Source organism: Panicum virgatum, chromosome 2K (assembly GCF_016808335.1).
Source record: "Panicum virgatum strain AP13 chromosome 2K, P.virgatum_v5, whole genome shotgun sequence".
Classification (NCBI taxonomy): domain Eukaryota; kingdom Viridiplantae; phylum Streptophyta; class Magnoliopsida; order Poales; family Poaceae; genus Panicum; species Panicum virgatum.
In genome coordinates, this window is record NC_053137.1 from 46,521,147 (window position 1) to 46,582,094 (window position 60,948).

General features: G+C 46.0%; 10 protein-coding genes across 21 annotated transcripts; 2 read left to right on the top strand and 8 right to left on the bottom strand.

Annotated features, from left to right (window-relative positions):
• Nucleotides 1-1,698: 1,698 nt before the first annotated feature.
• LOC120679701 lies at nucleotides 1,699-2,708 on the bottom strand. The gene has a single exon (XM_039961360.1). The coding sequence runs from the start codon at nucleotides 2,582-2,584 to the stop codon at nucleotides 1,913-1,915; it is 672 nt and encodes a 223-aa protein (XP_039817294.1). The 5' UTR covers nucleotides 2,585-2,708; the 3' UTR covers nucleotides 1,699-1,912.
• Nucleotides 2,709-16,158: 13,450 nt separating this feature from the next.
• Nucleotides 16,159-20,382, top strand: LOC120679710 (probable ethanolamine kinase). Of its 3 annotated transcripts, none has more exons than XR_005677293.1 (11): nucleotides 16,159-16,522; nucleotides 16,800-16,891; nucleotides 17,387-17,493; nucleotides 17,872-17,977; nucleotides 18,232-18,354; nucleotides 18,490-18,581; nucleotides 18,849-18,933; nucleotides 19,034-19,139; nucleotides 19,228-19,493; nucleotides 19,538-19,816; nucleotides 19,932-20,067. XR_005677293.1 is itself a non-coding variant. In XM_039961367.1 (11 exons), the coding sequence occupies exons 1-11, from the start codon at nucleotides 16,353-16,355 to the stop codon at nucleotides 20,058-20,060; spliced, it is 1,170 nt and encodes a 389-aa protein (XP_039817301.1). In that variant the 5' UTR covers nucleotides 16,159-16,352; the 3' UTR covers nucleotides 20,061-20,382. The 3 variants fall into 3 exon arrangements, 2 of the variants coding, with proteins under 2 accessions (XP_039817301.1, XP_039817311.1); XM_039961367.1 differs by having other exon boundaries at nucleotides 19,228-19,294; nucleotides 19,724-19,816; nucleotides 19,932-20,382; XM_039961377.1 differs by having other exon boundaries at nucleotides 19,228-19,294; nucleotides 19,730-19,816; nucleotides 19,932-20,382.
• A 1,223-nt stretch (nucleotides 20,383-21,605) lies between these two features.
• LOC120679729 lies at nucleotides 21,606-26,728 on the bottom strand. Its single transcript, XM_039961388.1, has 11 exons — nucleotides 25,453-26,728; nucleotides 25,182-25,312; nucleotides 24,148-24,179; nucleotides 23,608-23,673; nucleotides 23,348-23,413; nucleotides 23,123-23,260; nucleotides 22,919-23,043; nucleotides 22,574-22,849; nucleotides 22,289-22,419; nucleotides 21,996-22,037; nucleotides 21,606-21,907 (listed from the first exon to the last, which is right to left on the bottom strand). The coding sequence occupies exons 1-11, from the start codon at nucleotides 25,744-25,746 to the stop codon at nucleotides 21,787-21,789; spliced, it is 1,422 nt and encodes a 473-aa protein (XP_039817322.1). The 5' UTR covers nucleotides 25,747-26,728; the 3' UTR covers nucleotides 21,606-21,786.
• A 946-nt stretch (nucleotides 26,729-27,674) lies between these two features.
• Nucleotides 27,675-29,600, bottom strand: LOC120696070. Its single transcript, XM_039979229.1, has 4 exons — nucleotides 29,044-29,600; nucleotides 28,928-28,969; nucleotides 28,004-28,141; nucleotides 27,675-27,916 (listed from the first exon to the last, which is right to left on the bottom strand). The coding sequence occupies exons 1-4, from the start codon at nucleotides 29,081-29,083 to the stop codon at nucleotides 27,735-27,737; spliced, it is 402 nt and encodes a 133-aa protein (XP_039835163.1). The 5' UTR covers nucleotides 29,084-29,600; the 3' UTR covers nucleotides 27,675-27,734.
• Nucleotides 29,601-30,484: 884 nt separating this feature from the next.
• Nucleotides 30,485-33,589, top strand: LOC120695369. The gene is made up of 4 exons (XM_039978640.1): nucleotides 30,485-30,689; nucleotides 31,387-31,520; nucleotides 32,659-32,922; nucleotides 33,359-33,589. The coding sequence occupies exons 1-4, from the start codon at nucleotides 30,485-30,487 to the stop codon at nucleotides 33,587-33,589; spliced, it is 834 nt and encodes a 277-aa protein (XP_039834574.1).
• Nucleotides 33,590-37,433: 3,844 nt separating this feature from the next.
• On the bottom strand, nucleotides 37,434-39,094 carry LOC120696071. Its single transcript, XM_039979230.1, has one exon. It carries the CDS (start codon nucleotides 38,828-38,830, stop codon nucleotides 37,772-37,774), a length of 1,059 nt encoding a protein of 352 aa, XP_039835164.1. The 5' UTR covers nucleotides 38,831-39,094; the 3' UTR covers nucleotides 37,434-37,771.
• Nucleotides 39,095-40,009: 915 nt separating this feature from the next.
• LOC120679780 (20 kDa chaperonin, chloroplastic-like) lies at nucleotides 40,010-43,992 on the bottom strand. Its single transcript, XM_039961436.1, has 5 exons — nucleotides 43,705-43,992; nucleotides 42,544-42,723; nucleotides 42,039-42,194; nucleotides 41,088-41,165; nucleotides 40,010-40,354 (listed from the first exon to the last, which is right to left on the bottom strand). The coding sequence occupies exons 1-5, from the start codon at nucleotides 43,858-43,860 to the stop codon at nucleotides 40,184-40,186; spliced, it is 741 nt and encodes a 246-aa protein (XP_039817370.1). The 5' UTR covers nucleotides 43,861-43,992; the 3' UTR covers nucleotides 40,010-40,183.
• Nucleotides 43,993-45,315: 1,323 nt separating this feature from the next.
• On the bottom strand, nucleotides 45,316-48,061 carry LOC120679739. Of its 2 annotated transcripts, XM_039961399.1 has the most exons (5): nucleotides 47,642-48,061; nucleotides 46,691-47,254; nucleotides 45,697-46,586; nucleotides 45,480-45,598; nucleotides 45,316-45,401 (listed from the first exon to the last, which is right to left on the bottom strand). In XM_039961399.1, the coding sequence occupies exons 2-3, from the start codon at nucleotides 47,241-47,243 to the stop codon at nucleotides 46,156-46,158; spliced, it is 984 nt and encodes a 327-aa protein (XP_039817333.1). In that variant the 5' UTR covers nucleotides 47,244-47,254; nucleotides 47,642-48,061; the 3' UTR covers nucleotides 45,316-45,401; nucleotides 45,480-45,598; nucleotides 45,697-46,155. The 2 variants fall into 2 exon arrangements, with proteins under 2 accessions (XP_039817333.1, XP_039817330.1); XM_039961396.1 differs by lacking the exon at nucleotides 47,642-48,061 and having other exon boundaries at nucleotides 46,691-47,618.
• A 159-nt stretch (nucleotides 48,062-48,220) lies between these two features.
• LOC120679752 lies at nucleotides 48,221-53,408 on the bottom strand. 8 transcript variants are annotated; one of them, XR_005677314.1, is made up of 6 exons: nucleotides 52,548-53,398; nucleotides 52,080-52,478; nucleotides 49,834-49,933; nucleotides 49,410-49,673; nucleotides 49,096-49,300; nucleotides 48,221-48,697 (listed from the first exon to the last, which is right to left on the bottom strand). XR_005677314.1 is itself a non-coding variant. In XM_039961419.1 (2 exons), exons 1-2 carry the CDS (start codon nucleotides 53,021-53,023, stop codon nucleotides 52,337-52,339), a joined length of 618 nt encoding a protein of 205 aa, XP_039817353.1. In that variant the 5' UTR covers nucleotides 53,024-53,408; the 3' UTR covers nucleotides 51,953-52,336. The 8 variants fall into 8 exon arrangements, 1 of the variants encoding a protein (XP_039817353.1); XR_005677311.1 differs by having other exon boundaries at nucleotides 48,221-48,694; nucleotides 49,785-49,933; XR_005677310.1 differs by having other exon boundaries at nucleotides 49,785-49,933.
• A 1,775-nt stretch (nucleotides 53,409-55,183) lies between these two features.
• On the bottom strand, nucleotides 55,184-60,525 carry LOC120679787. Of its 2 annotated transcripts, XR_005677328.1 has the most exons (11): nucleotides 59,114-60,525; nucleotides 58,412-58,570; nucleotides 57,769-58,122; nucleotides 57,621-57,684; nucleotides 57,226-57,443; nucleotides 57,038-57,151; nucleotides 56,830-56,935; nucleotides 56,535-56,746; nucleotides 56,004-56,107; nucleotides 55,514-55,724; nucleotides 55,184-55,416 (listed from the first exon to the last, which is right to left on the bottom strand). XR_005677328.1 is itself a non-coding variant. In XM_039961446.1 (10 exons), exons 1-10 carry the CDS (start codon nucleotides 60,452-60,454, stop codon nucleotides 55,577-55,579), a joined length of 2,820 nt encoding a protein of 939 aa, XP_039817380.1. In that variant the 5' UTR covers nucleotides 60,455-60,525; the 3' UTR covers nucleotides 55,184-55,576. The 2 variants fall into 2 exon arrangements, 1 of the variants encoding a protein (XP_039817380.1); XM_039961446.1 differs by having other exon boundaries at nucleotides 55,184-55,724.
• Between the last annotated feature and the right edge of the window lie 423 nt (nucleotides 60,526-60,948).

Here is a 60,948-nt window from a genome sequence, read left to right on the forward strand (position 1 = left end):
CACTGATTTGCAGAATTGTTCATATATCCAACGGAAAGCAACTCGTGCCATTGTTGTTTGCTTCGCCGCCACCAAATCCACTGTCTAAACCCTTGTGGCTTCTTCTGGTGAGCTGCATGCGAAGTGTAACACCCGCTGTGAATCTAAAACTGAAGCTCGGTTCGAGGAAATATCACACAATCTTTTACATGGCTCAAAGCGTATGGCTAGTCCTAGACATCTTTTTTTTATCTCTTTCTGCTAACCGACGATGAGTAGGATGCAACTTGTTGTTAGAAGTAGAAGCTTTGCGACAATAATGGTCTTCATCCAAGTGCTGGCAATCCGCATTTTGCTCTCTAAAGCTCAGAATAATCTCAGGGCCTTTTGTATTTCTGATGTTGTATGTATTGTCACTTCCTGATCCTTGAATTGTCTTATGGTATACTGACTGACTGAACAAAAAGAAAAGCAGGGGAGCATTATATTGTCTGCCACTATGAAGTTATAGGGTACCTAGATCTCACTAAATTCAATGAATGCTCAATCAGGATGGACATATAATTTAATTTGTTTAACGACGTTATTAAATGCTGCCCTGTTAACTAATAAGCCGGTTTGGACTATTATATGCAATCAAGTCCTATAGTGTCTCTTAACGGATGGGCATGACGTGTACGTTCGACCATATTTGAAAACATTTTCTTGAGGTGTTTAATATTATTCTCAGCTAAGATTAGAGAATATTATGATTTGACATCTTCTAAATCCCATTTTGGGCTTTACATTGCATGGCAGTTGGCTATTATATTGGTAACCACTGAATTACTCCAAATACCTTTGGTGTTTCCTAACTACCTTCTTCTAATCCACAATGAACAACAAGGCAATATGTCACACGATCCAACCTCTGAATAACACAATTTGATGGGCTCTCAAAGAAAGCCATGACTTCCACTCGGAATCAAAGACATGCAAATATATAAAGTTCAATTATTTTCAAAATGAACAACATTTGCCCTCAAATCTAACTATGACTAGTACCAGGTAATTTTCATTAGGTAATCAAACTAAAGAAGCACTAGCTAGAATCAGTTTTATCTTAAACACTAAATGGTAAACAGTCGGTACCTGCCGTTTAGCCTATTATTCGGGCAAAACAGATGTTTAAATGGGCAAAACGGCCATTTAAATGATTAAAACAACCGATTAAACGGAAATGGTGTGCCACTGTGTAAGCGGCCTAATAGGCGAACAATGTCTAGGATGCAGATACATTTCTATTGATGGCAAGTTTAGTACATAGAACTGCTGGGCAATTCACTCCATGGCTGGCAGAAAATAGCACTTTCAAGCTTAGTGGCCTCGCCTACGGATGAATGAGAAATGATCCCAAAAATGGGAGGGAAGATGCAGAAGAAATCGAGTGAAAGATCAAGCGATGTTGCGCCCCTCACATAAATCATCACTAGACTATATAGAACGTCCCAACGCAACCACAGCAGCAGGAAGCCACCGAGTTACCTAAACAGCTTTTTGTTCATACTAGAACTGTGAACTGATATGATATCAGTAAAAATATTGGACAATTTATAATTGAGAATGCGTTCTGAAGCATCGTCCGTTTCTAATGTAAACATGCAAGAAAACCAAAAAAAAAAAAGGCAGAATGGTAGAAGACACAATGGATGCAAAGGGCCTGAGGTAGGAGGGAGGTCGGAGGTAGAATGATAGATACCACTGACATTTATCAGTTTCCATTTGTGCCCTGGCTCGGGTACAGGACTAGTGACAAAGGGACCTTCTTTGCCCTTTGGCCTTGGCCATAACTTGATGACAATCTCAAAGGGCAAAATTGCCATATCCTCCTAATAACATCATCCCATTACTCCTACAATACAACCACAATATACAGATTAAGCATACACCATCTCTAAAATGACAACTGTAATTCCAATCCTGCCCTCCTCCACCGCGCTCTCGGCGACGCCGTCAGCTCGCCGTCCCACAGCCTCACGACGCTGCCGTCGAGCGCCGCCATGTCGAGGTGCCGGTACCACCCCAGGTCGCCCCTCCGCCTCACGGCCATCTCCCTCTCCTCCCACAGTGCCACCGCGAAGGTCGTCGCCGCCCTTCTTCTCTCCGGCGCCGACGCCGTCCTCCTCAGGACCGCCTCCATCTCGCCATCGATCCCCTCGTCGTCCTCGTCCTCGTCCTCGTCCGCGCATCTCCTGACACTGTCCACCACTCCGCCGTCGTCGCCTCCGGAAACACCGTAGTACGCCGTGAACCGGACCTTGGACGGCGTGCTCGACTCTGGCTCGCTCCGGGACGCCGCCTCATCAGCCGGCTCGGGCGCCCGCGCCGCCGGCCGCGGCTCCTCAACGGCGGGCGACGGCTGGGCCGCCTGCTGCTTTTCTCCGACGACGACGACGGCGCTGGCTCTGCTGACGCCGGCGCCGACCGCGCGGATGCGCCACAGGCCGACGGCGGCGGCGAGCGCGGCGACGAGCCAGGCGTAGTAGAGCGAGGCCGCCGCCGCTGCCGGGAGGGAGTAGAGGCGGAGCGCGATGGCGTCCGCGGGCACCATGTCGAGGAGCTCCATTCGCGGCGGGGCGGTTGTTGGAGACTGGGGAGAGAGAGAGAGAGAGAGAGAGAGAGAGAGAGAGAGAGAGAGAGAGAGAGAGAGAGAGAGAGAGAGGAGGTGGGGGGACGAAGACCCTGGTGCGGTGCGGTGTGGAGGAGTGGAGGAGGATGGGTTCAGGTAATCGGGTGGGAAGCGTATATATAGGTGGCGGGGCGGGAACGACGGCATTGGTGAACTGCCTGGAATTATTTCAGGCTTCACCTGCACACCTGAGCATTTTGCAGTTTCTTAATTTGCGTTTTGATTTGTTTCAATTTAGCCGGCTACCGAGTCTTTTTTTCAGTGAATTTCTGAGACTCATTCTGAGTCAAGACTAGTTAGCACCTAGTAGTAAGAAATAAATTGCTGGATACAAGAGGATAGGCAGGGCACGGCAGATACAATTACCAATCTCATTCATCGAGTTAAATTGGACGCGTGTCCTACACCTACTAGCTTCTGTAACCCAGGAAAAAAACACAAATATTAGAAAGTCATTTATTGCTAATATGCTCCTGTAGACCAATACATTGAATCCCCCCTCTATTATCCAGTTCTTCCAATTTTTTAGATGATTATTTAGTTTATATGATCTATATGATTGGATCTTTAGTGGAGTTGAGGTACTGAACCATTCGCACTCATTGCAATTCTCAACAGACAGAACTGAACAAAGCATTTCTCTGAATGCAATTCCCCATTTCATCAGCAGAAATTCAACAGATGCCGAGGTGCTCGCGTGTAAAAAGGCTCCAGGTAATCTGCCGTCAAGCGTAATAGTAGTACTTGTGCGGGCAGAGGTGCCGGGCTGGGGAAACGGCATCGGTGGGGGGATCTCGCGGGGGAGATGCTGGGAATCGAGCTCGGGAGATGCCGGGTGAGATACCCCCTTTCTCCAGCTGGGAAGAAATTCAGGACGTACGCCGCCGGCGTGACAGCGCAGTTTCCCCCGAGCTCGCGGTGGGCGCGGGGACGCGTGGGGCGCGCTCCCGATCGCATCTCGTGGGCCTGGGATCTACTTCGTGGCTCAGATGAGACGGGGCCCCTCCGGCGGCGGCCGCGGAGACATATGTATATAAATCTTGATGCATAGTTTTCAAAAGAAAAATCTTTATGCATGAGTTACGCAGAGGTTAAATATATTGCCGGGTTTCGATCACTTTGTTCTGCTGGCAACCATCACCCATAGTTATTAGGACCGGACCGGACAATGAACCGCTCGGGCTCTCGGTTCCGGTTCGATTGGTTCAACTGGTTAGGCCAGCGGTTTCAATTAGTTCCAGTTATATGCAAAAGTCACAAACATTACTCTATCCTGGTGGTGGGATCCTTCCCATCCTAAGCCTAAGGTGGACGGTTTGAACCCCATCTCCCACACTTGGGCCATTTTTAGCCCATTTTCAGCGCGCCCCCCTCCCCTTGCCCACGATTCTCTTCAGCAGGTCCCTTCGCCCCGGTCTTTTCCGGCCCGCTACGGTTTATTTGCCTGGTTTTATAGCGGTTTCAGTCTAAAAACCGGCGGTCCGTGTGGTTTTCTCCGGTTCACTTGCATATCCGATCTTTTAGGTGACCCGGACCAGTAGAGGCTCCGGTTCCCGGTTTAACCGGGTGGACCGGCCGGTCCGGTCCGGTCCAAATAACTAGGCCATCAGCAGTGCTTTTCTCTCTCACCAATTAGCCAGCAATACTTTTTACTCACAGCAAATCAACATCAGCCACCAGCCACAACCAACAGAGTGAATGTAACTCATTAATCATGCCATGCAGAGTGATTCAGAATCATTAGTACTAAAATAAAGTGGCAAAAATGAAAATCATTGACCAATATTTGCATCAACCTCCGTTACTCCTAGTCCTAGCTCGTATGAAGCAAGCTAGAAGAGGGCTCCGTTATTTGCCACAACTGGGGGATCATCAGATGTGACAGCTGGGGGATCAGTTGGCTGGTTGTCCCGGCGTGACAGAGAGATCGGCCTTGCACTTGCACGCCCGAATCTGTGGCTGTGGCGGAGAGGAACTCTGCGGCGGGCGGGATCCATGCCATGCCAGCGACGGCCCCGTCCGCCGCCGCCTGTGGATTTGATTTATATGGTTCGATCCGTGTCCACAGACCACAGCCGCAGCCCTGCAGCGCCGCATTGTGCCAAACGAAACTACACCATGGGAGGCAAGGCAAGCTGTTCCGATGGATCAAAGTTTGGTACCGCGAGCAAGGTGCACGGACGCCGTGGTTTGTCCTAGCTTTTCCATTCGCCGGCTCGTGCTGCAGCTCCCAGTCGGCCGCAGACCGTTCGCCACGGTGTACGTGGCTGCTGTCGATATCGTACCCCTATATTCTATCCATCCGAAAGGGGTCAGGCGAGCTACCACCCGATCGAACGGAACGGCCTGCTAATAACCATGTTTAGTAGGTAGGCTCGGCGCTAGCGTTCTGGTGTGATTGTGTGAAGCTCCGTCGTTGCGTCACCACGGAGGCACAGGGACTCCCCATCGGCACGGTAGGGTAGCCAGTCACTGCACCGGCGTTCTCAGGAGCGAGCGACTGACTGACGACACTGCTGGTCGATCGACACGCCCCAAGTGCCCAATGGATGCGTTGCAACAACGACGCGTAACTGCATTTCCGGCCGGCCGATGCGGCGCGATGCGTCATGTACGCGTACCGTACTGATAGTTCTGACCGGCCGGACGAGTACCTGTGGCCGAATTCATCACGTGTTTCCCAGATTAGGATGATCAAGCTTAGCTTACTGTAACTGCTTGGAGGGTTTGAAATATCTATCCGAGCTGGCTGGTGGTTATTGGGAGCGGAGCGGAGGGGGGTGCTGCTAAAAAATAAAATATCCGATGCTGAAGAGACAAGGGCGTTCACGCTACGCTACGCTACGGGAGAATTTTTTATGCATGAAGTAGCAAATGAAGTTAATTTGTAAAAAAAATTAGAGATGAGTGTAACTTTTCGCGACGAATCTAATAACTGTAATTAATAAATAATCGGCTACAGTGATGCTACAATAACTATTCTTTGATCGCGCGGTCTAAGGTCTCAATAGATTTTTCAGGGTTCCTAGCGCGGGGTTCTAAAGTTAGTTTTATCAACTGATTTTGTTTGACACTATAATTAGTGGTCAAAATGTCACTATTTACCAGCACAACGCAAACTAAACGGGGAAGGACGGTGAGTTCATCAGAGTGGTCGTGGCTGGTGAGGTGGGCTGGATTCAGGGGGGAAAATGTTTGGTTGTAGTTGTTGAGCCTCAGGCATCGACAGTATTTTGGGTTCTTCCTGAGCCATGCTTCCTTTCATTTCGCGACCACCCTAGCCAACTTCAAAGCCTGCTGGGCTGCTCGGCAGTAACGCACACACTGCAAGGCCGTGCATGCACACTGTGCGGCCCGTTCCGCACCCACACGATTTCGCGGTTTTTTCTTTTTTATATTTAAAAAAATAAAATTTCAAAAATATATATCCGTTTTGAAATATTTCAAAAATATACCCCGGTCGCCCTCCAATAGGGCGACAGGCCCAATATGTAATTTTTTTTTCAAATTTGCAACGAAGTCCCTGGAGAAAAAAAAACAAGCACTGTCGCCCGTTGGGGGGGGCGACAGGGGCCTGTCGCCCGGCCCACGGGCGACCGCCGCTGGGCCCGGCCCACAGTCGCGGCAGGGGGCCTGTCGCCCCCCCTCGGGCGACCGGGGTCTCCCCCTTATAAAAGCCCCAGCCCTCCCCTTCCACCAAAAAAATCCAGAAAAAAAAGAGAGGAGTGAGGAGAAGGAAAGCGGCGAAGCCCTGCCGGATTCAGCACTTGTGATCTGCAGGTTAGTACATTTAGTTTAAATATTGTTATATTTAAGTACTACGTATTTAAATATGAGTAATTTAATTTAATTAGTGCTATAGTAGATCCATTTAAGTAGGAGTTCAATGATACTTTAGTTTGTAGTTACGTAGTAGTAAATTAGTTTAGAAAATTAGTTCTACGCATTTATTATTACAATTGCAGTGCTATTAGAGACATGTTTATAAATTAATTATGATTTAGAATAGAATTTGGCATATGCAGTATAGAATTCGAGAGTCATCACGTAGTTATGAATACTTATACGTTGTAGTTGAATTCCATACTTAGTTTTTACGAATTATTGAATAAGGTAGTGAAGTAAAGAGTATAACTCGATAAGTATTATGTGATATACATATATGTCGAGCAAAATGCAGTTTCAAGTATTTTATGGTGAATACAATGTTATGTATGGGCCAAATGGAGTAGATCTTTCTGCCTTTAAGCGCACATCTAGCGGCATAGATAAACCTCTGGAAAGGAGTTTTGGTTCCATATGTAAGTGGCTGCAGCGTGGATTCCATGTTGATCCGTTGACACATGTGATCACTGTCCAGTCTCTTGTTAATTGGGAGGTAGAAAGTGAATTATGGGAATTAATGATGATACACAGCACTGATGACTGGCAGAAGTACATGCAACCAGCTCTAGAGCGTGGGTGGCCTCTGGCCATTCTTGTTCAAATTCGGGAGAAGACACAAAATAAAATCCAACATTGTGCAGATCAAGGAACTCCGAGTATTCGAAGAGAGACCAATTATGTTGAGCAAGATGAGTCAGAAGAGACAGAGAACCAAAACATGGGACCACAGGGCCTTGCTGATGAGGGAGAGAGGATACATAGCATTGTGGACGAGATGGAGGCAGAAGACCAAACCGCAATAGAGATGGAAGAATATGAGGACTCATCTGATGACGATCAGTACTCATTGCCAAAAGAGTGGAAAGAGCATGGTTTTGGCAGCCATATCGCAGAAGATGTACGAAATCAGGAGTGGGAGTACAGAGGGAATGAGGTAGTGCAAGGTGCAACATATCCAAACATTGAAGCCGTAAAAGATGCTGTGAGACTATGGGCAATCTCATTGAAACGAGAATTCAGAGTTGTGAAGTCTAGCAGTAAAGAATATGAGGTGAAGTGTGTGAATGCTGGATGTCCATGGCGAGTACATGCATTCAAGGGAAAATGGAAGTCAAACTGGAAATATTCCATTGTCACAGAGCACACTTGTTTGCTGTCAGAAGTTATTCCCTCGCATCGCAATATATCATGCGACTTTGTTGCAAAGCAAATGTATGGGTTTATTATGGACAACCTAAATTATGAGCCAAAAATGATTATTCGACACATTGAGCAGACTTACCAGTACACCATCAGTTATTTGAAGGCATGGCGGGCTAAACAAAGGGTGTTCGAGATGCGGTTCGGCACATACGAGGCATCACATGATAACCTACCTCGTATGTTATCTCAGGTTGCTGCTAGAAATCATGGAAGCTTTTATGACACATACCTTTTACCAGCCGTGACTAGGGGACAAAGAATTATGCAACGAGCCTTCTTTTGCATAGGTGCTTCTGTTAGAGCATTTCAGTTTTGTCTTCCGGTGATCTGCATTGATGGCACATTTTTGACTGGAAGGTATAAAGGTCAGATACTCACCGCAATCGGTGTAGATTGCAACAACCAAATTGTTCCGCTCGCATTTGCATTTGTTGAGAATGAGAACATAGACAGTTGGTATTGGTTCCTTGAACGAGTGAAGAATCATGTTGTTGCTGCACGTCCAGATGTGTGCCTTATTAGTGATAGGCATGCAGGTATCCTGCAATCAATACTGAAATTGCAACGTGGAACTGCGACAACGCCTCTATTATGGCCTGATGTCCAAAACAGGTGGTGCATTAGGCATATGGGTGCAAACTTCTATGAACACTTCAAGAACAAGGATCTTAAGAACCTGTTTAAGAGGTTGTGCACCCAAAATCAACAGAGAAAATTCAATGCATTATGGCAGATGCTTGATCAGTTGACTGCAGAGCTAGTGAAGGTAAGGGCATCAGGAGCAGGCACGAGTCAGGCTGCAGAGGCTAGGGATTCAATTGAGAAGCCATTTTCACACTGGATTCGAGGTGCACCTAAGGAGAAATGGTCATTCCTTTATGATACCAACGGAATACGGTATGGTATTCAGACAACGAACCATGCAGAGTGTTTCAATATGGTTATGCGTTTTTGTCGTGCCTTTCCACTTGTGGGAATTGTTGAGTTCATCATGTATGGGTGCATGAAGTATTTCAGAGAGCGTTACACGGCTGCAAGCATAAACATCAGCAACCCCCAAATTCTGTTTTGCAAAAGAGTGACACAATATATGCAAGAGAAGATTGAAAAGGCAAAACTGCACCGCGTCATATCCACAGGTACAATGGAGCATAGATTTGAGGTTCTATGTAAGGATAGAAGTGGTCGTGGTATCCGTAGAGATAGAGTGGTACAGGAGAGTTTGATTACAGTTGATGGCAAAGCATTCTGCTCCTGCATGAAGCCTAAGTTATTGCATATGCCATGCTCCCATCTCATTGCGGCATGTGCAGAGTCTGCGTTACAGCCAGGACTATTTGTTTCACCGTACTTCAGCAAGGAAGCAGCTGTATCCACATGGGGACATGAGGTATACGGGATTGGAATTGTGGGGCCTTTCACTCAGGATAATGAGAATAAGATGTTTATTCCTGATCCAGCCACTAAGAAAGGCAAAGGCCGCCATCAGACACGTCGTATTCGGAATGGTATGGACGAGTCGGAAGCAAGCAAGGCACAAAAGCGTTGCAGCCAATGTGGATCATTGAGTCACAACTACAAGAAGTGTCCTCAGAATGCACTTCACGATGCTGCTGACGTCGGTCCTTCCGGAAATCCCAGAGATGGAGCACCTCCTACGTTCAGACGAGCATCGGCGAGAATTGCTCGTGGAAGGCATTCGGTGTCATGATCCACAATTGTATTTCATTATTTGTAATATGTAGTAATGAAATATCGCAAATGCGAGCCTGTGGCTTACTTCCGCCGTCCTGGTTTATGACATCGCGGTTGAGGCATATTGCCCCTGGAGAGTCAGGAGACAGTTTGGGCAGCACCAGGAGTTTCCGGTGCCCACCGCGTTGGAGCGTGTCAGTCGCCAGGACCACAGGTAATTATGAATGAACTTGGCTCATACATTCGTGTCGAATCTAACTATTCTTCGTGGTCCACTTTGTAGGTTGTCAAGGAGTGGCTTGCCGTGCTCTGATGATTGGCTCACCAAGATCCAGCCGTGGGTGGACCAATGGGAACAGGCAGACGAGCACTTGGTCCATCCAACAGGACCACACACAGAGAGCTCCTTTAGGGCTTACCTCACCTGGTACTTACCCCGGACTCGGGCTACAGGACCACACACAGAGAGCTCCTTTAGGGCTTACCTCACCTAGTACTTACCCCGGACTCGGGCTCGTCTGGTTTTTGTTGACACTCACCCGCAGCCACACCAGCCGAGGCCTCAGGATGGCTATGCCCGGCACCACGTGGAGGCACTAGCTGGCGCGGTGAGTCTCTTGATCATATTTGCATATATATATATATATATATATATATATATATATATATATATATATATAATCATATTCATAAGATAATTCATGTGTTTGTAACTTTACTGAATTGATGCAGCTTCGCCTTTGCAACATGATGGAGACGGACTGCTCGACTTACCTGACGAGGGTACGTGCCGGATCCCCAATGACCCAGTTTGAGCAGACAGAGGCATGGTCGAGGCAGCGTGATCAGTTGCGTCAGGTAGCGCACAACTTCGGAAGCCGTGTGCAGTACGAAGACAGCCACGGGTCGTCTCAGGCCTCGTCGTCGTTCCCGTGTCCGTCGACCATGCACGGGCCGACGTCGCAGTTCTTCCCAAGTGCAGGTAACGTACATATCTCTTTAAAATTACATCAAGTGTTCCTACATATTTACTAATATCACATACAGGATACGATCCAGCTACTGCGTTCGGCCATATTGGAATGTTTAGAGGGACAGCACCAGTTGGCGGACCGTATCCAGGGATGGTACCGGGGCCACAGATACCGGCCTACACAGGTTAATTTATGTTTCGTATTTCAGTTTCTACATGTCATTACGAAATATACGAGCGTACGCTAACATCCACATTTTTTGCGTAGGATTCTACCTCGATGCGGGCGCCGGACTTTCTTCTTCCTCCTTTCGACCAGATAACGAGACATTCACCTTAGACGACTTCGACAGCTTGTGTCCAGAAGAGCCTGCCGCGCAAGGTGACCCCGATGTCTTGGGGTATTCACAGCTAGGAGAAGCACCACTTGGGATCTCTCAGCAGCAGACACCGCAGCCCCTTGCGCGTCCTGAGCGATAGATGAGGTCTCCGGATGTTCTCACCTACTCCGAGGGACATGTCCGTGCCCAGCAGAGGGCTAAGTGGGTCCGACGCCCTAGGGGTGGTTAGATGTATATGATGTTTATTTGTAATGAGATAGCTGTGGACCGCTTATTTGTATCCGATGTTTATGATTGTGGTAGGTTACTTGTCATTTGTTTTTATAGATATTATTTATGTGAACTTATTATGTTTGTGGGTTCCATAATGCTCGTGAAATAAGAGAAGTTTTTGCGATTTTTTTCGTGATTTAATGAAGGATAAGTTACGTGCGGTAGGAGTTAGCGGCCGAGATCTTGCCGACGATGATGACGAATACACGCTCGAATAGCTCAAAATAGGTCCCTGCAAAAATAAAAGTCCGAGAAAAAAAAGGGAGGGGGCCTGTCGCCCGAGGGGTGGGCGACAGGCCCCTGTCGCCCGTTGGGGGGGCGACAGGTCCCCCCTTTTTTTCTCCAGGGACTTCGTTGCAAATTTGAAAAAAAAATTACACATTGGGCCTGTCGCCCTATGGGAGGGCGACCGGGGTATATTTTTGAAATATTTGAAAACGGACATATATTTTTGAAATTTTAATTTTTAAAAAATATAAAAATGAAAAAAGTTCCACGATTTCTCGCACGCACGGCCCGTCAGCTCAAACCCTGTACAACAAGGTGGTTGGCACGACCGGTCCGGAGGTTGGGCTTTTGCCGATATAATCGCCCGGCGCGAATTCCCCGAGTTGGGAGCCCATCCATTACTGCCGAGCACGGAGCGGCATGAGTAGCATGAGCATTGATATCAATAAATTTGCTAACATGTGAGTTATTTACTCCATCCATTTTTATCTACATATTGTATTAGATTTATTTTAAATCAAACTTGACTAGCTTTGACTAAAAGTGTATTTGGTTGGCTGTGGTTTGTGAAAAAACTGTTATGAGCCGTGGACTGTGAAAAAACTGTTGTGAGTTGTGGGCTGTGAGAAAGCTGAAAGCTGTTTGGTGAAATAACTGTGGCTTTTTGAAAACACTTATGAGCGGACCCCACGTGTCATTCACGGTTCACCCTACTCGACTCTCTCCCTTTCCCACTGACAAGTGGACCCCACATGTCAGCATCTCCTTCCTCCTTCGGATGCGTTCAGGGAAGAGTGGACTGCAGCCACGCGCGCCTACGGTGGCCGCTGGTGAGGCCTCTGGTGACCACAGCCCCGATGCCCAACCTTGCTTGGCACCTCTATAAACCTTTCGTTGCCGCCCTCCGCCCACTGCAACACCGCTGCCCACTCACCCGCAGGGGCTCGTGCGCGAGGGCTCGCACACGGCGGAGTTCGCCAGTCGTGGAGCTCGCGCGGCGGATCTGGCGGCAGATCAAGGCGGAGGCGGAGCTCACGGCGTTCGGCAGTGGAGGCGGAGCTCGCGGCGTCCGGCGGTGGAGGCGGAGGAAGTGGTCGTGGCAGCCGGCGTTGGAGGCGGAGCTCACGGCTGTCGGTGGTAGAGGAGGAGGTCGCGGTGGCCGATGGTGGTGGAGGAGCTCATGGTGGCCGGTGGTGGAGGCGGAGGAGGAGCTCGCGAGTCGCGTTGAAGGAGCAGGAGAAGCACGTGGAAGACGATAGAAAAGAAAATAAAACGAAGCGGTACGCACATAATGAGAATAAAATAAAACCTGCTTTTGGATTTGTACTACAAAAACAATAGGCTTTGGACAAAAGCAGATATAGCACTTGGCCCCTTTGGTTGGTTTTTTTGGCTTTCCTGGAAAGCCACAGCAAAAAAAGCTGAACCAAACGGATCTTAAGTCTATAGAAAAAATAGCAACAACTATAATATCCAACATATGCACTATGGTGGAATCGTCTTTCGATCGCTGGTGCTACTACTGGCGGCGGCAGATCTGCTCTTCCGGCCGCTATTGGTGATGGCTAATGGCAGCGTCGGATCTTATGTTCGGTTCAACCTTCAGTAGATATGGTCGATGTGCTTTCGGCGCCTTTTACTCCCTAAAGTGGTTGAGCATACAACGCGTCTTTTGCGGCCTCCACATCTGTGGAGTCTTCTGTTGGTGGGAACTGCGGTTCTGTTTGAATCTGGTGCTGTTCCACGGCGATGGAGTTTCCTGAAGCAGTGGACGGCGGCGGTTGTAAGGAAGACGAAGGGTAGAAACCCAGTGGTGTGTTTCAATGTAATTTTATTTTATGTTGAGATCTCGGTTATAAAAAAGGGTTATTTTTTAATAAAATCCGATCCCTTTCTTAAAAAAAACATATGCACAATCAACATATACTTCACGATGGATTTAATAGAACAAATTTGACATTGTATGTGTTATTATTTTTTTATAAGTTTCGTCAAAATTTGCAAAATTTAATTTAAGATAAATCTAATACGATATGTAAATAAAAATAGAGAGTATAATAAAAGAGGAGGATTTTATAGGATGAGAGGGGAGTGTCATTGTCTAATATGGTTTCCAAAATTCCAGTCTTATATGTGCGATAACTCTCACCTTTGTGACTGATCTAATAGAGACCTGGCTAAGGGACAATGTATGCCTTCTTGGCGTGAAACTCGATTATTCCATCTCGTTCCAGCTACTAGCCTTATCCTTATCCTCCTAAGAGTGAGGTCGTTTGATGATTAGGTAATTTGAGATTCGCTAGATGCTTAGGTAGTTTGAGATGCTGGCGTACGTCGAGACCACGCAACGGGGTAGACCTGATAGTTCTTTTTTCGAGGGAAAAGAGCGCCTTCATTAAAATAATAAAAAATGACAATCGAGTTTGAGTAGCTCACTGATACAAGAAGGAGCTTGTGATCTCCAAACCGCACAATCACTGGCGGACCCAGAGGGTGGTCATGTACGTCGTGGCATACTCTAAGTCAGCACTTCTATGTTTCAATAACTTCTTTGACTTAGATTGATAAAATGAATTACAACTTGACAATTATATTAATGACACTAGACAAGAGGACAACTTAAAAGGTCTTACCAATTTTGTTGACCTCTCAGTTCTAGTTCAAACTGAGAGCTATAAGGTTTATGATATGGTTTACAATCTTCTAAAATTAGTCTTGCTTCTACCAGTAGCAACATTTTTTTTCCAAAACCAGTTTTTCACTAGTATAGACTCAAAAGCACCTTTCCCTATTTTTACTGGCTTTTGGGTATACAAATTACCCACTTGCCATTGATTATGTAGATACCGGTTTGTGTTTTTTTTATGTCGCTCTCTCCTCCCTCTCGCGACCGCTTCCTCGCCGGCGCCCCTCACCTCCCTCCCGCCAACGCGCCACGAGCCTTGTCCGGCGGCTGCGCAGCCCTGCTCTGGTTAGTGCGTGTCCCTGCCCTCGTTGTCATTGAGGCTCCGTGCCCTTCCAACGCCGCTCCCCTCCCTCGAGAGTGCTGCGTCGGGATGGTTGTGGATGATACGTGGGTTCCCTTAACAGTTTTCTCAAAAGTCACAATTGCCCAACCAAATGGTCTTCTACTTTTCTCACAACTGTTTTTTCACAGCCCATAGCTCACAATATCTTTTCCAAAAGTCACAGCTCAACCAAACACACTTTTAGTTTGCTTCTACTATTTATATTGTAATCTATGCAAGTATTGAACTTAATTACTTTTATACCGAATTGTCATTGATTTTTTTATTGTGTACCGAATTTTTTTAGATTGTATCGAATATCGAATTATATATTAAAATTTTGACATAACATATCTAAGTTCCAATCCTAAGTCCGCCCACAATGCATACTCCCATCCAAAACTAAAGTTTAATCTCGAGTAACCAACTGGATATATGACTGAAAATGAATACTGTCGCTTTCATGGTTCTTGAAAATATTAACTCACAGGATGTACAGGCGTTTACATATATATAGTGTGATGGTATATATATAAATATGTGGTGGGAAATACTTCACCTATGAATATTTGTTTCTCTCGAATATGCATACCAATATTGTACTAAGAGAAGAAGTTATAATAGAGTTTGTTTTTTTGCGGGTAAAGTTATAATAGAGTTTCAGAAGAGGACAACACGCATCACGTACCCCTTGTTCGCGTCGGACCACAGCAAACAGGACCACCCCGCTAAAAAACACATGTGAGAATGGCACCGCGGAAGCGTGTTCGGCCGGTCGGCACTAATCTCTTATCCAAAAAAAACGGAGAGAATCAGGCTGGCGACCATGCCAACTATTGACGTATAACTGCTTTACGAGTTTGCGTACAATTCATGTATAACCGCGCATCTAAATTTAATTGGTGTTTGAGGAAACCATATGTGACACCCGACTCACAGCTTAATAAGATTAATAGAATGTTTATACCAACAAGTTTCAACTTTTTTTTTTCAGAAGCCGGTCTCGAAAGAACTCCGAAATTAAGCGTGCTTGGCCCGGAGCAATTTCGAGATGGGTGACCGATCGAAAAATACTTCCCGGATGCGCACGAGTGAGGGCAAAGTGTGCAGAAAAGATATGTGCTGGTCTGTGAGGATAGTCTGTGTTCTAATTAAGCTGTCAGACGTAAGCGGACCCGGTCTTGGGGAGGCGAAACGTTACAGAATGGTATCAGAGCCGACTCTCGCGGTTTCACGGGCACGTACGGACGTAAGTGCGCGGGCATGAGCACAAGCGCGTGAGGGCGCAGATGCCACCGACATGTGGCCGGGCGCATGGCGGGTCAGTGTGCGGGCATCTGGGATGCACCGTTGGCACTAGACGCACGGATGTGGTACATGGACCGTTGGCACTGGACATACGAGACGTGGCCAAGAGATGACGTTCCTGGTTTGGGATTGACCGACGGGGACGTCGGTCTCTTAAAGGGGTGAGTATGTGACATCTCGGCTCAGAGCTTAATAGGATTAATAGGATACTCATGCTAATAAGTTACAATTTCTTTTCCGGAAGCCGGTCTCGAAAGAACTCCGAAGTTAAGCATACTTGGCCCGGAGCAGTTTTCGAGATGGGTGACCGACCGAGAAATATTTTCCGGGTGCGCACGAGTGAGGACAAAATGTGCAGAAAAGATATGTGTTAGTCTATGAGAATAGTTTGTATCCTAGTTAAACTGCCAGATGTAAACAGACCCGGTCTTGGGGAAGCAAGATGTTACACCATACATCTAAATCATCTCCTAATAACTCTCCATCCTCATGCCATTTCAAAATTAATGTTAGATGCTACTCCCTCCGTTTAAATTTTAAAAAATCTTTATTAATAAAACAAACTACAACAAAAGAAGAGATATTTTGTATCTCCGTCCCCACTTTTCTTCTCTCTCTCCCTCCGTGTCACGCTTCCCTCGCCTGAGTCGCCCCGCCTCCGATCGAATCGAACCGGGTGGGCTTGCTTCGCCTCGTTTCGTCTCGTCTCGGCTCTCAGCCTCTCAGGAAACCGCAACGAGATTCCTCGCGCGCGCGGCTCAGCAGATCGCGCGAGCGCGAGAGGGAGGAGCATGGGATCGGAGGGACGGGGCTGGAACGGCGCTGGCGACGGCGCCAGGGGCGGGGAGGAGAAACCGACCACCACCGCGGCGGTGGCCGCAGGGGCGCCGGCGGACGTGCCCACGTCGGCGGCCTCCGTCGACATCTCGCTGCCGCTCCCGGAGATGACGCCTCACATCATGCAAGTACCCCTGCTCCTCACCGCCCCCCCCCCCTTCTGTATTCTACTAATTCCCTGTGCTCGCGCGTGCGTGATTCCTAGGTGGGATGTGGGCTTGTGTCATGAGCGTGCGAGGGGGGTCGAGCCGCGTCGGGGTGTGCTCGAGGCCCGCGCACGAGCTGACGGTGTTTGACGAAATGCCTCCGAGTGCGTGGGAGGCGGGGGGGGGGGGGGGGGGGGGGGGTTGCGCTGACGCTTTTTTCGTTTCTCTGATCTGGGGAGTATTTTACTTTTCCAGAGGTCTCTGCAAGGGATCGGTCAAAGGGTGGTCATCGCTGGACAGCTCGTGCTTCTCCATCGAGACGGTGTCTGGCGGCATCACGAATCTATGTGAGTTCCTGCTCCCTGGCAGTTGCACGGCCCGTAGTACTATACAAATCCCTCTCCCATTCACCGGAACAGCTGAGCTACATGCTAGCAAATGATTCTAGAGGCCGGCATGTTATAGAAACGATGCATACACAGCTGCTTAGAATGTTGCCCGTCGTTGACACCAGGATATCACCTTTTTTCCCCCACTGTAAGGACTGCCTGGCTGCTTCCTGCTACTTTGTGTTCCCATTTCCATATGAAGTTACTGTGGCAGAACTTACTTATCTCAAGCTCTAGGAGATTAGATACTCCTCACGGTCACTGCATAGCATTTCCTTCGGTTGTGTCACTCCTGCTGTCATGCTTGCAGCATTAGAAAACAATAAGAACCTGTTGCCTATGTAGCTGCATCTAGCTCACCCATATGGATCAATGGTGTGAACAATGATTCGTGTGTACAACAATGATTACTTTCAATATGTTTCCGTGACATTTATTCATTCTTACTTTCAGTGCTGAAGGTATCTGTAAAAGAAGAAACTGGAAATGAGTTTTCTGTTACTGTTCGTTTGTATGGGCCAAATACAGACTTGGTGATTGATCGGAAAAGGGAATTACAGGTAAGAATTTGAATTGAACCAGATTATGTGTGTTGCAGTCATATTATATTTACCTACATCCTATAAATATTCCTCCTTGATTCTAGCATTAGTCCTTCTGTTGTTGCTGTAGTTTTGTTGTGGTACATATTCGATTTCTTTGATAGAGAGTAATCTTGGTTTTGTAGTAGCATTTATTCTATTAAGTTCATTACCCATTCTTCATATCCGTACCTTTAGTTTTGGGGGAATTTTGCCCTTTGAAAAATACTAACATATAATGGTACTCTTTTTAAGGATGTTCTGGGTTGTACACAAGTATATTGTAGCCAAAAAATTACATCTCATTCTGAGTCTAAAATCTTTCCTAATGCATACATCTATTACCGTCATGGTTAGGCGATACCATATCTCTCAGCTGCAGGGTTTGGGGCTCGTCTACTTGGAATTTTTGAGAATGGAGTAGTTCAGTCATTCATCCATGCTCGAACACTGTCACCTGCAGGTAGGCATACTTCCATTTTAAATAGTGCACGGGATGGGCTCCACATCAACTTAGCGCAATAGTTTCTCCACCCCCCCCCCCCTCGCAATTTTATTGCAATTCCAAATGATAGTTCAAAGAAATCGGTGTTTTTCTTTCCCCTGTAAGCAGCATTATGCAAAATTTGGTATGTAAATTTGAAGCATTGTTTGGAGAGGTTCTGCGAAAAGTCTCTGGAAATAAATATGCTGATTCTCATTATTTTTTTTTCCCAGACATGAGAGAACCTAGAATAGCAGCTGAGATTGCCAAGGAGCTCCACAGATTCCATCAAGTAGACATTCCAGGGTCTAAAGAACCACAACTGTGGAATGATATATTCAAGTTTTTGAAAAAAGGTAGCTGGCCTAAATTGCTGTTTTGAGACTGGTGCTTTTATGTCACCGTCATCTCAAACATTATACTCGTTTGGGTGGTGAATTTCAGAAGTAACATCAACAATATTCATGTTTGATATCAATTGACTCTTGCAGCTTCAGCACTGAAGTTTGAGGATAATGAGAAGCGGAAGAGATATGAAACAATCTCATTTAGAGAAATACAAGATGAAGTTAAAGAACTTAAGGTACCTTGAAGTTGACAGTGTACCTTTTTCCTTTGGCCACAAATGATTATAATTTAAATTGTAGTTGATCCTTTTCTAGTACAGTGGTAACATCCATGTAGCATAGGATGAAGTAAAAGACTGGTTGTTTAAGCCACAGCATGCAAGGAGTTAAAATCAAACACACCAGTTCCTCCTGCTATTCTCATTATCTATACCTTCATATTTCTTTATCGATGTTTGTGTTTTCACTGTCATGCATACTATACGACTGTAATCCTCTTGTAGGATCTTTCCGACCTTCTGCGTGCACCTGTGGTTTTTGCACACAATGACTTGCTTTCAGGAAATTTGATGCTCAATGATTCGGAAGGTAAAATCTATTCCCTCATATTGGCTTCCCCATTTTTTATTATTCATTTCCAGAAATAAACATACTGGCTGTGTGCCTATGTTGTTGTTTCCTTTGCCAGGGAAGCTATATTTTATTGATTTTGAGTATGGGTCATACAGCTACCGCGGTTATGACATTGCAAATCATTTCAACGAGTACGCAGGATTTGATTGTGACTATAACATGTAAGTTCTCTCTGTGTGAGTGAAATACTCCGAAGCAACTTATTATTGTCATGTTGTTGATCAGCAGGACATTTGGTTGCTTCTTTAGGTACCCAGATAAAGATGCTCAGTATCACTTTTTCAGGAATTATATGCAACCTGACAGACCCAGTGAGGTATGTGAAACAAAACCAACTGAAATCTCTTCGTACTACTCGAGTTCTTTCCTGAGTAAACAAAGCTTTTTGTTAGTGCTGCTCTTGTAACACATGTTAGATGCTACATGTAGTTTTCCTTTGCTTGTTTTGGATAAGGTTAGTAATAACTCCGTCATATGTGCCAGATGTTGACATTTAGAGTGCTCCTAAGCTTAACATGAATTGCTTAGCATTTGTTTCTTCTGGGTAACACCGCTTAACATGAATTGCTTAGCATTTGTTTCTTCTGGGTAACACCGGATGTCTGGCATTCATAGAAGGCTGAAAGATGTTACAGGAGTTTTTTTTTTTGGCAAAAGGGTGTAATATAACACTAGGTTCTTTTCTGTTCTGATGTAACTACGCTGGAAGCATATTCACAGTTCTCTTTCATTTTTCAACTGAAAGGTGCAGGCACAAGATCTGGAAGCACTTTATGTGGAAACAAACACTTTCAGGTTAGCATCGCACATTTACTGGGCATTATGGGCCCTCATACAGGTGAGCAGCGCTCTTGATTCTGCATCCACACTTTTCTTCTTTTGGATTACCTAGGTTTTGACCACCATGTAAAAGATACTGAATGGCGACACTTTATGATTGCACTCCAATGCAGGCAAAGGTATCCCCAATCGATTTTGACTATCTTGGGTACTTCTTCCAACGGTATGGTGAGTACAAGAAACAGAGGGAGTCCTGCTTCTCCTTGGCACAAAGCTTCCTCTCTGAGCTGAGAAATGGCTAGAGCCTGAGAATCTGTTCACAAGTCAATATTGTGGTCTGTTTACGGTGGGTATGCGTTGTAATTTTCGGCTTCTGCTCGGAAACTTTATTATGGTGCTGGCAGAAGCCTCTCGTTGTTGTATCTGATGTTAGATTCGTCATGGCCTGATAGGAAAGCCGCACGATAGGTCCTCGGGAAAGCACATGTACTTCTATTATTTGTGATTGTAATAAACACTATCCTGATGGGTTCTGCTCCGTGCAATTTGTTGCGCATGAAAGCTTTCCATGTAATACCTTGATACATTCTGGCTTTAAAACATAGGCACTGTTCCTTTTCCGTCCGTGCCCCTCTACCTCTACGACCTGACACTTACACGACAATGCAGTTGCTTGCCGTCTCTTGCTCGCAAGAGGGCGTCAGAATCAAATTCTGTGCCATGAAACGGCGATTTGACCATTGGGCGAACTCTCTCTGTCTCTAAATAAATGTAACTGTTTTGATGTGCTTGCTATATAACTTTGACTCAATTTGTAAAAAATACATGTAACATTTACATCTCCAAATAAATTTTATAAAAGCTAGATTTAAAAAATTTTCTAATGATATTAATTATGTACCACAAATATCTATATTTTTAATATATATTTGGTCAAAGTTATTTCTCGAAAAACGAAAATGATAGATATTTATGGACGGAGGGAGTAAGGTTGTTCACTTTGGCCGACAATTAGCTTTCCTTTTTGTATGAAACCAAAACAAAATCATATGAAATGCGAACATAATGAAAAGTCAAAATCATATGAAACGCGCATGGGTAAAGTAAACGTATTAAATCTGACCGTTCTAAACTTTTGACTTTTTTTGAAGAGTAAAATTCATGGCGGGTCCCTAAACTTGTCACGAGGTGCCATCGCGGTCCCTGAACTTCCAAAATGACATTTTTGGGTCCCTATTCTTGGATCGGATTCGAGTATCCATCCAAACCCGCACCTGACCTGGTTTCGAGTATCCAGGTGGCGCCCACGTCGGCTCAAACCAGGTCGGGTGTAGGTTTGGATGGATACTCAAACCCGATCCAAGAATAGGGACCCAAAAATGCCATTTTGGAAGTTCATGGACCGCGATGGCACCTCGTTACAAATTTAGGGACCCGCCATGAATTTTACTCTTTTTTGAAAGATGCAAGATTTGCTCTGTCGAAGGCAAAGACCCCACAGCACCACATCATACCACTTGTTCGAAGTTACTAAATGGTGGAAGTACCTTTTTTTTCTTAATAAATGGAATAACGATTCCTCTAAACCAAGGACTCAACAGTATCTCATTGGCTACACGTCCTCCATACCTTCCTGCGTACCATCCAAGTACAGGTCGGTGTCTCCTATCCCTACTCCGGCTCAGGTACAAAATCAACAATTTCAAAGGTTGCTAGGCCTGTAGGCCAGCTCACCAAGAGAGTATTTAGAAGAACATGGCAGGGATTTTCAGCTTATCAATGTATATTCAAAGCCCACAAATTCACAGAAATTACTCAGCCCTGTGTTTGAGCAAGGACCACCTGTCTTCAGCCATACCAAATTCTATCCATAATTTCCCATCAGTTTGGAGGACATACAAATACAAGGACTCTGGTTGAAGATGTGCTAAGGAAATGTGTCTAAAGTTAGACAAACTCAAATAAGGTCAACACTTAGACTGGGAAAGAACATATAGACATATTGGCACAACTACATAGCAATTGTTGTCAGCTATAGCATTGCAGACTCGAACTGGCCAAGTCCATAGGAAGCAGAGACAATTCTGCCAATGGGTCCGCAGGCTCCTCAATTGTTGGGTAAGACCAATAGTGTTTGGGCACTGGCCATCTGTCATTCAACAAATGATACTTCAGACAAGACGAAGACAAATTTAGGTGAAACATGCAACAAAATATCCCTGAAATGCGTTAGTTACCTGCTTGGACTACTCTTGACAGTGTTATCAGCAGCTATGATCCTATCAAACACAAAAGAAATACTTAGAGATCTATCTAAACACAAAATAAATACTTACAGATCTATCTATGATAATTGAATTATAATAGGCATAATACATCTACACATTAACGTAAGCTGCTTAATGGGCTGAATTCTTAGTCACCCGAGACTGACATTTCAGACATCTTCACTTGCAAGGTAAAACAGGAGAGCAAGCAAAGTGATGGCGGTGAATAATAAACAGTTTACATTATACATCGAAGAACATACCCTCTTGTCTCAAATTGCCTGAGGCATTCAAGAATATCATTTCTAGGCAGGAATGGAGTTTCTTCCTTGTCATAAAAGTTCATGCCGATGAAGTTGCCACTAAAATCAACAAGGGGACCTCCAATCCCAGCCTAGTAAAAAAATTGTGACAGTCAAAATGGGAAGAACACCAAAACACGTCCTTGTCATTCCAAGCAGAAGTACTTCAGTGTGCAGTGACAGGTGCTATCCTAATGCAGCTATTTATATCCATAAAGTAACAATTAAGGGAATCGACTAGTGTACCTTGGTGATTTTACAAGTGGAGACCATAAGTTTGTCGCAATCAAGATTGTTTTTTTTTTCAGTAACTATTCCACGCATGGCTGTTAATCTGCCAGTACTGAAAAGACGCCCTACAGCTACCACCTCACTATCAGTCTTAATTTCCATTGGATAGTAGAGATTTGCTGCATGAAGATCAGGGAAGACCATGTTGTTGACAACAGCAATGTTGAATTGAAAATTACAGTACTGCAGAGTCCCTTTGACACATCGTCCATTTGGAAGACGCACTTCAATCTGCAATTATAAGAGTTTAGTCAGTGTGTTATATAAACATGAAGCAATACAAATGAATGGAAAATCCACCTGCAAGTTATCAACAATGGTGTCTTCATCGTCAGAAGACCTGACCAAACTTGCTGATGTTAGCACACTTGTATGAAGATCATATTCTATAAGTATGCCTGAGCATGCAAACCACCTTGTTTTCCCTACGCATAACATATTTCCAGTTATTATTTCAGCAATGACCGAGGTAGAAACCAAATGATCAAATTACAGTATAATCACCATTGAATGAAGCAAGTGAGACAACATTCTGAGACAAATTTGTAGCAAGTTCCCCACTGAGTTCTTTTAGGAAATCTCCACTAGAACCATCCAATTTGCAGAATTTCTCATCAAAAGAATGAATCAAGTGCAAGCCAGCTGATTTTAGAAATACAGTGAGAGTTAGCATAGTTGGCGAAAGCATGGAAATAGGGAGAGTTGGCGAAATCGATAGCAATGACTCACCGCAGATAGTAGTTGGCAAGGGATAATTACAGGAGCGTAGACGGTCATGCATCTGATCAACGAATTCTATGGAAGAAGGTCAATAGCACTTAATCAGTGATAGAATGATAGCTAGTATGTCATATCTGGATGTCAAATACAATTAATAAAGCTAATGCTCATCCATACTGGTAGAAGTTATGCACAACAGAAATCAGTAAGAGATATCAACTTTACATATAATTCATGGTTTAAATATTAATCAGCCATAAGAGATTCACCTTTTGCAAAAAAGCCACCAGATGGGGAAGCATCTAGATTAATATTTGTGCTTCTCGTTTTGCAACCTATAACAGAAAAAAGATGAGTGAAAGGGAATAGAGTACTGAAATCAATGAACAAAAAGCAAGCTACATGTAAGAGATTCCCATGCAGTGATACCCAAAAATTATTTAATTTTTGGCTCTAGCTTCACTCCATTTATCATAGTTTCAATGTTTCAAAAATGTATGCAAACCAGTGAGGAAGCATAAAGATACATGGTACTACATGTTTTCAGTCCAAAATTCAAATTCAAAGTGGTGTAGCATGCATCTCAATATAACTCAATGGGGTCAATGGGGAGCATATGCTGCCAGGGGCACATCTGCCTTTCTCAAACAAGGAGAACCGAGTAGCAGTAAGTTGACAATGGTAAAACTCTCTAAAAACAACAATTGTAAAACCATCCTTGCACCACAGTGAGGACTCCAATAAAATGATCACCAACAATAAGTAGTATTATACAATTCTTAATTAAGATGATTATTTTTTCTTCTTACTTGTGTAGCCACCACCTCCTTTGTTTTCATCCCTGCAGTAGAACCATAGTATATTGTTATAAAATGTCTTAAGGCATAAATCAGGAACCGGCGGTCTCACTGGTCAGATCCAGAAAAAAAAATCACCAGTGCAATGACCGCCTAAAAGCCGGATGAACCAGCGCTTTTTCTGTGAAACAGAGTGGTTTTGTTCTAAAGAACCGCTGAAGACCGGCCAGGTGCAGGAGGGAGCGATCTGTGGGGGAGGGGCGCGGGGTTTAGAGTATATTGTGCAAAAACAAAACACGTGGAGGGGGTTTTGAACCCTGGGTGCAGTATTCCCACTGAGGGATTCACCAGTGGACCATGTTGTGACTTGTATAAGATAAGAAAACTTAATTCTGTTTGAGCCGCTTTGAACCAGCGCTTCAATCGGTTGGACCAATGAACCAAGCATCTGTGCGGTTCGAACATTGGTCCGGTCCTAAGTATGGTCTGGGGATCTCATAAACGAGAGCATGTCCATACCAGTTTGAACCAAAGTTACATCTTGTTTTATTCAAACCAATATCAGTTTTAACTATGAAACATGAGTTCTAATACCATACCAGTGCATATATTGGATAAAAGGTTAGCAAGCAAAATTCATACTAACGACAAACATAAATGAAAATGCAAAGCAACTGCAAGTGACCCCCAAAAAAACAAGAAAAGAAAAGAAACAGAAGGGCCATACAGCCCACACGTAAGCAACTACAAATGCCAAAATTATGCCTTGTTATTTACTTCCGTGTATAACTTAACAAGTTGAGCTGAGATAGACTTCAATGCATAAGTGCTCTCACTCCCATATTACAAGCATATAGTTAAATAACACCACAGAAAGATAGTCTCAACTTCCCTTCTCTATCTGCTCACTGTTTTACACATTTAGCTTCAATGAAACTAATGAGATAAGAAATGCCAGATTACTTGGGCAGCAAACTCGAGTCCCCTCAAGCATGCATAGATAAGCTAGTGGAGAAGCAGCTGTACATAAATACTAGAAGACATACCGAAACATCGCAAAACTCCTCAAGCATTTGATAATTATACTCCTTGGAAGGAATGGCGTTTCTTCCACACCATAAAAGTTCATGCCATGAAAGTACCCATCGACATCAATAAGGGGCCCTCCAATCCCAGCCTAGCAAATAAATAAATAAAGTGACAATTAACAGCTGCTACACTGTAAGAGGAAACATTATCAATACCTTGCAGAACTTAAGTAAACGCAATTAAAGGTGCGACTATTTTTATTTCTAATGTACAAATAAAAAAATGTACCTTACTGATTTTACATGTGGAGATTGCAATCTCTTCTTGATCAAATATGCTTATTGTGTCCTTCATTAACCCACTTGTGGCCATTAATTTTCTGGAGTTGAAAATACGATCCACAGCCAGTACCTTGCTACAAGACTCAAGTTGCACTTGATGGTCAAGGCGTGCAACAGGAAGAGGAGGGGTCTTGATGTTGACAAGAAGAAGATTGTAATCCAAATCATAGTCTCCCAGCTGCCCATTGATATACTGCTGGTATTTATAGCGCACTCTAATTTGTAATGATAAAGTCAACATAACTAGTATCGTAAATGAACAAGTAAGAGCATCTCCAAAAGACTATGCAAAATATTAGCTAAATTTAAAGTTTGAGAAGGACTCTAAAAAAATAGAAGACTGTCTATATGGTGGAGAAACCAACAGACTCTCCATACCCAAATTTGTACACGTTCAAATCAGACTCCCCCTTCCTGGCGATTCTTTTTTTTTTCGTCGATAGTTTCTGGACGCCGCCGCCTGTGTCCGTCTCCACGATGTTGCAACGTCTGGCCGCCGGCGCCTGGTGACAGCCGTGAGGAAGCCACGCCTGCCTGCCGCTCCCTTGCAGCCGCCCCGAGGAAGCCACGCTGGACGTGAGGGCATGAGGACGCCGTCGCCGCCGCCGCGCCGTCCGTCGATGCCTGGACGCTGGACGCTGCTGCCGTCGACTCAGGATCCAGTTCAGCATTGTAAGGGCAAATAATGCAATTCAAATCAATTGCACATATGACAGATTAATCATGTACTTCACATTCGTTTGAAAATGATTCAATTGCAGATGGCATCTCACCATTACAGGCCTCCTCCACGTCGAATGAATCAGTATTCAGCAGATCAGCGGGCGGCCGGCCATAGAAGCTCGTGGGAGGAAGCGCATCGATCTGCCGCTGGATTCCTCATCGCCTCCCTCCAGATTTCCGTTGCTGCAATGAATTGGGACAGAGAACCGATGGATCCACCCCACAGGCCACCGCCCCCTCCCCCACCGGCAATGAACGGGGATGCGGGGGCCTAAACATGGTGAGGCGACGGCGGCAAGGCGCGGGAGCGGCCGAGGGCGACGGCAGCTGCGCGACGCCGGCAGGGCGTGCGTGTGGGATAGGGTGCGACGGCAACTGCGCACGGGAGAGGGCACGGCGTGACGGCGGCGGCACGAGGTTGAAGAAGTGCGGCAGAGGCGTGGGAGGGCGGAGGCGCGGGAACTCGCCTGGCGCGCGCGACGGGCCGATGGCGAGTCCGGCCTGCTCGGCATAGGTAGCTAGCGGGCGGGAGGAATAGCTACCCAGATAGTATAGGTGGCCAACTGGGCCGAGCCCGTTGGGCCGGCACGGGCACGGTCCGAGAAAAGCACGGCCCAAACACGGCCCGGCTCGTGGCCTCGCGGGCCCGTGCCGTGCCCGTGCCAGGCGCCGGGCCGTGCCTGGGCCGCAATCCCGGCCCGTGGCACTAGCACGGGCCCGACCCGGCTAAGGCATCAGCACGGGGCGGCCCGTCGCTCCCCCCTCCCATCCTTCTCGCGACAACCGACAGGCGACTCGCCGCTCACGTCGCTCCTCTCCCCTCCCCCACCCCGCCGCCGCCGCGCCGCTCCCCCTCCGGCCGCAGCGCCGCTCCCCCCTCCGGCCGGATCCGCAGCGCCGCTCCCTTCCTCCCGTCCGCGAGCTCGGACCTCGCCTCCGTCCGCGACCTCGGACCTCGCCCCCGGACGCCGCCGTCGCCCCCTCCGCAGCCTCGCCTTCGCACGGCTGCTCTGCTCGGCCTCCTCGCCTTGGCTGCGGCGGCCGCCACGAGGGCCGGGGCGCAGCCGGCGTGCGACCTCGGTGGCGGCGTCTCCTGCCTCTGCCGCGTCGCGTCGCCGGCCAGCCGCAGCTCGTCCTCGCCTACCTCGCCGCCGCCGCCAAGGGCCGCCGCCGCCCCCACCCGTCGCCTGTGCGGCTGCGCCGGTCTTCCCCGCCATGGTCCGCCCCGGCCGCCGCCGCTCGGGCCTGCCGTGCTGCCGTGCCTAGGAGCACGGCTCGGCACGCCGGCGCCCTCGTAGGCCCGTGCCCGGGCCGGGATGTCGGCACGGCGGCACTACGCGGCACGGCACGGCGGCGCCGCCGTGCTCCGGCGTGCCGTGCCTCCCCGTGCCCGTGCCGTGCGGCCCGGTTGGCCACCTATACCAGATAGAGAAGCGAGTCCGATAGAAGGTCTGTTGGAACTCTGTTTTAGAGTTAACTTTTCATTTTTTACATAACAAAACAAGTTTAGTTAAACTGTTGGAGTTGCTCTAAAAGTAGAACATGATTAGCAGCACCAACCGTCAAGTCATCTTCAATCCTGCTTTCATCATGAGAAGATCTCAACAAGCTTGCTGAAGTCAGCAAGGTTGTGATGAGTGGTTCACATCGTATCACTATGCCTGAGCATGCACATAGCATCACATCTCCTACAAACAATCATAATTTCCATGTTTCCATTACACATTAGTGATGATCAAATAAGATCTACAGACTTGAGCGTACTGTATATTCACCCTTGAATGAAGCAATGGAGAAAACACTCTGAGACAAATTTACAACAACTCGTTTGCTGAGTTCACTCCAGACACCTTGACCAGAATCATTTGAATCACCAAATTGTACTTCAAAAGGATCCATCCAACCCCTGTGCACTGATCAAAGAAACAGGGTACAAAACATTTTTTACCACTACACTGTGAAGACGTGAAAGAACTGAATTCATGAGAACAAAGGAATAATTGAAAGCAATGACTATAGCGATTCATGTTGTGAAATTTTCTTTGCTTCTTACTTTCACTACCTTCTCCTTCGGAACAACCTTCTTGCTTATATTTCAACATTCCACCTCCAGCAGAAGAACAATAAGCAAATATCACATCACCATAAAGATGTGAAAGGTTGTAAAGACTAAAGAATGCTGGGCAGTCACATACATAAGTACAAGGTCGTGGAGCCCTGACTGCTATTGTATTAAGAACTACTGTGTATTCTCATGGAAGAACAGATATCGTGTCCGAATTCGACACAAAGTAGTCTATAACTGAGTGTGAAAGATCAGTGCAAACCAGTATCGCTAGGCTAGAACAGATAAACTGTAAAAGATACATTAGCCACTGGCAGGCAGCAGGCAGTGGAATTCCTGACCAAGTCCACCAATCATCCAAATTTCTTAAGAGTTTCAGGATAAAAAAAGTAGCATAATATTACCTACCACTTAAATTACTACGAGAAAAGCAACTATAACCTAAATTCATAACTGGGTTCAATCGATCTTGCGCGGGCTAGCTGAAGAAGAGCCACCAAAGAGCAAACTAATCTGCTACCAACTGCCGGGAAGACGCAAGAGTTGGATTCACCAGCAGCTAAAGGATCTCCTATGCAAAACTAGGCAAAATTTGAGTACGATCGATCCATGAGGGGAAATTAGGGTTCCTTACCAAGCATATTGGCGCATAGCGAGGGCTGCTCCGCATCTAGGACTGCACGCAGAGAAACATGAATGGTCAAGACCGCAATGTTAAAGAGAGCTCGTCGACCAATGGGGCACGCTTACCCCTTCCGGCGGGCAAGTTCCTAGGCCTTGCCAAGTTCATAAGCGCCGATGCCCTCCAAGGCTCCAGGTTCCTCAGGGGCTACTGCGTGCTCCAGAAACCACGCACCAGGATGTGCTCAGGGGGAAAGTGTGATGTGGATGAGCACAAGGCACGATCTCTTCATACTCTCCCGCTCCTCTTCCCCTTTTCCGGCCGAGCCTGCTTCTCCAAGGAAAATCGTCGCCGTCGCTCTACCTCTCCCCAAATCCTCAAACCACCAGGATATGCGATCCATTTTACCCGTTGTGGCGCCAATTCATACAGGAAGGTCCCAAACAAATGGATCGACGCAGAAGAACATGAACAGAACCTAACCTGTGATGGCGCGGCCGATCGCTGATGGCTTCCTGTGCGGCTGTGCCCGGCCCTCGATCGTGGATGCCGCGGCGCCGGCGAGAGGGTTTTGGGCGGCGCTGCACCGGACGGCGAGGGCGGACAAGCGAGGCGCGAGGGTTTAGGGCGATGGACGGTTCGGGATGCAAAGCGGACGGACGGCGTCGCTTGAGGATGCGCAAAACCAGACGATAATTGAAACAAGAGCGGAAGGAAATTATCTGAGCGGCCACGATCGGCGGAGCGCGAGACGATCCATGGCGCGACCCCCCCCCCCCCCCCCCCCCCCCCCCGGCCCGGTTCCCGCCGCCATTCTATTTCCTCACACCCCCATACCCCTACCCCTCCCGGCTCCCGCCGCCAAGCTATCTCCTCACACCCCGCCGCCAAGCTTCAAGTGGCGATGTTGATGCAGAGCCTTACAAGGTCGATTATTGGTCTCTGCTGTCATGCTAGCGGCGGCAGAGCCAGAGCCAGAGCCGGCTCCGCTCCGCCTCGCTGGTGGCCTCCAGCCCTTTCGCGACGACATGCTTCGCTCATCGATTCAACATCAGCCCATTCTGATCGTCTTTCCGGGTCTGTTCTGTCCTCATTCCAATTCTTAATTACGAACATGCATGTATCGTAATAATAATCCAGAGCCCTGTGTTGAACCCTTGGATCTGGATTGCGCCAAATTTTTTTGTTGATTTATTGAGAGAAAGGAAACTAAAGTTTGGTATTTGTTCGATGCCCTTTGTGTCTCTCTCCTTTCTCAATCCAAATGATGCGCGCCTTAGGAAAAAGAAGAAATTAGTATTTATTGGAATAAAAATGATATTTGAACCAGAATTTGAAATGTAGATTGATTTCAGCTTTGGTATTAATACAGTTATAACTTTTAATCCCAGGTTCTGCGATACCTAGTAGTATTCATCTTAAGATTGACCTTTTATGTTTTGTTGTGATAGACCTTTTACGTTCTGTTGTGATAGATTTTGCAAACCCTGTGACAAGAACAAACCGAACAAGCTAAACTCGACCATTCCTCCGGCTTGTACTACTACCGAAGGCATAGATACCGCAAAGATGAGGAAGAAGGTAACAAATGAGAAGAAGCTATCCAATGCGGAGAAGGTAAACAATGCAGTCATGGATAACAATCTCACAGAAGCGGATTATATATTTTTCCCATCTATCATTGCAAATAGTAGCCACCGTGATGGAGCTATATACAAGAACAAGCTTTTAAAGGAAAACTGGTACGATATCGACATTAATGACCGCACCGAGAGTATGTATCCAAATGATCATTTTTGTTGCAGAATTTTTCATATTCTCGAAATGAGTATTTTTGCACAATTCTATATTGGTGAACCTGTGGACAGCACGAGGGATACCTCGAGTCTATTTCATAATTGAACTCGTTCTGCCAAAGCCTCAGACTTGGAATATCCAAATTGGATCAAGTTGATGGATTGATTTTATGCCTATTTCACAATATGGGCATGAACTAGATACCCTTCTTTTCTTAGGGCATTTGACAATGCATTTGGTTGATTAATATATTTCTACTTAAGTTTTGAGGTTATATCGGCACCGTTTTTTTTAGCTTTTATGTTATATACTTGACCAAGCTATTTTTCTCTAATTTTGGTAAAAACACATGCATAAAGAAATTTCTAGGATCATAAACTAACGCTTGTGTTTTTTATGAAACATATTGACGTTTTTCAATGTGTATGTTAGTTAACTGGCAATGTTATTGGCATTTCTCCATGTGACTTAGGTTCTGACTTCGGTTCTCTCCAACTCAGCGCAATATAGGACATATAATTTTTTTTACTATTTTATAGTAATATATCTACTGTATGAACTAACAATTATCATATATTATGTAATCTTTGGTGAAGCTCGGTTGGAGCCCATGATGTTCTCGAAGCCAACCAAAGGGCTGTATTTTCCAAGAAACATGTTTCAGTTTTTCTTAGTGACACTGGCTGAGTGTTCCATCAGCAATGACTCAATACCACTGTATGGGTACATAGCAGCACGGGATGATCGGGATGGCAAGCGGAACTATGTTTTAAATCGTAGTAGAGATGATCCCATCAATGTGCAGAAGGTACAATTCTATATCTAGGTGCAGTGTCTTAAGTTAGCAAATTTTCAGGTAGCAGTTATGGAGAATAATAGGCAATTAGGAGGTTAATGACTAGTAATTGGGAGTTACACGACGATGTGCTGCTGTTCTGCATCTGAGATACACGACGATGTCATGGAATGAGATGCAGCACCAGCTACCGCTAGGGGTGGTAAAGGGTCCAACATTTTGAACTAGAAAATCTAAGGATCGGACCCTAAAAGGACCGGACTCTAAACATATGTATTTTTGAACTAAAAATTTTAAGAGCCCTATTGGGCTGTGAAGAGGCCACTAGGGCCATGGCCCATTACCACCCCTAGCTACCGCTCGTGATGAGCACCTGCACCGCTGCCACATTCTAGGTGTGCGCCGTCGCAGGGTATGCAACGCCTTTGATGCTGTCGCGTCGCAGGGTATGCAACGCCTTTGATGCTGTCGCTGTGAATGGAGTCTGGACCGAGTGGACAATGGATGTGCCGTGATGTGCGTAGGCAAAGTCAGAGAAAGCAGCGCAGAGGTGGGACGGGGACGTGGCTGCGACAGCGGGAAGGGACTATGAGAGGCGTTGGGAAAGACACAGCAAGCTCAGGAAGGGTCTAGAAAACGAGCTTGTGTGTGGATCTGGTCGAAGATCTGGTCGAATGGTTTGATGAACAAGCGGAGAAGGAATCGGAAGGTGGATAAAATGGAATTACATGGCCCGATGAGGAGCCGGACTATGCGGAATGACATCGTCCTATAGAGATCTGACACATGCACTTATTACTTTAAACATAGGGCCTAAGGCGACAGCACAATACATCACAAAATTCTTTTAACAGTCCGAGCACGACAAATATCTTTAGCTCTTTCAAGTATAAACATCATTTAGCTAGACATCTTATTTTTGAAACTGAAATTTCATCAATTCACCAACAGATAGTTTTAAGTTGTTGATGGTGGCTCGATCGTGTATGTCTTTTGAGCTGAAATTATTTTGTTTTGTAAGATAAGAGTTTAGGATTCATGCCTTTGATGGAGAATTGTCCATACAAAGGTAGTTAGGACAGTTTCTAGTTTCAGATATTTCTATTTTTCTTTATAGAGCTGCTAAATAATGATAACAATAATTTTACAGGGTTCTCTCATTCAAATGACTGGCCCTAAGAGAGGCATTGAAATGGTTTCCCCTGTTTTATTAGAGTTTGATATGAGGATAAAAAATGGAGGGCAAGAGGAGGAGGATCTGCAGTTGATAGATGGAGCAATAAAATGCATGATGGAACTCATGTCGTGGAAACCAATCAAACACCGCATTGAGGGCAATTGTGGTGCTGTTGACATATCTTTAGCGTGTATTGATTTCGCGGTTGAGGCAACGATAGAAGTTGTCATATCAGAAGTTCATACTTGCTTGAGTTTATCCATGGGTTCCTTTGTATATGTTTTTTTTTTTGAGGGGTCAACGGAGGGGGAGAGAATCCCCCACCTGAATCATTTTATATATTACGGTGGCCCTGAATGACCAAATGGGATATGGTTACATTTCTATAGCAGTTTTACATTGCCAATGAAAAAATAGAACACCAATGGTCGCCTATACATCTGGCATCACGTGGTAGACGACAGCACCACGCCCTAGCCTCGGCCTTGCAGGCTTGCAGGGTCTGTCGTAGCGTCGTTGTTTCTTGCCTGAAGACAATGTTATTTCTTCGTTTCCAAAGCTGCCAGCAGCATATAAGTGTAAAGGTTTCATAGTGAACTGCCTCAATTGTTGCCGGCCGTGGAAGTTTCCGCAAGTCATGGACGGAGAAGTCTGCTGGTATGACAACTCCCAGGGATCTCCAGAGAGACGCCGCAAATGCACAGTGCAAGATCAGTCGTGTGGCTTGAGAAGGTTTGTGGTTGCAGTTACGTATGGTGATCTGATGATATTGAAATTCAAGTTGGGCAACAATAACGCCGAACGCCATCGTTCGTTTAAAGCTAAGCTATATGGATGTTCTAGCAGGCGGATAAAGCACGACCTGGCTAACATCTCGGTGAAGGTGACTTGGTCCACTATTTGAACGTCAAAAGACGGAAATTCAGAAGATTATGTCTGCTGTCACTTGGGTACGGTGATGGTGCTGAAGTTAGGTATGAACAATGTTAAGCGTTATCGTCTTTAAAACTAAGCTATATGGATGTGTTAGTGGATCGACAAATCTTTGGCACGCTTCCGTCATGGGAATAATGTGATTTGGTCCACTATTTGAATTTCGTCTGCAATATAAGTGCTCTTTAATATAGCACTGCCAATGCGTCACATAAGTTGTATTTGGTTGCATGTATCATCTGAACTGATATATGAAATGGTTAAAGATCAATAGTTATTTTGTTTGGTTGGTTGGACTGTGCCAACTTATCCAGAATGATAGTATCTCACTTAGTATAACAATTGTAATGTCCCGCCTCCCCGAGGCCGGGCCCGCTTACATCTGGCAGCTTAACTAGGACACAGACTATTCTCACAGACCAACACATATCTTTTCTACACACTTTGTCCTCACTCGTGCGCACCCGAAAATAATTTCCCGGTCGGTCACCCATTCTCAATTTGCTCCGGGCCAAGCACGCTTAACCTCGGAGTTCTTTGGAGACCGGCTTCTGAAAAAGAAGTTGCAACTTGTTGATATGAGTATCCTATTAAGCCCTGGGTCGGGGTGCCACGACAATTTACTAAGAGGGGTGAAGGGTGAACTCTATGGTTCAAGCAAATTCATTGAAGGATACGGTAAAGCAGAGAGATTACAGGCCGCCCATTATCCCCTGCCTTCGTAAAGGATACGGTGAAGCCTACTAGGAATGCCGTTCTTGTCGTGAAGGATACGGTGCTGTCTTGATGCACCACCTTCTTTTTCTGATCTGTGCGAAAGGAGAGACGACGGACTCGACGGTCGGCTATTTATAAGGACGACGAGCTCGCGAATGATGTGCCTGCACCAAAGACCAAACTACACCAAAGTATTGGTACCGATTACCAAAACCACAGGTTCAACTGCTCTCTTCTCCGCCGCACAGGCACAGCACACTGTTGGTCGAGGGCAACCGGCGGCGGCGGTCAGCATGTCCTTTGAAGGTGGTACTCTAACCCTTACATCCGAGCGCATTGATCTTGTTTATCCCCCACGCCACCTCCTCCTCCAAGATCTAGCTCACTCTTGTAGATTGCCTGAAGTAACTTAGTATTCAGAAACAGAGGTAGCTAGTCTTTTACGTGCCTTTTGAAAGTAATTTCTCTTTTCACAAGATTGCTCATCCTTGTAGTTTAATTATCTGAAAATAGTTTTCCACGTACATCTTCAAAATAAGGCTCCCGGACTGTCAGGCTGCAACTCTATGTTTAAACCTGTCCTACTAAAATGTGCTGTGTGGCTTGAGAGGGATATAATGCCATGATTTTTCATGAGTACTAAAGGCTGGCCTTTGCGTCAATGTACTATTGCAGACAAAAGCATCTAGACTAGCCTGGCTTGCATTGTGCTGGTGGGTAGATTCAACTTATATAAATTAAGTTCCATTTTTCTGCTGAGGAAATGAGGCATGCTGCTTCCTCCTGCATTTGTTCCTTGGTTTTCTCTGTCTCCTCCCTGCATTTTTCTCTGCTTCCTCATGACCCCGAGCGAGGTTGTCTCTCGACACCCGACAGGCATAGGCTGTTGTTCTTCGATCCCTTCCTGCACGCATCGTATAGCTGTCTGTTCCACTTCTGAATTTTTCCTCTTGGATCAGGTGATGACGATGATGTCCCTGTCCCGCCTTAGACGGTGCTGGTTCAGAAGACATACAACAAGCACCACCTTTCAGCAGTTCGCATAACGCTCAGGGGCGGGAAGCGAGGCGTGCCACATGGCGCCGGTTTTATTTGTGGTTCACAACGAGGGGACATCATGCTTGTTATTAACCTGTGAGGCTAGTTTCAGTGGAAGTGTCATCGACACAGTTTTCAAGATTGAAAATTTAATAACTGTGTCAGGGGAGTGTCATGGTGATGACACTTCTCTCACATTTTATGACACTCATCTCTCATCTCTCCTCGTACTATTAGTTTATATTAGCAAATTTAATGTCGATGACACTCACACTGAGATTAGTCTGACCACGTGATACAAGAGAGCTATCGGTGCAATCTGATGCAGGCAGTCGATGCACAACACCGAAGCCAGTGATCTTGCTTTGCTCCATGTCCGTGCAGGTGTCGTGCCCGAGTCAGGGGCGGAGGCAGCACTGGGTCTAGGGGGCTCCAGCCCCCCTCCCCCTCTTTAATTATTTTTGGATCCGCTACTGGCCCGAGTGTAGCCCTTTGGAGTTCTCCGATGAGACTGATCTATCCGGGAGAGATGTTGTCCCTCCTCGGCTACTTCGGTGTTGACAGTGGCTCCTTGCTTACTACGCCGGCATCATCGTACGGCAAGATCAACTTCAACTTCAAATCTGAGTTGGGAATGAGCCTTGCTTGCAGTCACTTCAGCAACCGTGAAATCGGTGCTCAAGGGATGGCTTGGGACTGGCAACGAGGTACGTGAACAAATAAATTGGCTTCATTTTATTGGTTGCTGCAAGCGTGAAACTGATCGAAAAAAGTAACATATATAGCAAACAAAGAACTAATTTTGCCTTAGGTTTGATATGATTATTTTTTTTATGGTCAACGGATTCATTCATTCATGGCCCAAAACGGCCCGTAGCATGTCAGAATACATTTTGGCGAACCAGTTCTCGTAAGCTGTTACATAAATGCCGTTGTTTATACTTGTCTCTTTTGCTGGTTCAGGACATGGCAATCAAGGAGATGCTTCAGCTGATTGCTGATGGGGCCCAAACCTAGAACCGCAGGATCTCACGCACCAGTACTGAGGAGCGAGGTAAACGCAGATTTTCCATCTTCCATCGTCATCGCACTCTTTTTGATCAGTTTGTTCCATCGGCGGTCTCATCGCGCATACGCGCGCACATCACATCAAAACAAATCCCATGAGTGCCAAACTGCACTTTATTTTTTATTTTTTTGTGGTAGTACATACATGTACATGTAAGCGAAAAATCCTAATACTGCCATTCTCTTTTTTCCCCTTATTTGAGAAAAAACACAGTACCGCCAGAATCGAAGTTATTATCCAGATTGCACAAGGATTATCTAACATCAGCAAGCTCTTCCCCTTGCTCGTCCTCCACCTCCATGAACGGCTCTTGGCTACTTGGCTCGGATCGGCCGTGTAACGTGATTACTCTAGCTCCTCCGAGCTGAGCGAGCTCTCTACCACCGGATCGGAGTACGTGCCTCGCTGTTCCTGCGCACGGTGCCGGTGGCCCGCGTCGATACGGCGATAGGTGAGGCCTCCGATGAGGGGGGTGTTTAGTTGGTGAAATTTTTTTGTCCAAGTGTTACGTCAATAGCTTGACTAGATGTCGGGAGGGTTTTTCGGACACTAATTAAAAAATTAATTTCAGAACTCACTTGAAAACCGCGAGACGAATCTTTTGAGGCCTTTGACCGCATCATTAGCAAATGTGGGTTACTGTAGCACTTATGGCTAATCATGCACTAATTAAGTTTAAAAGATTCGTCTCGTCGTGTACATCCAAACTGTGTAATTAGTTTTGTTATTTAGTTACATCTAGTGCTTCATACATGTGTTTAAAGGGGAGGTGAAAATTTTTTGGCGAAAATTTTTAGGAACTAAACGGCCCCTGAATTCACGGAAGGAGGTCGCCGCGAAATTTAAATGCTCCAGCGGCGGCGGGGATCGTTACGCGTACGGCCGGGGGACCGGGAGCGGAAGGGGTGTGAATCCATGGGACGGAGCGGTGCGTTCTCGTGCCTTTTGGTGCCGGATCTTCGCTGTTCATCCACAGGACGCCTCATGTTCGTTTAAGTGTTTAGCCACCTTTGTAGTTGTACCATGAAAAGCCACGAATTCCCATCACTAACCACAGACAACAAAAATCCGAGCACCCGACGATGCTACTCGTCGCCACGCCCTAGCTACTCGAAACCCAGGAATTCTACAAGGAAAAATAGCTCGATTCCAACGTGAGAAAGGGAGGAACAAGACAAATTTTCTTGCATTCTGAGCCGGGCTTGATCGCTAGTAGTTCCTCCGTGCTCCCATGCGCGGTGCCAATAAGCACGGAGGCCAGCCAGTGAGCAACGACACCACCCTGGCTAGCTCGAACCACCACCTGGGCGCAGAGCAATCAAGGCTTCCTCACCCGGAGATGCCAACCGCGCGCGTCATGGGGAACCGGTGCCCCTCCAGGCTCGCGCGGTCGGCCAAGGGGACGTCGACGGGGCAGCACCCCGCCCACCCCTTGCTCACGGGCTTCCCGCCCCCGCGCGGGCTGGGCGCCGGGAAAGGCTGCTGCTCGCCGGCGCTCCTGCCGCCGCCCTTCCGCACGAAGCTCAGCAGCTTCCTGAGCCCCTTGGACAGGTCGCGGTGCGAGTCGCCGGCGCTGGCGGCCGAGAACATCGCCGCCGGCCTCTCCGGGCTGCCCCACCGCTTCCGCGCCCGCGCCTGCGGGGAGGCCAGCGCCGCCGCGTCGAACGGCAGCTCGGACACGGACCGGGCGTGGCGCGGCGCGTGGGCGTGCGCGGGCTCCTGCAGCGGCCGCGGCGTGCTGTTGCCGACGTCGATCGCCGGGAGGTCGTGCACACGCGGCGTCCGCAGCCTCGCGGGCGCCGCCGCGCCGCCCGTGCCCGTGCCGCGCTTCAGGAACGGCCTCGGCGTGGCGTACTCGCCGAACTCGGCCAGCGCGCCCAGGCTGTTCCGCCTCTGGTGGTGCGGCGACGGCCTCGCCGGGCTGCCCGCCGCGCCGCCGCCGCCGCCGGTCACGGTCCTGCTCCTCGGCAGCGCCGCGGCGTCCCTCCTCGGGGTGCTGGGGATGGACAGCGCCGGCGGCGGCGTCCTCCTCGCCTGAGCGGCGGCGAGCCGCGGCGTGGCGGCGGCCGCCTCCTGCGCGTCCCGCGCCGCGCACCGGACCGCGCGCGTGGCCCGAGCCTTCGCCGCCTGCTGCTGCTGCTGCTCCGCCGACGCGGCGGCCACGCGCCTGGCGTCGCGGCGGCGCATGTAGGCGTCGTACTGCCTGCCGCGGCAGGCGCCGCCCCGCGGCGTCGTCGTCCCGGCGGCGGCCCCGTCCCCGCCGCAACCGGGCGCGGCGGCGTCCTCCCCGCCGCGCGCGGCGCGCAGGAGCTTGTACGCCGCGAGCTGCACCTCCAGCTCGTGCAGCTTCGCCCACAGCGCGTCGTGGTGGCGGCGGCTCGCCATCATCCTCCCTCCCGCGGTGGGGGTGCGGCGCGAAAGGTTACTCCCCGACCCGTGTGCCTTCCAGCAACCGGCTAGCTGCCGCGGCGACCGCCGAGGCCGCTATATATACGTGCCGCGCGCGATCAATTCGGCGCCGTCGGGGCGTGACCGTGTCGGGGGCAGCGAGCGGTCGCGCGGGGGCGGGCTCAATTACTCCACGCTTGCCGCGCGGCACGCGGGCTCAGGTCGGGCCGTTTTGATTTGGTCGCGGTCGCGGCTGATGGGGATGCAGCGGGAGTAGGCTGGTGGCTTGACCAGGTGAAGCGCGGAGGCTTCTTCTTCTTCACGACTGATTGCGACGGCGGCGGCGGCGGACGTGCCGGGGCAGCGTCGACCAGGCCAATTTCCGGCATCTCCAGAAAATCACAGGCGTGGTCACACAAGTTATGCTGATCAAGAGCCTATCAGGCTATCACCGACTGCTGTTGGGTTTTTTCATCGTCGGACCTGTTAAAATAAAAGTGTGTGATCTTGTTCTTGAGCTTACTGGCAAACACGCGCTCATCGGACAGCATCATACCGTCGTGGACGACCATGACTTGAGCACTGAATCACAGTGCTTCTAGAGTACGCAGAGAACATGAGAAACGGTCATGCAGGATGCACATTGCTTTGAGACTCGTACTTAGAAAAAGATGGGTCGTCAGAATTGACTCACGAAAATTGACTCAGGTTCGGTAAGTGCTACGAGTCTAGAACGCCCGCCTCATCTCTGCTGGACTTCGTCTTACAGTTGCAGCCATCGCAACAAGGATTATATTCCACTGGAAAAATATTCTTTCCCGCTGGCCTAAGAGAAGAGGCATGACCGCACGAATGACATTCCATACGACCATCTATCTTGCCACGAGAGCCTCTTCGCCAACTCTCCTATCATTATCCACTGCCTTCAGCCTTCACCAACCCAACCAATGCTCGCGTTCGTCTTTCGAAAAAAAAAAACAATGCTCGCGTGCGCGCCTGTTGACTACAAACTCCCATGCGTCCTTGTAAAAATTAAGTGTTCATGTTGTCGTTGGCCAATCTTGGTGGAAAACGCTGACTACGACGACAAGCAGCTACCCAATCAGCAGAACCAAACCCTACCACCAAGTGGCAACTGGGTCAGCTCAACTGCTCCAGCCAAGCAGAACAGCAGAGTCCTATCTCAAAGTCTAAGCAACTCCTCTTATTTCTCCGTAGCGTTTGCACCAAACTACAACAGTTCAAAAGCTTCCACCAAGCTAAAAGCAAGGGAACAATTCCAAACAAGCACAAATGAACGACAAGGTCCGGCCTAAACCATCAAGATTCCTATTTTTGCACAGGCGTTAGCCTTTAGGAAAGAACAGCCATCACGTCGGATGCCCTGAGCACGATGTACTCGCCCTCCTGGCCCTTGAACTCGCTCCCCGCATACTTGGTGTACATCACGTTGCTTCCAGGAGTGATGGACAGCGGCGTCCTGCTGCCGTCCTCGCCCAATGGCCCGGGGCCAACGGCTACCACCTGTGTGTTCACGGCAAATTAGAGACGTGGGGATTGGGCTGGATGTTATAAGAATGACAGACAGGACCAATAAACCAATCAGATGGAAGATGTATACGTAGCGTGTGAGGAATGCAGAAACCATGTAATATAATTTTGTGACCACGTCAATCTTTGGTTGCTCTTAGACAGCTGTATCGTCCACAATGAAGGCTGCATGTTGAACTTTTGATGTTTTGTTTTTCTCCTAAAAGCTGACTCTGACGGTTTTTATGATTAAGTTCTTTACTTACTTTAATAGTTACCATCTTGAAACCTTTTGTGGCAAATCACAAAATAAGAACATAAACTAAAGAGTGCTAATTACTGGCCAAAAATTGCATCCTAAAAGCTGGCTGCCGTGGTGTTTACTATTTAGTCATAAACTAAAGAATATTAATATACTGGCCAAATATTGCACCATTTCTTCAACACAATTCTGTCTCTTCCCCTTCCCTTAAAGCTTGTAAGAATGATTAAATTGTTGAAACTTAAAATCAAGGAAACTTCACTGTTGATAGTTACTACACTAGTTATGCTCGCCACCAAAATTCAAAGAAGGCCCAGAACAAAAGAATTCTTTGAAATCATAAGTCTGTTGTACAGCTATTCGCTAATATGTTCATATCTTGGATATATAGCCATGCATAATCAGCAGAATATTGGATAAATTATTGTAAATGCTGCATAGTATATGCTAAATTAAAATACTCACTGTTCCAACAGAAGGTTTATCTTTAGTTGCCTGCGTCAGTAGCAAACCACCAGCAGTTTGTTCTTCAGCTTCAGCAATCTGGTATGAAAGAATCATTAAAAAAATCAGTAAGTAAAACGGTATTGTAGATGTGGACGTCACAGTTCACACTCAAACAGAACAGAGCATGCCTGCTTCTTAGCATGCAGTAAAAATGCAGGTTTCCTCTTGGCTAGAGGGAATGTACTGAGTTATTGTCCAATTCTATTATGTGAAGAATAAACCACGACAGAACACAATATGGATTGTTGAATCTTTAAGGGAGAAAGTGTCACTGCAGAGGCCAGGATACCAGTATAGTATTATTCCAATTATCTAAAAAACAAGAAAGTTTCATAGAACCACTGCTGAGGTGCATGCATCCGAGATGGATAACCTTAGGTTGGAGTGCTCAACATGGTGCCGAACTGAAAATGTAAGACTAAGTGACAAGAACATTGGCTCAGGATGAGTGGTGAACTGAGTCAAGCCAAAGGTTCCTGGAGGTTAAGAAAGACACAAAATGGAGTTTATAAATCAAGCTTCGCTTCTATTATACGACAGAGAACATGGAGTTATATCGTGAATAAACAGAGCATCTGCGAAAGACACAATAGAGCTTTTGGCGTTAAGAGGTTGCCACTCGCCACACAAGTTCGCCAAGCCGCACTAGCTTAGGCCAATTTTTTGCTTGGCGTGCTGCACTTGCTTAAGCATCTCTTGCTTTGCAGTTGCATTTCCTGCCAAACGCCAGGTGCTCTTTTCATCCGTAGCAAGTTCAGCACAGCCAGAATCATGGCATGGTGAGTTATGGAAAGAAACCAAAGAGGCCCTTAATATTGTAGTCTGTCATGTATGGCATATACAACAAGCGTGGGCAGTGGCCGATCAACCTGGAAAGTGTAACAATATTAATATTCTTGGCAAATATACCTTTATCAGAATGCGGTCATTCAGCGGCTTCAGATCTTTCACATCATCACCATCAAGAATACCGATGATGTCATCTTCTTTCAAAATAAGATGGTCAGCATCATTGAATTCCAATTCTGTGCCCGCGTATTTTGAGTAGACAACTTGCGCACCAATCTGCACCACATTATAATTATCACAGTCAAGTTACTTAATTAATTAACACATGACAGTATATCAAAGATGTTACTGATGATGAGACCACAGAGGCAAATTGTCTTCAAGAACAAAAGGTTCGATCCTTGAAGAAGATTGGATGCATAAAAAAAATCTCTCAGCATACAAGACATACAGCTACTTCCTTATCCTTTTGCATGGATGGCAGTGCAGCAGTAATAGTACTTTAGGTCATTATCTTTCATTTTGGATTTTGCTATTTGTAAATGTTCAAATTCAAATACAAACGTATAGAATTGCAGACGTGTCTGCCTACACAAAGTAAAGTTAGTTGTGCACATGTACATACCGGAACGCTGATCTCAATACTTTTACTCCCAAAACTTCTTCCCTCTCCAACAGCAACAACTTCCCCTCCTTGTGGTCTTGTCTGAACTGATACTGGAAGTAAAATCCCTCCCTCACTTTTAGCCTCGGAGGTCTTGACCTTCACAAGTACTCTGTCTCCTAATGGTTTAATGGAAGTATACTGCAAATTGCATGCATGTATATGAACACAACTGTGTACATAAGAAGACAAGAGGTGCACAATATATACTAAAAACTTAAATCTGTCACAAATTGAGTTGTGTGTGGATTGAGGATTGAAGTAAGAAAACATTGCTACTGAGCGACAGAGGTTTGATGCCATGGAAACTGCAATCATGCGGGCACCAAGAGCAGTACATTTGACGGACTTGATAGCATAGGTGTCCCTCACTAAAGCAGACATAGTATCTCATAACCCATGCCTAAATAGGGTTGAAGTATCATGAATCATAGTTAGCAGTATTTTTGAGCAGCTGCCTAGTATTTACATCCGCAATTTGACCAGCTAGTCACCAGGTTTACAGGGAAGGTTTGTCATGAGTATTTGGGAAATCAGGGAACTGTGGTTCACTTCAATTGAACATCTGATTTGAATCTCCTAACCAGAAATGGCTGATATCAGGCACCAGTCCTCTTGAAACACCAGTCAAACTCTCCATACCATGAACTGTAATAAGATCAAACCTCACACTGAGGTTGCGAAGATGGAGGTCCGAATGACATCAATTTTCTCCATACAGCAGGCTCCACTTTCTTGACAATTAGAGAGAAAACATTGTCCCTCCTTTTTTCCTCAGAGGATGGCTCCTCGTTTGATTATTATGATTTCTCTTATAAGACAAGTGTAGTTGTGGCTTTGTGCTTTAAATCAGAAGGTTCTCATGCCTTGGTGAACGACAACTAACTAGTACAATCTTGCTCCCCCCAAAAGGAAGTTCAATCTTCCTAGTAATCTCCTAAACCACGATTGTGGGCAGTGGGCTTTACTCTAGCACAACAACCCTTCGATCAAATTTTGAGATTTCTGAGCCGAGCCAGCCCCACAGAACCAAACACAGCCCATGAAATGCATAGCACACGGACAGGAGGGGTCAGCAGCACAGCACACAGGCCAATAGCACCCTAGCGCGTTGTTTGTTACCTTGGGTGACACGACCGTGGCGGCCCTCACCACGAGCCCCCGGGCCCTCCGCCCGCTCGGCACGGTAATCGACGGCGTCGGCAGGCGGAGCCCGCCCAGCGCGGCCGGCTTCGCGGCCACCGCCACCCGCGGCCCGGTCAGGTGCACCGCCGCCATGGCTGTTGGCTGCTTCGAGGGCGAGAGTCGGGAAGGCACGGAGAGTCGGAGACGGGGATTTTGGGCTTAGGATAAGGAGGGACGCTGTTATCTGCAGCTGCGAGGGCTCACTGTGGTAGTAGGGTGCTGCGGAGCTCTTGGACTCTTGCGTTTAGGGGGCAGGAAGCCGCCGGATTGTTCTAGAAGATCTGCGGTCGCCGAGATTCAGCAGACAATCAGGAACCACCACGCTGACAAGTAGGCCTCGCGCTGATTATTTGGCCGGTTCGAGTTCGACCAACGTTATTTTCTACTAGTAGGTCACCACGTGTTTAAAGAACAATGTTGCAAAAAAAATGACATTAATTTTTTATTGCAACAAATATTTTTATAAAAAATATATATGATGAAAACAAACAATGAGATCTCAATTGTGATGAAAATAGACAAAAATACAAAATATAAAAAAGTGTATAATTATAAAAAAGATAAATGGTACATATAAGCCAGTAGAGAGCACATGCGCCCGCACATGTTTAAAACAAATTACATATTCTCACAAAATTCATTAAACATCAAATTATATTAAAACTTTCTTTCCAACTCAGCCAGGAATGCTACAATCGCTACCAACGAGAGAGCAAAAGGTTTCACTCAAAGTTCAGCTAGGCGCTAGGCGCTCTCTAGGCGATGACCCCTAGCCTAGCGCTTAGGCTAGCCTAGGCCAGTCTAGACGTTTCTAGACGTTTTGCTATGCGTTTTACCATTTTATTAAATTATATATATATATATTATACAACAGAAAATGCTGAATAAATAAGTTATATAGAAGCATATACTGCTGAATGTATATAGAAGAGAGAGTAGTAGACATACCTGGGTGGCTTAAATAGGAAGTTGATACTTATCTGAATACCAGTCATCTCCCATCCATTCCAGGAACACACCAAAGGAGAGTAGCAGCAGCTAGTAATTGCAAATTTGAATCACAGACAAGTGGACAGGAAAGCATTACAAGTGCACAACACAATGCATAAATAAAGGTCTTGTTCAAACACCGCATAGTTCTCACAAAAGGAAAAAAAACAGTCACACACACCAGCAGTTCACAAGTTCAAGACAGAGACACACATACTGACACACCATTTCATCTTTCATTCTTCCTTCTTCAATAAGGTTCCAAATAGTCATCCTCATCTTCATCAAACTCTTCTTTCTCAGATTCAAACTCTTCTCCTTCATAAATCTCTCTCACTCTAGCACTCCTACGCAGCTGAAGTTGTTCTTCTGCTCCCACTGCATCTCCAAGAACAGACCAAGGAATCCCAGTACCTTCCATCTCTTCTTCCTCCTCCTCATCTCTATAGACAACTACAGCACATTCATCTCCATTCTCTTGCAGAAAGCCTTAAACTTCAGTTGTATCATTAGACAAGAGGACATCATTGATCTTCTTTGACTTGATTTTTTTCTCTCTTATTAAGCAGCTTGGAGTTGAATTGAATGTAGACTAACTTGTTAAGACGTGTTGTAGTAAGCATATTTCTCTTCTTAGTGTGTATCTATAAAAATAAGAACATGTTTAGGTCTGCAATTTAATTGAAAATCTCCTGAAATGCTGACAGCAGATAGCTACTTACCCCTTCAAACCCGCTCCAATTTCTTTCACAACCAGAGGCACTTGATGTCAAAGAGAGGATCCTTGTTGCCATCTTCTGTAAGGCTGGTACTTCAGTTCCATATAGCCGCCACCATGATGCTAAAATGAATGAAATCCACTTTTAGTTAGTATTTGTAACAAATATATTGTGGGCTGCAAACAACAAACAATCAGATAATAATAACAAGTACCTCTACCTGGGTTGTAATCAAAATTTTGGAAAGTCCTTGCAAGGTTCTTGCTAAATGGTCCTTCCCTGTTCTGAAACTTTATCAGATCAACATGAGCAGCCTGATCTTGCTTATCCTCATCATGATAATAATAGGTCTCCACACAACTAATAAATCCTTCTGTTATTGAGGGCTCATCAAAGATTGCTGGATTAGCATAACTGTAGTGTGGATTCAGCAAATAAGCTGTCAAATGCAATGGAGAATCAAATCTTCCCTTCATCTTCTTGTCAATAACAGCAATGACCTCCTTGTACCGAGACTCATTATTGCCCAAGGCCTCCTTGATCTCTCTCTTTGCCTTTAGTAGTTCTCCATAAACGAAACCCATGGATGGCTTGACATCACCATCAACCAAGCGGAGAACCTTGAACAATGGCTCAAAAACACTCACTGTTAGCTTCACATCCTTCCAGAAGGTTGGATTCAATATAATTGCTGTGGCTTCTTTGCTCCCATGTTGTTAGAGGCATTATCTGTCACTACTTGCACAACATTTTCTGGACCAAAGTCTTCAATTTCTTTGTCCACTAGTTCAAAGATGACCTCACTTGTGTGTGACACATCTGACATCTCTTTGGAGCTAATAAAGCTTGTTCCATCAGCACAATTGGTGCACAAGTTCATTATGCTTCTCCGCTTCCTATATGTCCAAGCATCAGTCATAATAGAGCACCCATTCTTCATCTTCTCGGCATCACATTCTTGCAGCAAGCTCTTGGTTCTTGCATATTCTTCTTCCAGCAATTTCTCTCTTAGAGAATCCTGAGTAGGTGGTTCAAGTCTAGGTCCAAACTGGCCAATTGCTTCACACATCTGCTTGAATTCATCATTGTCACATGCATTGAATGAAATTGCTGCCAAAATACAGAATAATTAGTGTTCTGAAATGTTTCACACATTCTGAAATGACAGAACAGTACATAATATTACAGTACAGAATAACGGAATAGTGAATTACCATGAGTATAGACCCATCTTGCAATATATTTGTGCACCTCATGTGTTCTTTCTTTCCACAATTCCTTGTTAAGCCTCTGTTGCTGCAAAGATTCACTTCTGCTTGCTTTAGGATCTATAGCCTTTGTCCATTTGTCCATAGGCCCTAATTTGTGAGGCTCTGAACTACCAACACAGGTGACTTCCTCTGACTCTTCTCCAACCTGAGATACATTCACTTCCTCTCTAAGTTCAAGCTCACGAACCACCTTGTCTGCCCTCTTCCTTTTTGCACCATCTAGTGATTTCTGGCACTTCTCTTTAGCTTCATCTGTGCTCTTTGGGCATTTTGTTGCATTCTTCCCATCATGGGCAACATGCTTCTTCAAGCGATATATCCCTCCTTGCATCACCTTGTTACAGAACTTGCACTTCACCTTGTCCTTGTTAGGATCAACAAGAATCCCATATTGCCATCCCACATCATCTGAATTCCTTTTCAGGAGATGAGCTCCTTCAGTCTCAGTTGCAGGTGCATGTGCACCAGCTGCTGCATCACTTTCTGTTGTCGACATCCTAAATCAAGCTGACATTGCAATCACATTTAGAATTACATTTACAAACTCCTAGAACAGCAAAGCAAGATGATTTAGGGAATAATCTGATCTAATGGTCAAACTTGACAGTGCACTGTGATACAAAAAACAAAAAGAATCAGTTCTGTACAAGTTGAACTAAATCAGCATGCCTGAACTCATGAATCATCATGACTTCCAGTAAATCAGCATGCTACATGCCTCAACTAAATCAGTTGAACTGCAATTTCAACTTAAATCACACACACAGTAATACCATTCAGATTCAATCACACAGTCATTCAGATTCAGTCACAGTCATCAATATACAGAAGCAGAGGAGGGGAGCACAGCAATAGGGGAGGGGAGCAGATCAACCCATGGGGGAGGGGACTCACCTTGCCACTTGGGGCTACCACTGGGGGAGGAGGGAGGGGAGCAGGAGCAGCCGTCGGGGAGGGGTGCGGGAGGCGTGGAGGAGCTCCAGGCGGCGGCGGGAGGGATGCACCGGCGGTGAGGAGCTCCTGGCGGAGGATGAGGAAGGCGTGGACGAGCTCGACCGATGGTGACGACGACCTTCGAGCTTCGAGGCAGGGTCGCAGGCAGGTGAGCAGCCGTCCGAGCCCGCGGCTTCCTTTCCGCGCACGCGCAGCCTCCTCCCCGTCTTATTCTTCCCGCGCGGGGCTTCTTTTCCCGCGCTCAAAGGCGTCTGCGCGCGCGCCCACCGCGGGAGCGAAAACTTTCGCACGACCAGCCGCGACGACCGCCTCCGCGCTCGCCTAGGGCGCCTCCGCGCGCCGAATCGCCGCCTCCGCACCACCTGGAGTCGCCTAGGCGCCGCGCTCGCCTAGACCTCCGCCTTCGCCCTAAGCCAGGCGGACAGGCAATCGACTAGCGCCTAGTCGCGCCTAGGCGCGCCTAAGGCGTCGCCTAGCGGAACTTTGGTTTCACTTATGAATCACTTAGGTCGACTTCCATTTTATCCTAGGCATGTGAACGCTCTATTCATTCACTCAAAAATCAGAGTATCCAATTTCCTTGATGCAACCAGGGATACATCGCCGGAAGACCAAATCAGCCGATTGCTCGCCCGATCAAGCCGGCACATGAGCCACCTCATTAGCACTACGAGTGACATGAATGAAAGACAGAAGAAAAATTGCATGCCAATGATTTGATATCAGCTATTATGGAGGCTGCTGCAGTTCTATCTTTTGTTGCATGGGATGGATAGCCGCGTCACTGATCCATTTCCAGGGATGACGGTCGCCGACCTGTTGTTGCAGGGATGACGCACGCCCTGCTACCATGAAGGAAGGGTTCATTTGATCGCCGTGCGAGCCCGTTTTGCATGCGCACTGCCGATCTGTTGCTGTGGATCATCGGGTCTTGATGTGCACATGTCTCCATTTGCTGCTAATTGATTGAACTTGCCATTCAGCCTCTGATCTCTGCTGCATCAAGAAACATATCATATGAAATATTATATCATGTCATAATAAAAACATATACTTTTCTTAAATAGAAATATAAATTATAGTTTGTACACGTCTGGAGCTTAATCACACCAAACAGCAGTATTGCACAATTGAAACATGATTTTTTCACATATAGTTTTATTTGGATGTGGTTTACCCACAACTCATCAAAATTGGTAAAAGTAGACAAATATAGTTTACGAGTTGTATCTAATAATTTTAAACATGGCTCCTTGATAGCAGCCCGACACCTAGGTGCTTCGAAATTATTATAAACAACACAAAATCAATAAATATCACCATGTAGTTTCAGCTAATTCTGGCATGCCCTTATCCACTACAGTATAAGTCCAAATGCATTAATAAAAACTTACCTGCACAACTGATGAATGAATGTAAAGTAGTGTGTCATTATGTTTGCACCAAGAAGCGCTATTAGAGAGTAAGCACTTTCACAACTCGGCTTGGGAAACATTGCTTTCACTGTGAGATGAATTTGTACGTGGTTGGCTTAACCAATAAGAGAGAACAATGGACAATCCAGCTCGAGCACCCAATAAGATACTCATTGTGGCATATCTTGTTTCATGTGAAAGAATGAGAAAGTTAGCAACTCAAAGGAATGTCATGAACAATTTACAAAATTTGACAAAGCAAGAAATTTCAAAGATGCTAAACTTATTAATACCTGAAGGCGCTGAATTTTGCCATTCAAAAAGTAGTCAAGAGTATCAAGTGGTAGACTTAATTAAACCAACAAATTCCTATGCTTGAGGCAATATGAGCTTAATCATTAGAATAACTCATGCCAAGGCCACCATATATTTGTGTGTGAAATATCAGCATCACCTCTGTCTGAACAAGCAGCCAATCCAACCATCATGAACCAAGACGACTAATGGGGGAATACATATAAACGTCACCTCTGTAAGGTAACACTGCACGAGTTGTTCTGTTTGAGAAGCAACAGTCAGTGACATCATGAGATTCATAATATATAAATGAACAACGAAAGGAAAACAGTGCAAGGATTTGGTCTGGAAAAAAGTGGAAGGATACATACAAATAGCCATTGGGGCCTTTGTCTCAAGAGAAGAAAAACTGGAACACACCTTGATCTGCTCCTAAAGCTGTCTTGCTTGTGCACATAGATGGTGCAAAGGCAGAGCTGTAGGGTGATCAAATATATCAATAATGAACTCCCCCTATTCTCTGTACAATAAAGCATCAGATCATTCCCTGAATGGACAAATGGCCCTTGAAGCCTGAAATATCATATCAATCAATGGCTCATGGACCACCCACCATGCATGAAATAATTAAAGTTGGACCTGGTCAGAGGTGATTGGTGATGTTAATTCGCTCGCAGTAGGGTATTTGTTGTGCTGCCTATGATCGTCATTAAGGAGATTTCTTTATAGGATGGCTAGGATCCGCGAGCGGAATACAAGGGACATCAACCAAATCAAATGCATTAAGGATGGGACAGATCGACTGCTAGTGAAGGACGAGGAGATCATGGATAGATGGAGAGAGTATTTTGACAAGTTGTTTAATGGGGAGAGTGAGAGCTCTACCCTTGACTTAGATGACTCTTTTGACGATACAAACAGACGTTTTGTGAGGAGAATTCAGGAGGTAGAGATCGGGGAGGCTTTGAAGAGAATGAAGAGAGGTAAAGCGATGGGCCCTGATGGTATTCCCATTGAGGTGTGGAGATGCCTAGGAGATAGAGCAATAGTATGGTTAACTAAGCTTTTTAATCTCATTTTTCGGTCAAACAAGATGCCGGAAGAATGGAGGAGAAGTATATTAGTACCTATCTTCAAAAACAAGGGAGATGTTCAAAGTTGTACTAACTATCGTGGGATTAAGCTGATGAGCCATACGATGAAGCTTTGGGAGAGGGTTATCGAGCATCGCCTAAGAAGAGTGACAAGTGTGACCCAAAACCAATTTGGGTTCATGCCTGGAAGGTCAACCATGGAGGCGATTTTCTTAATACGACAATTGATGAAGAGATATAGGGAGCAGAAGAAGGACTTGCACATGGTCTTCATTGACCTTGAGAAGGCATATGACAAAGTACCGAGAAATGTCATGTGGTGGGCTTTGGAGAAGCACAAAGTCCCAACTAAGTACATTACCCTCATTAAGGATATGTACAAGGATGCGACGACATTTGTCCGGACATGTGATGGCAACACCACTGACTTTCCTATTAACATAGGCCTACACCAAGGGTCAGCATTGAGCCCTTATTTATTTGCTTTAGTGATGGATGAGGTCACAAGGGATATACAAGGTGAGATCCCTTGGTGTATGCTCTTTGCTGATGATGTGGTGCTAGTTGACGAGAGTAGGGCAGGGGTTAATAGGAAGTTAGAGCTGTGGAGACGCACGTTAGAGTCGAAAGGGTTCAGACTTAGTAGGACCAAGACCGAGTACATGATGTGCGATTTCAGCGCGACTAGGTATGAGGGGGGAGACGTTAGTCTAGATGGGCAAGTGGTGGCCCAGAAAGATACTTTTCGGTATTTAGGATCGGTGCTACAAAAGGATGGCGACATTGATGAAGATGTTAGGCATAGAATTTCAGTTGGCTGGTTGAAATGGCGGCAAGCTTCTAGCATCCTTTGTGACAAGAGGGTGCCACAAAAGCTAAAAGGCAAATTCTATAGGACAGCAATTCGTCCGGCGATGTTATACGGTGCTGAATGTTGGCCTAAAAAAGGCGACATGTGCAGCAACTGAGTGTAGCAGAGATGCGGATGTTGCGGTGGTTTTGCGGGCACACAAGGAGAGATAGAGTCCGGAACGAAGTTATTCGGGATAGGGTCGGGGTGGCACCAATTGAGGAGAAACTTACTCAGCATCGGCTGAGATGGTTTGGACATGTCCAACGAAGGCCTCCTGAGGCGCCGGTGCGTAATGGGGTTCTTGAGCGGGTCGATAATGTAAAGAGGGGTAGAAGTAGACCTAAACTGACGTGGGATGAGTTGGTTAAGAGAGACCTTAAGGATTGGAATATCTCTAAAGAGATAGCTTTGGATAGGAGCGCTTGGAGACTAGCTATCAATGTGCCTGAACCTTGAACTTATTTCTTTCGGGTTTCATCTCTAGCCTACCCCAACTTGCTTGGGAAAAAAGCCTATGTTGTTGTTGTCGTCGTCGTCTTGGTATTCTGTGTGACATATATGGCTAAAAAACAGATCAAACAACATTGACATGTAATTCCCCAAACAAAAATGGCAGAACAGAACATATGTCCAGAGCAGTAGTTAGGAATATGTATGGCATTATTTAAACAATGAAGATTAAGAAATGTTGCTAAACAAGTAATAAACTTTAAATTTACACATGAAAAGCGGTTCAGTAGTCATGGCAGCCTGCAGATTCTATCCACGGTAGCCAATAGCTACGTCCACAACACTTGCATCCATTTCATTTTGCATCAGCTCAAACACTGATATAGCCCGCAGGTCTGTCCACAACTCCAATCTCATTTTTAATACAAAAGTACCACGGCATGTCGGCATCAACGCTTCAATGCAAACACTGGGTTAGGCCGGTGAGGTGAGGATTCCAGTGGTGTTGCCCCAGCACTACGGGCCGTCAGGGGTCGGAATTGCCGAGTAGCGCCTCCGGCAGCACGAATGCTGCCGCCACAGCCGCTCCTCGCCGAAGCGCATCCCCTCGTGCGTCGTGCTGTGGGTCGCGCCGCCAGCGCACCCCGCTTGGGCAACGGGCATCGAGGCTACACGGAAGAGTGGATCTGCACCTGTTTGCATCTGATTTTTTAACATGTTGAATGCGAATTACTCACAAGAAGATGAACACGGCGGCGCCTCCATGCGCGTGACCGGCGGAGGCTGGTCCTCGTCGGGCCCCTGCGCTAGCGAGCTCCAACGCGTAGCTACTGCTGCACGCCTGCTTCCTGCGTGCGTGCCCCGCCTGCACGGACGCGAGTCGCCTCTGCTCCGCCGCAGCAGTCCTACTGCTTGGCTCCTGCAGCTCGCAGCAGCTCCCGCGCCTGCACGCCCGCGAGCAGGTCTGCACCTCCTCCCGCGTCCTGCTGCCACGCGCCCCGTGCGCGCAGCCTCGCTTGCCGCGGGTCCCGCGCACCGACCCCCGTACGTGGCCGCACGCGTCGCCGGGTGCGCGCACGCGACTTGCCCTCCCGTACGCCGCCACGGAAGGCCCGCCCGCCGCCAGATCCGCGTCGACGGCCCGCCCGCTCCTCCTCCCCACGCCGCGCCTCGGCCTCCGCCCGCGCACGTGCGCGAGCCGCTCCGGTCCCATGTTGGCTCCAAGCCGTGCGGAGGGAGAGAAGCAGAGAAGGTGGCGCCGGGTGAAGGAGAGGGCGCTGCCGGTGCGCCGCCGCTAGGGAAGGGGTTCTCGAGGTGTCGAGGGGGGAGGGGAGGAGGCGAGTGCGCCGCAGCCCGCCGGAAAGGTAAGAAGAAGGGGGTGTGGTTTAAAATTGTGGATTGGATCGGAGAGGGCGGAGGGGACGGGTTCACGCTCATGGGCGGGCGGCGTGCGTGATCTCCGGCGGGAATGGAAGATGAGCGTGATTGCCGCGAGGAGGGGAAGCTGCTAGGCGGGTACAGCGCGGGGCTAGGTAAGCGTTTGGTGAGAAAAAACGCCATGGATCGGCGGAAACATTTTGCTTCGATCAATTTTTTCGGTCCGTCGTCCTCACGACCTCACCAGGTTTACCTTTTCGTTTTTTTCCGAATCCCGCCGTTTGCCGGAAACGAAATTTCGGCCGAAATTTCGCCGAATTTCACTAATTCCGAACGGAAAGAGAATTCAAATTCAAAAAACGAAATTTCGGTGAATTCCGACCGAAATTTCGGTGATTTCGACCGAAATTTCGGTGATTTCGACCGGAAAATGATGTCCGTTGTGATTTTCGTACTGTTCCCGAGGTCAAATGAAAAACTTTTGAATACCAACTTTGTTCAGTTTTTCGAGATCTACAACTTTTGTTTCAGGAACTTTTTCATTTGAGCAATGGTTTGAAAGTTATTTAATTATTTCAAAAACTACCAATTAAAAGTCTTGTCATTTCATGTGACAACTTTCATTTTCTCTCTTACGCCTCAACTGGACTTTTATTATTCTTGTTATGGCGGATATTCCTATAAATTTTTAGGGACATTAGTTGATCCAATTGAAAGTTGTTTTAAATCCAGGACAAACATGATTTGAATTGGTTATCAATTCATGTGACAGTGTTTGAATTTTTTGTTTGATTCAATTTGTATAGAGAATTGTTAAAGCATTCTGAAAGGTGTGTTTTTCGGCAGTTTTCCAACGGAAAGTTTTTCCCTGCTCTATAGATGGTGACAATTCTCTTGTGGCCTAAGATTTTGGTCACATGCATGCTGTGGATGCAAGAATTTGACCTTCTCTTCTTATCCTCGGGACTGGAATGGCGTCGGAGGAAATTCACTGGAATAAGGTTACAGTCACCGACCTACTATTGCAATGCAAAGCTTTCTTCCACGAAGTGGGGGCAGATCAAAGGCCACAACTGACTTAATCTGCAGTTGCCAATGGAGAAGAATTGCCAATGGAATTTAACACGTATCAGCAATGACCACAACTTCAAAAAAAAAACTCCCAAGTCTCCACAGTTACCGGCTACAAAGCTAGAAGAAGAGCCAGATCGAGGGCCTGGTTAAGAATAATAGACTACAGCAGACAGAGGGCTTTAGCTGCCATCTCATTCGATCTCACCGCTACATACAAAAGAAAAGAGCTGCTAGATGATAATATAAAAGCAGATGCAAAAGGCAAAAGCGAAGCAAGATTGACGACGAGCCTAATTGGACAGCACGAGGAAACCAGATCTACTAGTCTACTGATGAGAGTATAGTCCACCCGGGCCGGCCGATGGATCATCATCCTAGTTGTAGGTATGCATATGAAATTGAATAGGTACCTCACCAATATCATGATAAACCAAAGTCTAGTTGAAGTCGAGGGGAGAAAACAAATTTTTGCACATGAAATGACGAGTCATTCAAATTACGGTTTCAAATGTTAATTTTAGCCTAGCAAATGATCTTAGATTTGAGTGTGTTCTAGTCCTATTTGCTTAGAAAAACACCTAGTTTTTTATCATATTTTTTTACAAATTTTTTTGAATTTTTGAATTTTGAAACGAAATTTACCGAAATTTACCGAAATTCCACTTCCCGATAACTACCGAAAACGAAAAAAATACCGAAATTTCGCCCAAATTTCACCGAAATTTTGAACCCTGCCTCACCTCAACCCATGGCCCACCTTTTAATCCTGTGCAGTAGGTCCAATGTGAGAGGTACAATAAATCTAATTTTGGTGAAAAATACTTTCAATTTTTTTAGTTCTTTATAGTATAGATTTATAGTATAGATATAGATTCAGGACACCTTTGATCAATGCTACGAGGAGCAGACTGGATCCAGGCAGTTAACAAGCACAAAATCCAAATTGGTAAGCACCTTATCTTTGCAAAAATCCAAATTTACAATCACTCAAAATCCGGACCTACATAGTTTGTGAACAAAAATGGAGAGACAATTTGCCGCCTTCGAGCCAATGTGACGCGTTCACCATTACAAATACAAGCTGAGCGACTGTGCGGAGCTTACTGCTTACTGCTTACTGCTTACTGCACCGTCCCTGATGGGGCTTCCAAGTCCCTGCAGGCCGGCACCGTCCACCGTGCCTCCTAGTTTCCACATCAGAAATCCGAGGAACCAGCAAGGGAAACCCTCTATCGTTGGACATTTGACTTACCTTTGCTATGATCTCAAGACAACGACTTGTATTCCGCCAAATATTTTGGAGCAGCAAATTGCACTACTCGTTTAACAGCTGGGCAAGCATTGCATCTGCACTCTCAGGGCCATCATTGTTCACGCTAGGGATTATGTGCTCCGGTGATATGAACTTGACAAATTCTTGCAGTTCCGTGAAGCTGCTGTGTTCACTATAAGGCACTTCATATCTGTGGAGACAACGAAATGGCCGATGAAATTATGTAACCTGTTGTCTAGATAAATATTGTCTAAATAAAGGGATACACAATTTGCGGCGAACATGAATTCTTAAATGCTAGACACCACGTTTGCTGTTATAACTAGAAGGTCTAAGGTGCACGCTGGTATCAATGGTTGTAATTGTTTAGCAAATTTGCTGCCTGAAGGGAAGAGAATATCATTTCTTAGAGCACATCCAGGGGTAGATTCACAATATTAAAAGAAAAGGAACACATCCAGAAAGGTACCTGATGATTGATCCTTGTTGCCACCTTTTACCTGGTGTCTTCTTCTTCCCTTTGCCAAATGCCCAACCAGTAGGGCAAAATGCCACTATGAGGTCAAACCGGCCCTGAAAGTAAACTAGCTATAAAAAAACAGGCTTAGGGGGGGGGGGGGGGGGGGGGATGCAGTGAGATTCTGGTTTCTTGCTCGATGGCTACTGGTTGGAGTCTGGAACAACAAACTTTCAATTTTTAGACAGTTCACCTGAATGGAAGTCTAAGTAGAACATAGAAATTTGTATCATAAGGACCCACAATATATGGTTAAGCTCAGCTTTAGTTTTTTTTTTCCTAAGTAGAATTATTCCTAGCAACATCTAGCTATGAGCATCCATGAACAAATACTCGTCAGTCATACTTTCTTGCTGGTGGTGATGCTCCGAATCAGGGGATTTCTGGTTTAGACGTTTAGTCCAAATTTTAACTAATTCCTAGGGATGTTGATCATCCAGTCTATCAGTCTTATGAAGTTTAGGATAGAATACTTGGCCTTACAGCATATTGATTGGATAAATATCTCATCCGCTTGAAGCTCGCTAGAGTCCACATGGGGACAACATGTATGTGACTTTCTGCTTCATTGGCTGTAAACCAATTCATAATTTCCTGAGGAAGCTCTAAGTGTTTCAATATTTGTAGTTTTGCAGCTCCAACATATATTTTCTTCTGAAGCAAACGAGCAACCTCCATAAACAGTCTTTCTTTCCCTGCATACAGGAACTTTTATGGATCATGGTCCCTATGTTATAGAAACACTGAAATTTCCCAAAATAGAAAAAACAGGAGTTACCAATTGTGTAGCTACCAATCAAAAACAATGTTTTTGGATTGAAAGCTTCTGCTTGGATGGCCTCGATGACAAATTGTATCACAATCTCTTGACTTGGGAAGTCATACTGCAAAACAATTTTATTCAGGGCAGATTAACCATGTCAAAATTTGACTCCTTAACTTTGCAAATACTTGATTTGTTATAAAAGAAAATTAAAAATACATACTCGCGGATTGCAATAGGTTGTGTCAAGTATTAGTGTGTGGATGTGTGCAGATTGCAAAACACGATTGTTGACCATCTCAGAAGAAAACCGGAAGTCTCCAGTGTGCAAAACAGCCTAAAAATAGAATGTAAAGAATATAACTAATATTATGCCAAATATATGAGAAAGAAAATCAGAAAAGCACTTACTTTACCGTTGGGAGGCTCAAAGAGAATAATGATTGATCCAGGGCAATGGTTGGCATCAAAACATGTCAAATTAACTCCAGCGATAGTAATCTTTTTGTTCAGTGGCAATACATACAATTTATCCCATGGGATACCAATCTTATGATGCACAAGACTTGCTGTAATTGAGGAACAGTATATCTTCCCATGACAAAAGCTTCTAGTCAGGCCTTGGTAATCTGTTGAGGACATACAATACCTTGTTAGACAATGTACGTCAACATGACATGCCTAGCAAGCAGCAACACTGAGAAAGAATATTTGTGCAAACCATGTTTGCTAATATGCTGGTACAAAAAGTTAAAGTTAATAATTCAACAGAAACTCAGGAAATAATCAATAGAACATTTACTTACGATCAACATGGAAGTGTGTGAGAAACCAGTGGCAACAGTCTCCTCTCAAGTAGCGAAATGCATCCTGCAGCAAGATAGTTGGTTATGGAACATGGTTATTGATATGTTTGATAAATGTTCTTGTAGGCCTGTGGAGGCAAAAGCATACCACTCGAAAAGGGGTTCCTGGGATGCAACACCAAAGAGGTGTGTCTTTAGCCTTTGCTTTACCAGCATTACTTCTTCTGGTGGGTACTTTAGCACTAGATTTTTTCTGCTCGTTCAGATTAGATGGCTTGTTGACTTGGCAGGCCCTGCTTTGTCTTTGATCAGAGGAACATCGAAAGTATTCCGTAATTAATTTATTCCCGTTCATTGGAAGTGTAGTCTTCTTAGTATTTTCTGAACTTGACACGCCAGCTTCCACATCATTGGCATCATCATGTCTCTTCCGTAACTCTCCTAGAGCATGGGTAATTTTCTTTCTTGGTCCAAGAGCGGTGATCCCCATACCCAGAAGATCCTGCAGCCCATAAGTAGCAAATGTTAGTCCTTTTACTGAAAACAAGAAGTGTCATTGAGTCTAGTATGCCAACAATGAACAAATTCTCTCAAAATCATAGATATTTGTGGAGAGTTGATCCATCTACTCATGCTTCAACAAGGTCAAATCAGCAGAGCATGAAAGTGACTGCAGCATTAGAGACAGCCTCTGATGAGTCTGATTTAGAAGAGATGGGTCACATAACTTAAGCAGTAATGGACTCAAATTTTACCAGTGATCTTCATCTAAACAATACAACAAGACGTACCTCTTCAGTGAGCCATTGCAAGGTTTCCCAGTCAACTTCTTCTCTGATAAAAATTTCCTCATACTTGGATAATCCAAGGTTTCTTAACCATTGAATAACACGTCTGTTTTCAGGATTTCCTCCTGCACAGGGTTCTTTTTCACAGTTGGGACTAGATTCCTGAAAATCAGATATTCAAGCATATAAATACCTTAAAATATGTGATCCTATGTATTGCAGAGAAAGAACAATTAAGGATGACATATGAACTATATCATGTTCTTTGTATCCACACTCCACAAGTTTCATGGTGAGTTTTGTTACTCAGCTACAAGCCAAGAGGTAATTTGATGATAAGACTAACGTCTTCATTGATGAGATTCAGTTGATTAGTCCAAATGAAAAGATTTCATTGCTCCCCTTGGGTTCTTTTATAATTTATTATCAGGCTAATATGATAGGAAAGCCACCACACCATGCCACCATTGCAAACTGCAATACAGAATGAACACATTTTTATAGATGTTCATTTATTCTGTAAATAAGCAGGTAAGGATCTACAAATTCAGCAAAGAAACATTAATAAGACTATCAAGCAAAGGATGAAAACAAGAGCAGAATCCCCTTTGAGCTTTCTAGCAAGAACAAGTGAACAACAATTTAACATGAATATTTAAGACACATTAGCACAGAAGAAAATATAATTTGAGAATGCATCATAACCTTAGCAGGTTCATCAAGACAATTGTTAGTATGCTGCTGTCGAAGCTCCTCACTCAAATCGGATATATCCAATTCACATAGAGGGCATTTCACCTGAAAATCGGACTTGAATGTCTTGGAATCGAATGTGTTCAGTTCAATGGGCGTTGCACAATTTGACTGGCCCTCTATGGAATCCTCCATGCACAAGTTAATTAGCTCATTGAGCTGTGTCCCAATCTCAAAATTATCATAATCATCAGCTTCAAATTCATGGGTTATATTTGATTCTTGAAGCTTTGATTCAGATGAATTAGAGAAGCAATGCCCTTTACATGCCTCAGGACCACAGGATTTATTCTCCATAGTCTCATTTTCAGAGGTTGCACAATGTCCTGCAGCTACTTTCCTCTCTTGAGAATCCAAGTTACATGCTCGTGAACCAGGCTCTTGGGCTTTGCTGCAGTCACCACTTCTAGAATCATGATTTGCATTCGATCCTGGAAGCTTTGACTCAAGAGAATCCAAACGGTTGTTCCCTTTATGAGGCCTAGCTCCACACTCAGATGCCACCCCAGTTTCTTCCTCCATATTCTGTTCATCAGTAACTGGGCCAAGAATCCCTGAATCAAGCCCTGTTACAAATTCACAGTTTGCATCTGATTCAAGAATCTCCGGTTCAATCAACTTCGAGTGGTAACACCCCTCAATAGCTTCAGAGCTCCTCGGCTTCTTTTCCATTGCTGGAGGACCACATTCAGAGCCTACCACCTCGTCCGTGGAGTGCCACGCCTGAGGAACAGGAAGTGAGGTACTGGAGTCAACTAATTGCGCCTCCACACAACGCCCACCTCCCGAATCGCAGACAGCACCAAGATCCAAAAACCTCGATTTCATTAAATTGGGCAAGGACCTGGAATTCCCTTTGCAATATCCATGCGTATCCAATCCTGCCTTCCTGTTACGGCCTAATTCGACTACATTAGATCCGTACCTCGAGAGGCCGCAACTTTCTCCGGCCATGTGTTCCTTCGCCTCAGGAACGCAGCCGCTAACCCTCGAACCGGCGGCTAGGGTTCCAGCACCCGTCGGGGCCGTCGCGGCGACCGTCACCGCAGAAACGGCGCCACCGGCGACGAAACTGTTCTCCTTTCCTGAGGAGGAGGACGGCTTGAGCTTCTTACGGGGGCGGCGCGCGGCGGCGGCATTGCAGGGCTTCAATGAGCGGGCGCGGGGAGGTTCGAAGTCGTCGTCGTCGTCACAGTCGCCGAGGAAGGGAGGTGCTGTCGATTTGGGGCGCGGGGCCGGAACGGCCGACGGCGACGGCGAGTGCTTCGGCAAGAGCTTGCACTTCGCCGGCATCTCCGCCTCCTGGAAGCGATTGGCTGCGAGACGGCGAGTTTGGGAATGGGGACTGGGAAGTGATTTTTCTTTTCTTTTTTTTCTTTTTTTGGCCGAGGCGTTTTGAAAGAGGACCGTAACAGAGCGCGCGTAAACGCGAAATTTTCATTGGGCCTGAGATTTCATAGAGAAAGGGCGCGCGCGAACACGAAATTTTCTTTGGGCCTTGGTTTTCATGGACCTTTATTTAAAGATGCAAGGAATCCAAGATGCAATGGCCACTTTCAAAATAAATAATGACGTGAATATGGGTGAAGGCATATGCAAAGGAAAGTAAAGTGTGTGCAAAGAAAAGTAATACACGGTATAATAGGTGGGTATAAGAAATTGCTGGTGTAAAAAGTATTAGGATTTTGATGGAAAATATTGACGAAATCAATCTCCCCCTCTTTTTCGTCAAACTTTTTGGCATGACAAATGGGGCTCCGTGAGGGGTAACGTGGGCCTAATTTTGA

Excerpts from the sequence above, each read along its gene's own strand:
- LOC120695369 (XM_039978640.1), top strand. The coding sequence starts at position 30,485 with ATGAGGAAGAAGGTAACAAATGAGAAGAAGCTATCCAATGCGGAGAAG. Across the intron at positions 31,521-32,658 it reads ATCCCATCAATGTGCAGAAG|GGTTCTCTCATTCAAATGAC; the intron begins GTACAATTCTAT and ends ATAATTTTACAG. Across the intron at positions 32,923-33,358 it reads TAGAAGTTGTCATATCAGAA|GGATCTCCAGAGAGACGCCG; the intron begins GTTCATACTTGC and ends GACAACTCCCAG.
- LOC120679710 (XM_039961367.1), top strand. The coding sequence starts at position 16,353 with ATGGGATCGGAGGGACGGGGCTGGAACGGCGCTGGCGACGGCGCCAGG. Across the intron at positions 18,355-18,489 it reads ATTCAAGTTTTTGAAAAAAG|CTTCAGCACTGAAGTTTGAG; the intron begins GTAGCTGGCCTA and ends TGACTCTTGCAG. Across the intron at positions 18,582-18,848 it reads ATGAAGTTAAAGAACTTAAG|GATCTTTCCGACCTTCTGCG; the intron begins GTACCTTGAAGT and ends ATCCTCTTGTAG.
- LOC120679729 (XM_039961388.1), bottom strand. The coding sequence starts at position 25,746 with ATGTTGACTTTATCATTACAAATTAGAGTGCGCTATAAATACCAGCAG. Across the intron at positions 25,313-25,452 it reads CCACATGTAAAATCAGTAAG|GCTGGGATTGGAGGGCCCCT; the intron begins GTACATTTTTTT and ends TTTATTTGCTAG. Across the intron at positions 22,420-22,573 it reads CCACTTGTAAAATCACCAAG|GCTGGGATTGGAGGTCCCCT; the intron begins GTACACTAGTCG and ends TTTTTTTACTAG.
- LOC120679787 (XM_039961446.1), bottom strand. The coding sequence starts at position 60,454 with ATGCCGGCGAAGTGCAAGCTCTTGCCGAAGCACTCGCCGTCGCCGTCG. Across the intron at positions 56,108-56,534 it reads ATTTATCCAATCAATATGCT|GGCCGGTTTGACCTCATAGT; the intron begins GTAAGGCCAAGT and ends GTTTACTTTCAG. Across the intron at positions 55,725-56,003 it reads CAACAAGGATCAATCATCAG|ATATGAAGTGCCTTATAGTG; the intron begins GTACCTTTCTGG and ends TTGTCTCCACAG.
- LOC120679739 (XM_039961399.1), bottom strand. The coding sequence starts at position 47,243 with ATGTCGACAACAGAAAGTGATGCAGCAGCTGGTGCACATGCACCTGCA. Across the intron at positions 46,587-46,690 it reads AAGATGGGTCTATACTCATG|CAATTTCATTCAATGCATGT; the intron begins GTAATTCACTAT and ends GTATTTTGGCAG.
- LOC120696070 (XM_039979229.1), bottom strand. The coding sequence starts at position 29,083 with ATGAACTTGGCAAGGCCTAGGAACTTGCCCGCCGGAAGGG. Across the intron at positions 28,970-29,043 it reads GAACTTGCCCGCCGGAAGGG|TCCTAGATGCGGAGCAGCCC; the intron begins GTAAGCGTGCCC and ends CTCTGCGTGCAG. Across the intron at positions 27,917-28,003 it reads CTCCATTGCTTCATTCAAGG|GAGATGTGATGCTATGTGCA; the intron begins GTGAATATACAG and ends GATTGTTTGTAG.
- LOC120679752 (XM_039961419.1), bottom strand. The coding sequence starts at position 53,023 with ATGGGACCGGAGCGGCTCGCGCACGTGCGCGGGCGGAGGCCGAGGCGC. Across the intron at positions 52,479-52,547 it reads GCCGCCGTGTTCATCTTCTT|CCTCGATGCCCGTTGCCCAA; the intron begins GTGAGTAATTCG and ends TCTTCCGTGTAG.
- LOC120696071 (XM_039979230.1), bottom strand. The coding sequence starts at position 38,830 with ATGATGGCGAGCCGCCGCCACCACGACGCGCTGTGGGCGAAGCTGCAC.
- LOC120679701 (XM_039961360.1), bottom strand. The coding sequence starts at position 2,584 with ATGGAGCTCCTCGACATGGTGCCCGCGGACGCCATCGCGCTCCGCCTC.
- LOC120679780 (XM_039961436.1), bottom strand. The coding sequence starts at position 43,860 with ATGGCGGCGGTGCACCTGACCGGGCCGCGGGTGGCGGTGGCCGCGAAG. Across the intron at positions 42,724-43,704 it reads CCACGGTCGTGTCACCCAAG|TATACTTCCATTAAACCATT; the intron begins GTAACAAACAAC and ends TGCAATTTGCAG. Across the intron at positions 41,166-42,038 it reads ATGACCGCATTCTGATAAAG|ATTGCTGAAGCTGAAGAACA; the intron begins GTATATTTGCCA and ends CTTTCATACCAG.